The sequence below is a fragment of the Gracilinanus agilis genome, chromosome 4 (genome assembly GCF_016433145.1).
Source record: "Gracilinanus agilis isolate LMUSP501 chromosome 4, AgileGrace, whole genome shotgun sequence".
Lineage (NCBI taxonomy): Eukaryota > Metazoa > Chordata > Mammalia > Didelphimorphia > Didelphidae > Gracilinanus > Gracilinanus agilis.
Window position 1 is genome coordinate 411,163,213 of NC_058133.1, and position 63,084 is coordinate 411,226,296.

Sequence of the window (63,084 nt, forward strand, 5' to 3'; positions counted from 1 at the left end):
TACCCCAAAGAGATCATAAACAGACTTGTACGAAAATATTTATAGCTGCGCTTTTTGTGGTGGCAAAAAACTGGAAAATGAGGTTATGTCCTTCAATTGGGGAATGGCTCAACAAACTGTGGTATATGCTGGTGATGGAATACTATTGTACTAAAAGGAATAATAAACTGGAGGAGTTCCAGGTGAACTGGAATGACCTCCAGGAATTGATGCAGAGTGAGAGGAGCAGAGCCAGAAGAACACTGTACACAGAGACTGATATACTGTGGTAAAATAGAATGTAATGGACTTCTGTACCAGCAGCAATGCAATGACACAAGACTGCTCTGAGGGATTTATGGTAAAGACGCTACCTACATTCAGAGGAAGATCTGCAGGAGAGGAAACATAGAAGATAAACAATTGCTTGAATGCAGGGGATGAGGCGGACATGATTGAGGATGTGGACTCAAAATTACCACACCAATGCAACTAACAACAATATGGAAATAGGCCCTGAACAAGGACACATGATAAAACCAGTGGAAATATGTGTCAGCCATGGTTGGGGGGAGAATGGGGGAAGGGGGGGTGAAGGGGAAAGTAGGGGCATAAAGTATGTAAACAGGTTAAAAATGAATATTAATAAATGTTTTTAAAAAAAAGGAACTGCAAAGAATGTTATGGAAGAAGTAGAGTGATAGAGAAGACAAGTCCAAAGGGGCAAAATAGTGAGGAGAGGAATGAAGTATGACCTGACTTAGGCTTTCCCTCAAAATGGAAGTTCTGGAAGATATTTATCAATAGAAGAAGGGAAATGAAGGGATATAAGGATGTTCCAGAGTAAGAAGATCTTTGAGAATAAGACAGCACCTGAAGATTATTTGGGAAATATAGAAATTCAGAAGAAGAGCTGAAAAAAAAATAAAGGATGTTTTTTCTGGGCCTTTCCTGAAAATGAAGTTACTGGGAGTATCAGGTCAATGGGGAGAAGGTGCTACAGGGGTAGAGGAAGAAAGAGCCTGAGGCAGGTGATGAACCTTCTCTCCTATAATGATAAACATTAAGTTTTTCTGTGTTATTTTAGGAAGGAAATAAATATATGTTTGTTATAAACCAAAAAAAAATTTCTAGATCCCCCCCCAGTAAAGGGTTTATAACCTTTTACATGAATGATTCCAGCATCCAGTTGTACAATGGTCCTATCTGTTATCGGAAGTATAGTTACAGAAGTTGCTTCTGCTCCTGCAACTTCTTGCTGTTCTGGGCTTTCATTTTTAATCTGTTGCTTTATCTTACCCCCCTTCTTCATTGTGACTGTATTCTCTATTATTTCCAATTGCATAATCGTCTTCGCATCTAATTTCTTCCCTTCTCTGATCTGTTTGTTTATCTCTATCAATGTCTTCATATGTTCTAACATTTGTTCTACAACCGGGTTAGTAACTTCAGCCTTTCCAAATGTGAAAGCCAGCACCTTCCTCAAAATCATTAGGGCCCCATAGCAAGTTGCAGTCATGGCTATCCCTGATGGTACATAAGCCAAGGCATCCCCCACCATTATCGTTAGCCAAAGGTAAGTGTCATAGATCTCTATCACCCTTTTGAAAAATTGGGGAACTGTGATAAGCCAAAATATGGCAAAATCTGCCAAATCCCATACAGTAAGACCCCAGAGCACCCCAAAGTTAACAACTGCCCTATTGATCATACTGGCTATATATATATATATATATCCCTTCCCCACTAGGTTCTAGAGTAAAAATCCTAGGCTGGCTGGCCAAAACTGTTATGTTGATAATAACAGATATTTTGGAGAAGCAGATAATTATACCAGGGCCAGTAACCTTCAAGTCACTTCTTTACACAGACACTGACTGACAAGCTTCAGTGAGAAGGGAGGGGGTTAGACACTCCTGGCTCTCAAACCCCTCCCCCCAAGCAGTTGAGGTTTCAGTTGGAAAATGGAGACTGTCCAAGGTACTTCTGGCAAGTTTCTGTTATGGCTGAACCCCGATGATGTTCCCTTTCTTTAACTTATATTCCCCACAGGTCTGATAGAGGAATAAGTAGAAGCTAGTTATCTATATGTTGAGGACTGAGATGGATCTGATCTTCTTAAAACTGGCAGCTGAGAGGATTCAAGCTGGGATGGTAACCAAGAGTAGTGAGTATCCCCAAATAATTCCCAGGCACAGATATTGTAGGTAAAGTTTATATTAAGAAGGAAAGGAAAAAGCTAGAGAGGGTAATTAGGTTTAGGATGAGGGAAAGGTAACTCAGATCTGTTAGATTGAAGCTGCCATTCCCCCCCACAGGAGGGGGTGAAGGCAGTTGGCTAAACTGGCTCTCTTGCTAATAGTGAATATATCTAATCTCTAAATCACTAAATAATTGTTGTATTGATGTTGGTAATGATTAATCCTACTAAGCAGGCTAACTATTGAGTAAAACTCACAATGGCTTTTGCCACCATGGCCACTCAGGTGAACCCCCCAAGTCAGGAGCAGTAAGCAGTGAGTCTGCTCACCTCAACCCCCAGAAAGCAACTGTCTAAACCCTTCTCAACTGTCCCCTCACCCAAAGTTCTCCAGGGGGGGTCCCCTGGAATTCTGGGTGAGGCTGACCCTGCATTTTGCAGGGATTCCATGCTGCAATCTCTACATAACACCTCTCCCAAAGTCTTTTTTTTTAAACCCTTACCTTCCATCTTAGAATCGATGCTGGGTATTGGTTCCAAGGCAGAAAAGCAGGAAGGTCTAGGCAATGGGGGTGAAGTGACTTATCCAGGGTTACAGAGTTGGATTTTGAATTTAGATCTGCTTGACTCTAAGCCCGGCACTATATTCACTGCCACCTAGATGCTTCTACATGTTTTTCCTGTCTCTATTTGCTTTTCCCACATATGTTCATTGTGTGTCCTTCCCTCTATATGTTCAGGCTGCATGGATTCTGTCAAGGGAATATTATTTCTAATGTCTTTGTATTGTTTAGAATTGCCTTGGTTTCTAGACCTTGATGAAGGGACATCAGGATTGACCTGATAAAAAAATGACCCATGCCCAAAAAGCAACCCTGCAAATGTTCCAGCACAAGAACAGTTCAGACCAGCATCCCTGCAGACAACACCAAGGCTGTCTTCTTCCATGTCATCAAAGTTTTATGTCCTGGTCTACCTTCCAAATTGCTGTGGAACATCTGTTGCTAAGAAGAAGTTTCTCCCTTTTTGCCCAATCCCAAAGACCTTCTGCCCTCTTTCTCAGAATGTTATAAAACCTATAACTTCTTCCTTCTCCCCAGGCTTGGTTCTACCCAACCTCTACACATGTGTTTGTTTTCTCTCTCTTTAAGGAAATAAAGTTGGTGAGCACACTGTGACTCTGGTTTTTCAGAGAAACAGGATATCTGTTCCTCTATGGTTTTTAAGGGTTAATAATTCCCTACTCCTGTGCCCCTGGGCATTATCCCTATGTGGATCCATTTTATCCACACGTGTGGTATGTGCATTTGTAGGCAAGTGTTCTCCAGGCTTATAAAAAAAAAAGCTCTTTTACTACTTTTCTTATTCTTTTCCTTCATCTTTAATTTCTTTATATCTACTATCTCTGTGCTATCATGTTACCAGTCTTGAAAAAAAAAATCTTCCCTTAATCTTTCTATTCCCCTAAGCCAGCCTCTAACACCCCTCCTCCTCCCTTTCACATCCAGACTCCTACAAAAAGCATGTCTCCACTAGCCTCCTCTTATTCATTTATCATTCCCTTGCAATCTGACCATCCTATCTCATTATTTAACTGAAATTTCTCTCTTGGTTAATGATCTCTTAATTGCCAGATTTAATAGCCCTTTCTCAGTCTTTATCTTTTTTAACTTCTCTTCAGCATTTGATCCCATGGGCCTCTTCTTGAAACTCCAGTCATGTTCTTGTGAAAGAATGTTCATGGCTGGATTGTTTGGGAACTGCCCCATGTGGGTTTCACTAAAGAGCACCCTTGTTGATTTGTTGGGGATAACAAATGTTTATTTGGGGGAAGCGCATGAGAGAGATCTGATTCCTGACTCTGTTCTCCCTCCTCCAGCTCAGTTGATGGAGTCAAAGGATGTAATCATAGATGATGACTTTTTAATCTGTTAAAAAGATGACTCAATTAGAGAGGGGGGCAGTCATTTTGTAAAGGGATAACAGGGTGTTAATACGATAAAGTATTAACACCTCATTATCTGTGATTATATCCTGTGACTACAACACGTTTTGGTTCCTATATGGAACCAAATCCTTTTCCCTCTCCCCCTTTCCCGCCAAACCCAAACATCAATGTCATCTTTCTTGGTCACCTAAATACAAAGAATAAAATACAAAAAAAAAAAGAAAAAGAAAGGAAATCTGCTCTTCACCTTATGAGAAGTACAAAGGAAAGGCTCCACAGGAGAAAAAAAGAGGTCACTCCTTTAAAGTCTTAGTGAGTGAGCATCTCAGTTGTCAGTAGACAACCTTCTGCAGCTCTCATGAGTCCAAGGGATTTCAGCATCCTTACAAATCACCAAATATTCAACACTGAACCACTACATGACCCAGGGCTCTATGATCAGGGGGAATCCCCTGTTTATATCAATTACACTTACATTAAGCCTAAGTCTTTCAGGACCTTCCAAAATTGCTCCTAGTTCTCTGTAAGTCTAATCTTGCCCAAGTTCCTCCTTTTACAAGTGAAGAAACTGAAAACAAAACAAAACAAAAAAATTGTTACCATAATTTAGTGGCAAAATTATTGACTATGGGAGTCACTGGATCTCTTCCCCATAACATTTCACAGATACCTCTTGTCTGGAAAAGTAAACAATTATTAATAAGAAAAATATGGCACAATATAGATAAAATATAAACCTAAATATGCATATATATATAATATATATGTGCTAGGTGGCACAGTAGATAGAGTGCTACAAGCCTGGAGTCAGGGAGACTCATCTTCCTGAGTTCAAATCTAGCTTCAGACATTTGCTAGTTTTGTGATTCTAGACATGTCGCTTAACCCTGTTTGCCTCAGTTTCCTCATCTATAAAATAAGCTGGAGAAGGAAATGCAAACCACTCCAGGATCTTTGCCAAGAAATCCCTGAATGGCGACTGAAAGAGTCAGACATGACTAAAAAATGACTGAACGTATATTTAACAGGGGTTTGTTAAAGTCCCAGCTCACAAGTTCAATTTTCTGAAGGTAAACTTTGCAAATATGAAAAGTGCTGGCCTAAAAATGTTATAGGGTGAGGCCACTTAGTTCCCACTTCTTGTCCATTCTGTCCTCACATCAGTCCTCATCTATCTTTCTATCTTGACTCACACAGTCACCCCCCTAGTTCAAGCCCTCAAGACCTCTCAACTGGAATATAGTAGTAATAGGCTCCTCCTTGCCTCCCCCAAGAGAGAAGGAGCCTGGTGACTAGGCAACTCTGCCTCACTTAAATCCAATTCACTCAAAAATCATGATGTCTCCCATGACATCATTGGTCATCTTCAAAGATGAAGGACTGAAGGATGAATGACAGCATCTCATCCCTCGAATCCAATCCTTCACACAGTGGCTGAAAAGATATTCCTCAATATAAAGTTAGACCCAGCCATTCTTCTGCCTAAGATCCCTATTATCTCTCAGGTCACACACAAAGTCCTAGTTTGATATCCAAGGATTTTTAGAGCCCATCCCCAACCTTCCTTTCCAGACATGTTAGAATTACTCCCATTCACATACTCTTACTGGTCTATGCACGGTCCCTCCTACGCAGCATCTCCTCTCCCATCCTCAGGGACTGGAATAGACTTCCTCCACAGATTTAATCTCTTAGCATCCCCAGTCTTCTCTTTCAGTGCTCAAGCCTAGGGGTGGCCTTTTCTGATCCTCACACCTCGTTTTTATTTTTCAGCTACTCATACATGACTGTGTTGTTTTCCTTGAGAGAACATAAGCTCTTTGAGGTCGAGGATCGTTTAATTTTTGTCTTTGTGTCCAGTACCCAGCAGGTCACCTGGCATAGAGCAAGGCTTGTTTTTCTATTGATTGATCTCTGGGGTCCCTTTCAGCTCTAAGACTAAAGAGCCATTTTCCCCAGGGGACATACTGGAGAACAACTGATCTGTCTGTTGGCCAGTAAACTGACTCCTTTCCAAATGGGCATATTTCCCAATAGAAACTTTGTGTGGTATGTGAGACCTACCATATGATTACAGCATGTGTTTATTTAGTCACTTAAAGGAATAGAAATTGTACATTTTTGCAGTTCAATAAAAAAGCACAACTTCTTAGAGAGCTCAGTAAAGGATAAATAGCACATGCTTTCTGATGCTTTCCCACAGTCCCCCTCTACAGTAGGGGCTGTGAAGATGCAGGATGGAGCTGAAGGCAAAGTCTGACTGGATGCTCTAGTTAACCATTTCTCTGGGGAATTCTTCAAAGAGTTTATAAGTCAGAGAAATACAAGTAATAGATGTTCCCTGGCAAGGTGAGGGAAAGGGGGGAAGGAAGGAATGAAGGAAGGAAGAGAGAGGAAGAGGGAGAAAGAGAAAGAAAAAAGAGAGCAAGAGAGAGGGAAAGAAGGAAAGGAGGAAAGGAGGAAAAAAGGAAAGAAAGAAAGAAATCTGAGGCAGAGCTCCCAGGGAGCAAATCCCAATGGGCAGGGACAACACAGCAAGGCCTTTGGTCAGAAAAAAAAAAGGGGGGCAACTTTCGGAGCACTCTGACTCCTAAATCATTCTGCCTAGGGCTGAGTAAACAAGGCAAGAGGAAAACATCTCCCGGCCTTGGGGAGAGCTGTGCCAATATATTAAAGGTCAACAGAGCAATAAATCAGCAGCATTTGCGCCCAACAGATTATGAGAAGTTATTTTAAAATGACTTGAGGGGAAAATGCTCTGGAGGGGAACTGACTCAAAGCACACACTGGATTGGGAAGTAGAGTTTAGCTCTTACCTTTGTGTTTTTTCTTCCAAGGGAAAGGGATGGATGAAAGCCTAAGGACTGGATCCCAGCAAGCTAATAGATCAGCGTCACTCTTGTTTCCTGTTTTACTTAATGCTGTACAGCTGAATTTAATGCTGGTGCAAAGTGGTTTCAGCCAAGCAGTAATGGTCTCAATCAGCCTTTGTGATCTCCGTAGCAGCCATAAAGACTTGTCTCTCAGGGTCAGAACTAGAGAAGATTAAAACTGGCAGGACAGTGCCTAGCCTAGTTCCAATAAAGCCCTGAGACCTAGACTCTTATTTTTTTAACAGAAGAAACACTATGTCTTGGCTTTTGGATGCCTGATCAGTTTGAGATCAACAGGTGGCAAACCCTAGGATGGCCAAAAAAATAGGTTTTTGCAGCAAGAATCCTAATGAAAATTCTCAGGACCTCAGTTTTTCAATGAGTAAACAAATATTTTCTGAACATTAAATAGTAAAATTAACTACTAATTTTTTCCTTTACTTTGTAATCGTGTCTAAATCATTATCAGTCATCCAACATTGATTGAATACATAGTATACAGAAAATGCTACAAGTATAAAACAATTTTCTCCTCAAGGAGCTTACAGTCTTGTGGGAGATGGAGAGGCCACGTAGTGAAGATAAAAGAGCTTAGGGCCTGAATTCTAATCTAATCTAGGGCTGTGGAAGTGGTGCAGTGGATAGATTGCCTGGCCTGGAATCAGAAAGACTCATCTTCCTAAATTCAAATCTGGCCTCAGCCACTTACCAGCTGTGTGACTATGGGCAAGTCATTCAACCCTATTGCTCTCAGATGCCTCATCTGTAAAAATAAACTACAGAAGGAAATGGCAAACCACTCCAGTATTTTTGCCAAGAAAACTCCAAATGGAGTCACGAAGACACAACTGAAAATGTCTGAACAACAACAAATCTGAAAGATGAGGATATAAATTATCTCTAAGGTCTTCTCAAGCTTGAACATTAAGTATGGATCATAGAACCAGAGCTACCAGGCACTAAAGGTGATGTAGTTCAACCCTCTCATATTATAAAAACTGAGGCTCAGAGAAATTAAGAAATTTGTCCTAAGACACACAGGCAGTAAGTGGTAGCACTAGGATTTGAATGTAGTTTCAAATTTCAGAATTGCACTCCAGGTTGATGATCCCCACTTCCCCACATGGCCACAATATGTATGCATGCTAAGGGGTCAGAGTCACACAGGATAAGATATGAATGAATTTTGATATGCACCTTTGGGGCGAGATCCACACTATGAGAGATCAAAGATGCTTTTGAATGTCTACGTAATTCACAGCTAAGGAACCATGGAAGTCAGTTTGTGTCCAAATAGTATTGAAAGTGCAATATAGTTGGTTGAGGAGTTGTGGTTGACACAAAAAGTTTCACAGAGGCAGGTGTAGAAAAAAGAGGGAAGGGAAGATGCAAGGGGGATTTGGAGGATCAGTCAAAGCTATAAGTGCAAAAGGAAGTTTGGCCACAGATAAAAGAGGATAGACTTGTCAGAGGCTCATCGCAATAGGAGTTGCCATAAGGTAGACACTTTGTTGAAGAAAAGGGAATCTGAATATGGTGGCCAGGGGAGGTTGATCTCTGCACCATCAGAAGACCCAAAGATTTGGCCTGAGGACCATAGCCATCTCAGAGACAAAGTGTTCTCTCCCTCTACCCATAGAGGTCAGCATCCTGGAACAAAACACCCTTTGTTCCACAAGAATCAGCATTCTAGGCTTATTCCAGTTCAACGACGCTGACTTAACTCATCAGTTGTGAATGCTCCTTCCAGTAGCACTGATAAAATTCACCCATACCTTCTCATTCTTCATATCTGACATGAACAAGAATCTGGCTGTAATTATAAAAGTAGCTCATTTTTGCATAGTGCTTTAAAGACTACAAAATGCTTTATTAAAATTCTCTGTTTTTATCTTCATAATAACTCTGTTATGTTCTATTATTAATTCTATTTTACAGATAAGGAAACTGAGACTCAGAGAAGTTAAGTGGGGAAGCTGACAAATGTGGGTCTAAGGAATGAACTTACAGCAAGCTTAGGAACCTGAGCCATTATTTTTACTTTCTCTTTTACTTACAGTGTAATAAAGCTAAATTTAGTGCTGGCAAAAAATGCCTTTGGCCAAGTGATAATGGCTCCAATTAGCCTTAGTAATGTATAATAGCCATCAAGACTTGTCCCTCAGACCCAATCTGGCAGAAGAGAGGATTTGGGCTCAGATCTTTCTGTCTCCAAGTTCAGCCTTTTATCCCCTAAGCCAGGCTGCCTCAATAGCTATTCTTAACCTCAACAATTAGTAGAGTGTTAATGAATGTATTGGAGCCAGATTGTGAAAAGCCTTAAATGAGATTGAAATTTGGGGCTAAAATAAAAGAAGTTTAGAAGTCTAGGCTACTATTGGCATTTTCTAGATATCCACACAAAAATAGCAACCAATCTAGACAAATCAAATCCTGGAGGGTAGACGAGACATTAGTGGTTGTCTAGTCCTTTTTCCCATTTTACAGTTAAAGAAATTGAGAAACAAAGTGGCTTACCCAGGGCCAAACTGCTACTAAATAGCAAGACTAAGATGGGATTCTCAATACAGTATGATTTCCATTTGCACAACAAGGTCTCTTCATAGTGTAGAAGCACAAGTTAAAATTTATGCTACTTACTTTCCAAATAGGTCTTGTCTCTATTTGCCCATCCCAGGAACTGGTTGTATGAAAAATAACTTTGGAGGGCTGACATTGCTTACTTTAACTATATATATGCTATATTAGGAAGCAGAATTTCACCTAGATAAATCCAAAATTATTTTAATTTGTTCATTCTGCTTAAGGAAATGCTCAAACTATCAGAATAACAGTACAACAACATATACTAGGGTAATGGTTTCCAAAGTGTGGGAATCACACACACACACACACACACACACACACACACACACACACACACCAGCCAGTCTTAATGTACCCTCATCCTTCAACACTCTCTGCCCCAACCTTCCAATGTGCTCTCTCCTGACCTTCCCTTTCTGAGCCTTTTGTTGGTCCCTGAGGGTAGTTAGTGCCCACAACATCAGCTGTCCAGGTACCACTGGAAACCCTCCCTCATACTCCCAAGCATTCCCAGATTACTTTGTGACTGCAGCAGGAGTCTCATTCTCAGAGGAGGCTATGCACACATAGCTACAATCCACAGCCATGACCAGTAATAGCCTTGCTTCTCCATTTCCATTTTGGATGGGATGAGATGAGTGGCAGATGAGCAGGTATGGATGGGTTGTGAGAAAACAGAGCTCTCACTACATTATCTTTCCCCTCAAACCCATCCTTCTTCCAGATTTCCTTATTACCATCAAGAAGAGATGATTCTTCACATCTCCCAGGTTCACAGCCTCCCTGTTGCTATTCACAACTCATTCTCCCTGGCCAACGCTGTTTAATCAGTTGCCGCACTTTGCCTTTTCTATCTCTATAACATGTCTCCCTTTTTTCTCCATTTATACAAACACCACTCCAGCTCTTACACTTCTTTCCTCTTAACTATACTATGGCAATAGCCTCCTAACATGACTCCTTTCCTCAAGTCTCTTCCTTCTCCAATTCATCTTCCATACAACTGCCAAGTTAATGATTTTCCTAAAAATTCATTGACATTCTTATTCCATAAAATCCAGTGGTTCCCTGTTGACTATTATTAAATATCATTCCATCTTTTTTCTTAACCCTTTTAAATGCTTATTTTTGTATAATATGCATAATCATTAATAGAGTAGTACATGTATTTAATTTAAAATACATATATGGGGGCATGTAGGTAGCTTAGTTTGGATAAACTGTCAGGAGGAGCTAAGTTCAAATCTGACCTCAGACACTTTCCAGCTGTGTGACCCTGAGCAAGTCACTTAACCACAATTGCCTAGTCCTTGCCTCTCTTCTATTTTAGAATTAATACTAAGACCAAAGGCAAGGTTGTTGTTTTTTAATAAAATAAAATGAAATATATCTCTGGGGCACATGTTTATATTTTTTTTACTGATAAGGATGCATGATCAAAAAAGTACATGCCAATTTACTAAAAAATGGAGATCACCCCTGCATCCTCTGATCTTCTAGGTCTTCCAGGTCTTCCCACCATTATAAGAGGGTGAGGCAAGAAAGAGGCTGAGAGGCTGTCCCCCTGCATCCCTCCACCTCCCTCCCTCCTCATCTTTCCCTCCCACCCCATTGCCCCCATCCAGTCATTCCTTCTCAGGAATTTGATTGGAACCTTCTAGACCCCCTAGGGCTGGTGTGCAATGATTTCTGAGCAGGTTCTAGAAACCAGAATGTAGCCGAAGGGAACACTAGTAATAATCATAATAATAATGGTTAACATTAATATAGGGTCTGCTATGTGCCAGGCTCTGGATCAAGTGCTTTACAATTATGATGTCATTTGACCCTCACAACAATCTGAGAGGGAGGTGTTCTTATTATCCTCATTTTATAGATGAGGAAAATGAGGCAAACAAGAGTTAAATGATTTGCCTGGGGCTACCCAGCTAGGAAGTGTGTGAAGCTGAATTAGAATTCATGTCTTCTTGACTTTTAGCCCACCCCTCTAGTGTGGGAAGCAAAATTAATATTCAATATTCTAAGTATTATATTGAATAAGATTTATTAATAATAACTAACATAAAAAGCTAGAGTAAAAAGCTAGCTTTCCCAGCTGAGCAACACAGGAAAAAGAGAAAAAAGGGAGGAGTTACAGAACTATATACAAACATGCAAGGATGCTAGGTGGACGAAAGGTAAAGGATGCTGGGTAATACTACAGGAATTCTGGGGAATGTATTCCTGGGGTAGAAATTTCTAACTACATGCTAGCCACTGTATTACATATGTACCTCTATTATAATCGAATAAGGGTGGGAGAAAGCCTGGACCCCATGTTACTTTCTGTGAGGTCCTGTGCCCCAAATCTTTTCTCAGGTGAGGAGATATCTTAGTTGAATCAATCAGAGGTGAGAACTTGGAGATGGAAAGAAATGTGTTGGGTTAATGAAGGTATTTCAATTAAGTGAAACAAAAAATAGTCTGTCTGGCTTGGTTGATTCACCGTTCATGCCCTATAGGTTTGATATAAAACAAGAAGCTAATTTAGAATCCAAGATTCAGACAACTAGAAGCCTCCAGCCAAGTCCCCCAAGAAGGAGGTAGGGATGGAAAAGGACAGTGCTTTAGCCTCAGTCTTCTCCCCACCTTGATGGGAAAAGGATCTTTAGGACCCGAAGATGAGAAATTTTCATCCTATCCTAGCAGGATTCTCAGTACGACTTTGGCCATCTGCAACAAGAGTCAAGGATAGATTGGACTCAAAAAAAGGCATATTCAAAGTTCTTTAAAGAGCCTGTGGGGAACTTCAAGAGTATCCCATGAAAAGGAAAATGGTCTTCCAGTAAAGACACTTCCAAGAGCTCTGAGTTACTACCTCTTTGCCACATATGTTCTCTAAGCCTGAGTCCATATTGTCTGAACTGGTCAGAAGGGATGTCACAGACTTTTGGGGAGACTCAGGGGGAGGATGTTTTATATCAACTAGGTGACACAGTGGCCTACAGTTGGGGTCACATAGCTAATACGTGCCTAAGGCAGGATTTGACATTTAGGTCTTTGTAAATGAAGGACACACAATGACCAAAATGCTTTAGGACTTTGCTTAGAGATTCTCCTCTGGAGAAAGGGCTGGGTAAAGAGGGAAGTGTGATGGGTCCTGAGATCTCATTTTGATACGTATTAGCCTTGTTACTTAGGATAAGTCATACCCATTCTGAGCCTCAGTTTTCTCAGCAAAGACTTAAGACATTTGGGTTATTATTTGTCCTTCATTCTCCAAGAGGACTGGTGGCATCACTGGTGATGTCTTCAGTTATACATGAATTGGATTTAAGTGGGGCAGAGTTGCACAGTCATCAGCCTCACTCTTTCTTCTAGAATTATCCAAGTCAGATGGTGAGACAAAAGCAGAGGTAACTCGTGAGAGCTCGGGATGCAGTAGATGACATTGGCTTCTTCTATGTCTAACCAAGCTTTAAGTGCTCCACAGCATCAGCTTCTGTCGCCTTTATGGGCAAGAGAATAAATTATTCTCATCTGCCCCTTCCACAAGGGGAAGTCCTCACATGCCTGGGGTAGACACCCCGCTAGCTAGCTCAGGGGTGGGCTTGAGACCTCAGCTTGATTTGGATGCCGAGGCCACCACGCCTTCCACTACCAGGAGGCATTCCAGCTCGGCCTCCCTCACCCTCAAACCCACCAACAACAACTGCTTGCCTGCCTCTGGACTGGCAGGAGGCACCAGGAGCTCTCCTGAAGAAGGGCAGCTTTCCTGTGGAAGAAAGAACAAAGACAGTGTTTGATTCACATGCTAGAGACTCTTTCTTGGGAGTTGGAGAAGGCTGGATACAGCTAGTCCTAGACAAGTCATAAGTAAATATCCAAATGGGGTTAAAGTGACCTGCCCAGGGTCACAGAGCTAGGAAGTGCCTGAGTCCAAATTCAAACCTGGGTCTGCCTGACTCCAGGCCTGGCACTCTATCCTCTGTGCCAGCTAGCTGCCCCTCTTCCTCCCCTCCCTTTCTTTCCCTTCTCCTTCCTTCTCTTCTCTACCTTCCCCTTCTTTAAGCAATGGGAGTACTAACTTTGGGTGGGCTAACAGACCCTACTCATGCTCTCTGATGGCCTCTGGGAAATTATGCTGAATTTGACATTCAAAGATTGGGGTTCAAATTATATTTCTACCTCTTGCTGCCCTCTTTCAAATGTTCTTTACTCCACTCTCTGGTATGTGGACCTTGAGTTGTCACCTTTAAAATGTTTACTCCTTCAGGGCAGGGACTTGTTTGGTTTCTGTTTTATCTTTTTTATTATTATTATTATTCTTAGCACAGTGCCTAGAATATGGACTAAATCAGTGATTCCCAAAGTGGGCGCTACCGCCCCCTGATGAGTGCTGCAGCGATCCAAGAGAGCGGTGATGGCCACAGGTGCATTATCTTTCCTATTAATTGCTATTAAATTTAAAAAAATTAATTTCCAGGGGGCTAAGTAATATTTTTTCTGGAAAGGGGGTGGTAGACCAAAAAAGTTTGGGAACCACTGGGCTAAATGATCTCTTAAATTCCTTTTCAGCACTAAGTCTGAGCCAGTAATCTAACTGGTGATTTGTCTAGTTTCTTGTCTTCTTTCCAACCCTTCAATTATTTCATCACTCCCTAGTAGCACACCTCCAAATCCCTGGAAAGGAGCTAATCAGAATAAGTTTAAAGGGATGGATTTGTCTGTCTGGTGAAAGGTAGCCTGTGGGAACTGTAGGTTAAGACTTCTAGTGAGAGGGTTGGGGATTTTAGTTCCTAGTTATAAAGGCTAGCCATCCTATCCATTGGTTGTCAAAGTCTACGGTGGGATGTTTCTCTCCTATCCAATGGGAGCTCCCTATTTAATAACACTATGTAGCCATGGTTTCCCCTACAGTAAGAAGTAGGAGTTCCAGTAGTGTGACAGTGCTCACTTATACTAGCTCAAGAGAAAAGATTGTTAAAATAAATTTGTGAGCAATTGGGACTTGGTTTATTGTTTTGTTGATTGTCTAGACTTAAGAAAGGGATAGCTAAAATGTTAATGAAGCCGTCTAGCAGCTCCACGAAGATTTCTAGTGGGTTGGACACTTAGAAAGGGGAACCAAGGACTGAGTGAAAATGGGTAGTAGGTTAAAAACTAGTGGAAAGAGAACATAAGGCGAGAATAAAAACACGCAGACATAGAAAGTTTTGGCATAAGGTAGACAGGCAGCGAGTAAGCTCTGGTGGTCAAGAGCTTCCATGGTTCAGAGCTCTCTTTTCTCAACTGTCATATATCTACTTTTATTGGGGTTACAACCATATGGGGGGGAAGGGGAGATCCAAGTGGTCTGATACATACGTAATCATCAGGAGATACAAACTGTTGGAACCTGAAATAACAGGTAGAGCAAACATCTAGATCAGCCTAAGGTCTTGATACAAAAGCTGATTGATTGTTGAAGGTAAGGCAAGGAGACTGAGATAACTGACCAGCCTTCCATAGTGTAGCCTTAGGGAAGGGCTAGGAATTTGGCAAGGTTGAGGTTCAATTCAACTCAAGGTTACAGAAATCAATCATAAGCAATACAAGAGTCATTTTTTTGAGCACTCTTAAAATAATATCAAGATTAATGTATATACCTGGATTGCTACAGTTAAGAATGCAGATTAAATTTATTTATTTTTTAACTATTATAAATGTTTATTTTTTTACATTTTCATCCTTTTTTTTTTTTTAAGACAAGAGCAATAAGGGCTAAGCTATTGGAGTTAAGTGACTTGCCCAGGGTCACACAGCTAGGAAATGGCAGATTAAATTTAAATGTGTCTTCTAAGACCATTTTTTTTTCTGGAGAGCTGGTTGTTAAATAATGACCAGCACCCAACTGGGTATAACAGAGGAAGGAAGAGGATAGCAAGAAGGGTTCACAGAGTTTAGCACAGGAAGTGGCATATGGGGTTAGAGATGGAAAATGGGACTATTATTTCATTGGAACAGAAATTTCCAAGTGACAAAACATCTTCCACCAGTGCAGGTTAGGAGTACATCCTGAATAAAACTAAAATGTAATGGGGAAATATTCATCAAAATAAATAAAAATGCAATAGGACAAAAATAATACTAACTCAAGATAATGCTAAGTCAATGCGACATAGCCAACATGATTCATATGAAGAATCTAATGGCCTGTTTCTTTTCAAGTTTGAAGTCATTGGCCTTGAGCCAATGAGAGAGTAAGTGACTTGTCTGGGAAGTCTAGTCTGAGTCAGAGATGAAATTTGAACCCAAATCTTCCCAGCTTTAGACCTGCTCTCTAAAGATTATTTAATAAATGCATGTTGAAATGAACAATATGGAAATATGTTTTGTATGATAATACATATATAACTGAGTTCAAATTGCTTACCTCCAGGAGTGGGGGAGGGAAGGGACCATATAATTTCCAACAGGGGTAATCTTGTAATTTCAGAAAATGTATGTTGAAAATTGTTATTACATGGAATTGGGATAAATCTCTTTAATAAATAAATAATCGTAATTCTTGTTTATTGGCTAATTGACTGAATCACATAAGACTGAGACGAAGGTCATTTCCATTAAATGAAAAATTTCCCAGAGAGTGGCTTGAAATGAATTCCATTCAGTGAAATTCAGTGAAAAAAGTGCCTTATTATAGGGCTGCTTTTACCCCAGAGACAAGCTTCCGGAATGCCTTCCCATCCCATCCCACCATTTTGAATCCTCTCTCTCCCTCTGGGGCTCTTACCAATAAGTCACTTCTGAGATAGTTGACATAAGAGACAATATGGCGCACCAGACCGAGCCTGGGAATTGGAGGCAGGGAGACGGGGGTTCTGATCTCCCCTCAGACGCATATTTGCTCTGTTAACTTCACCTTGTCTGTTTCTTCATCTGTAAAACCGAGGGGCCAAGCTTGAGGTCCCTCCCAACCCTAAACCTCTGCACCCTCTGCCTTCTGGGCAAAGATGAGGGTTTGACCCAGCACTGTTTGTCTGAGTCCTAGGCTAGACCTCTTGGGGCAAGGACCAGGCAACGCTGTTTTCCCCCTCCGACACCTACCTCACTCTGCTCTAAATATTTTGTGGTTGTGCCCCCAAATCACCCCAGAGGCTCCCAGAGGAGGGAAAGCACCAGTGGAGACAAGTACAGTATCTGGTTTCCCTTTATGGGGCAACCGATGACTGCGGGGCAGGTTTAAACAAGAAGCAGGAGTTTCTCAGGTCCTCTTCTGGGTCAGGGGCGGAGGAAAGGGTGAGCCTCATCTCCAGTGGAGGTGACGTAGGGCACCCGCGGGCTATGGGCGTGGCACTTCTGCCAGCTCCCTCTCCCTAGCCTTGGAAGGCTTCTACTCTGGGGCCAGCGAAAGCCACTATCAGCATGGCCTGACGTCCTGATCCCTCCCGCCATCTCCCTTCGTTCATCTTGGCACTCGACTCCCAGGTGGTGATTATTCATAAGCGCTGGCCAGCAGCGGGGCACGACGGTCCTAGCCCTGACCTCTGTAAGGGCAGGATAGTGGGAACCAGGTCTGAGGATGGATGGTGACTAGACCAGAAGTGAGCATAAAGGACCAAATGAACAAGTTATTATTACTTTTATTTATTAAGCCAAGGAAAGACGTTGGCCCATTCATAGCACGTGTCACAATGACATGCAGAGACTTTGGAAAACTATTCCAAAGGGTATCACACTTGGCATTTTTTGTTTGTTTTTGTGTTTTTCTTTCAGTCATACAGCTTTACTGTGATTGGTGGACTGGGAAGAACCTCATCTATAGCTGGAAGGGACCATTTAAGGCTGCTTAGCCCAATCCTTTTATTTTGCAAATGAGGAGACCAAAACTCAAGAAGGTTGTGAATTGTCAACCAGAAAGCAACACCAGAGGCAGGATTTGAACACTGATCTTCAGACTCCAGGTTCTTTTTCATTTCACCATGCTGATTTAATACCTGCTCTGACCCTTGTGTGACTTGGGACAAAGCACTAAAACTCTCTGACCCTTAGTTTCTTCATCTGTACAATGGGCATAGTAATACTTGTTGAGAGGCAAGACACTGCAATAAGACAATATATGTAAAGCTTTTCCCAAAAACCACTAGTAAACACTATGCCAATGTCAGTTATTATTATTATTAGTCATAGGAAAATAAAAGTACTTTTATGGATTTAACCCACCTTGCCCTATGTGGAAAAAAAAAAAAAAAAAAACAAAGCCTTCCTCAAAGGAGACAGTTTCACTATTTCTAACCCTAAACCCATGATCCTATGGTATGAACCAAACCAAGTAGCTAAAGAATCGTGGAATGAGCACTGGATTTAAAATCAGAGGACCAAAGTTCAAATCATACCACTGATCCTTAACAACCTCTATGATCTAGGGCAAGTCATCCAACTCTTTTGGACCATAGTTTTCTTCTCTTTAAAATGAGGGGATTAGACTAGATGGGACCTGATTTGGAATTCGAGCTCTGATTTACAACCTGTGTGAGTTGATTCGTGTCAAGTGGCCTCAGTTTCTGCACCTGTAAAATAGGGAAGCTGGACCAGATGACCTCTAGTTCTATACCTATAAATCTACGAAACTTTTCTGACTTAGCTCAAGGAAAAAAAAAACCTCTGAATTTCCTTCACATTATTTATATAGGAAGAACAAATTGATCAGGCCTGAATTTCCTAATTCTACATTCTCCATTGGGTTTGTGATCTCAAGATGCAGGTATTCCCTCCTCCTGTGATGCTGACCCCAAACTCTCCATGTAACTCTTGGCTTCATCTTTTCCATAAATTCACCATAGGGAGATTGCTCAACATGCTGAGGTCCTTCCTAGACTTTTTTTTTTACTTTGATTGTGTACCAAGAAAACACATAGAGTGTCCACTGGTTATCTACCTCTCTCTCTGTCTCTCTCTGTGTCTCTGTGTCTCTGTCTCTTTCTCCCTCTTTCCTTCTCTCTTCTTTCTCTGTCTCTGTCTGTCTCTGTCTCTGCCTATCTCTGTCTGTCCTCATCTGTCTCTCTCTCCCTCTCTCCTGTCTTTCTCTCCTCTACCCCTTCTCTGTCTCTCTCCTTGCTCTCTTCTCTTTCTCTCTCCCTCCCTCCTTCTTTCTCTCTTCCTCTCTTCTCTCTGTCTCTCTCTTTGTCTCTCCCTCCCTCTTTCCTTCTCTCTTCCTCTCTTCTCTCTCTGTCTCTATCTCTGTCTCTATCTCTTTCACTATCCAACCAACTCCTATTCTTTTCTGATATCGTTGGTAGTTTGTTTTACAGTACTTAATGATTTCCTGTTTAAAATGTGTTGGGACCTGCTCATACCCACCATTCACCACTCCATTTCCCTCTGTCACAATCCTCCCTTTCAGTTCTTTGATGACCTCAGTATTCAATGACTTGCAACCATAAGGCATTACCAGAAGAACACGTTTAAAATGATGAGCCTTTTCTTTTTTTTTGGAATCAATATTTTGGAATTTTGGAATCAATAAAAGAAAATTATAATTTCCCAAAAGCAATCCAACTTGCTTTACTTCTCCTTAGCCTTGGATCCAAATCCTGGCACAGTCTGTCTATGATAGATATATCGGTAGATGATGGGAATTGGGAGCAACTAGGTAGATAGAATGCCGAGCCTGGAATCAGGAAGAACTGAGTTCAAATCTGGACTTAGATACTTTTGAGTACATGACCTTAGGTAAATCACTTCCCCTCTGTTTGCCTTAATTCACTGGCAAAAGAAAAGGCAAACCACTCTAGTATCTTTGCCAATAAAGTCCCATGGACAGTCTTGGCATGCCATAGTCTATGGGATCACAAAGAATTGGACATGACTGAACAACTGAACACCAAGACGGACAACAGAGGTTGGCCATCCAACCACATATCATAGTCTGACCAATAGGAATTCTTCATTTACTTGGTTTTTCCTGTGTGGAGAACTTGGCCAAACTCTTGAGTTATTACAGATTTCATTAGGTTTCTGCAATGCTCCAGACCTTGATACAATCAGTATGATATAATTCACAAAAAGGAGCAGCTGGAAGTCTTCACCGTCTGCGACGGAGGTTCTGAAGTGCTTTTGCTTCACAGACCCCTCTTGCAGTCTGGTGAATTCTGTATACCTCTTCTCAGAATAATGTTTTTTAAATGCATAAAATAACATTCATGGGATTGCAAAGAAAAGTAGTTATATTGAGATAAAGATGTAATGTTTTCCCGGCCAAGCTTCCAAGCCCACTAAAATCTATCCATAAACCATGGATACAAATCCCTGATCTATAAGCATCCCTTCTTTGAGCTGGACTCTATGCTAGACCTCCTCAGTGACAGGGACATCTCTGGCAAGCATCTACCTTCCTGTTGATGTTCATAATCAGAGGAGCATCAAATAAAGTTATTTCTGTTGTTATATCTTTGAAACAACTTTGTGTGATTTTGACATGTACATTCTTGCTCTCTTAAACTGATTCTTTTAATAGACAACACAATAAATATGGTGGCATCCTATGTTGGCTTTCTTCCAGATCCCAATTAACAATGTAAATTGGATATGTGTCCACAGCTCAGATTTTTTTTTAAATAGGATGGAAAGATTGGGGAATCAATCCTGGTTCAAAATGGGCTCAAAAAATGATGAATGCGCTTTTAAGTGTCAAAATACCGCTCAAAGTTTTACTATCACCAGAGAGATTTAGGGACATGCTACAAGATTTTACAACTAGTTTTATTCCCAGGATTCATAAAATAGGTCTGGGAAATAGATTTTTTTTTTAGTAACATACTGTACTGTTATGAACACTGGGCCCAGAACAACACATGGGAATGAACCATCCTTTGTCCATGCATATCACCCCAGTGCGAGTCTCCTTGGGAAACTGGAGTCTCTGAAGCTTCATTGGTCATAAGAAATGGAAGGAAGGGGAATTGACCTGCTATGGAGGACTTGTCCATCTTGCTAGGCTGTGGAGTGGGAACCTTAATCAGAACCTCCAGACAATGGCTAGATAAAACATCTGCTGAAAGCTGGCAGCCATAGCAACTCAAACTGTGGCACCTTAGACAAAGAGCGTCCTTGCCTGGGGTCCATGCATCTTTTATGGGTGAGAAGATCTTGGGGGACCCCTTTTTTCTCCCCTGTATAAAAGGCAATTGTAGGAGAGTAAAGAGGTCCAAAGGGCTATATTCTAGTTCAACTGGTTTGAGTTGGTGTCCCTAGTTGGTTTCTAGACCTCTGCAAAATGGGAATCCAGCACTGATTACGTTTGGGGCTATTTTGTTATGGGAAAGAACATAGGGAATGGATTTCACTCTAGAAAATGAAAATAATTGACTCTGGAATGGTAAAGACTTTGGAAAAAGTACTACGAAAAATGAAAATAATTGGCCCCGATTACAATGTAAAGAGAAGTCCATTTTGAATATGAGATAGTGGCAAATGTAGTAAATAGCATGTCTATGATTAAAGGTTACCCTCCCACTGAACCAATCACCAACAAGTATTTATTAAGGACTTGGGTGCCTGGCACTGTGCTAAGTTCAGAAGGGTCTTAGAAACAGAGTTAGAATTAAGCTGCCTAGCCCAAGCCCCTCATTTTAGAGGGAAGGACACGGAGGTCCAGAGAGTCATGAGGTTACAGCGAAACCAACCGAGCAACTGGCTAAAATGTAAAAAAAGGTAAAGAACTTGGGATTTCACTCCCAGAGAAGGCAGAGAGGTCGTCTGTTTAATGACAAGCAAATAGCGAGTCAATTAGAATCTCTGGATAATAAAACACGATTTAATAAAATAAGATTCCAAGGCAAGGAAAACATCTGGACTGTCTCTTGGAGGCTGCTCTAATAAGCCCTGACCCGCGTTCACCTCCAGGTGTATGTCAGATCGCTGCGGCCTGCAAATTCAATCTCAGCCAAGAGGGTAACGTGGCAGACCAGAGCTAATGGCTAGCATCTGTGCCATATTTTAGGGTTGGCGAAGCACTGCAAGCTTGTTATCTCGTTTATTCCCCACAACCACCCCTGGGAGGTAGAGGCTATTATTATCCCCATTTTACACATGAGGAGACAGAGGCTGAGAGTCATATCCGAGGCCATATTTGAACTTGGGGCTCTCCTAAGCCCAAGCCCAGTCTATTTAATTTTGCCTCTGGGTAAAGCAGTGGTTCCCAAACTTTTTTGGCCTACTACCCCCTTTCCAGAAAAAAATATTACTTAGCCCCCTGGAAATTAATTTTTTTTAAATTTTAATAGCAATTAATAGGAAAGATAAATGCACCTGTGGCCATCACCACTTCCCTGGATCACTGCAGCACCCACCAGGGGGCGGTGGCACCCACTTTGGGAATCACTGGGGTAAAGTATGGTAGGATAGCAGCAGTCCCCTCTAATGAAATCCTCCGCAGTAAAAGAGAAGGTCTGGATTGAGGTAGGGATTGCACTTCTATTCCCTGTGCTGGCTAGATTCCAGGTGGAAGATTGGGCATTCAGTGATGGGTGCCATATTTTAAGAAGGGCAGAGAAAGGCTGGAGTCCATCTAGAAAGGGGCAACCAGGATCATGGAAAAATCACATCCCAATAAGACTGAAGGAATAGGAATAAGGGATGCTTAGCCTCAAGAAAGGGCAGCTGAGTGGCACCATAGTGCTCAGAGCCCTGAGCTTGGAGTCAGGAAGACCTGAATTCGAATCCAGCCTCAGATACTTACTGGCTATATGACCATTGGCAAGTCATTTAACCCTGTTTGCCTCAGCTTTCTCATCTGTAAAATAAGTTAAGAGAAGGAAATGGCAAACCACTCCAGTTTTGCCACAAAAACCTCAAATGGAGTCAAAGAGTCAAATATGATTGAAATGACTAAACAATTGTATTAATTAGAAATTTTGTACCTTTAGACTCCATCTCCCAGAATTCTTTGCTTGTCCCAAAATTCCTTTTTCCCTTTTCATTTATGTGTGTCTTTTCATTACAGTTTATATAGTTCTATAAATTCCTCCCTCGATCTCTCTTCCATGTACGTGGGTTGGGTGAGCTCCCTCTTGACTCTAGCCTTTTAGTTTCCCTTTTGCTTCAAGTTAATTTTTAATAAATCTTATTTTAAATATAATACTTGGAATATTTTGGAATATTAATTTTTTAAATCTATACCAACAACAAAATTTAAGAGTCAGTTAGATGGCAGAGTGGAGAAAGTGCTAGACTTGGATTCAGGAAGACTTAGGTTCAAATTGAGTTTCAGATATTTATGTGATCCTGGCCAAGTCACTTAACCTCTTTTGCCTCAGTTTCCCCGTTTATAAAATGAGCTGAAGAAGGAAATGGTAATCCACTCCAGTATCTTTGCCAAGGAAACCCCAAATGGGATCATGAAGATTCAGACACAACTGAACAACAATAAAAACAACATACTTCAAAAAGAGGAGTCTTAGAGGAGGGCACTGAGGTGGGTTAGTGGAGAGTGCTGCCTTTGGCATCAGGTGCCTTGGGTTTGAACCCTGGCACTGCCCCTTCCACCTGGGTGGTCTTGGACAAGTTGCTTACCCACTTCGTGCCTCATATGTAAAAATAAGGGGGTTGGATTGGCTTGGCGGACTCTAAATCTTCTACTCCTGTTATTCTATAGCTATTGTCATATATTTGAGGGAAAAGGACTAAATCCAGGGCTCTTTATCTTTATTAGACCATTTTGGCAGGCCAATAAAGCAAATAGATCACTTCACAAAACAATGTTTTAAAAAGCATTTTAAAAATACCTAGAATCATATAGGAAACCAATTATATTTAAGAAATCATCAAAAAGAATTTTTTTTTACATTCACAGACCCCAGGTCAAGAATTCCAGGATTAGATTTTTTTTTCTTCTTAGCACCATGGGGGCCAAGAGCAGTGGGTAGAAATTGTAACTACCAAGAGCAACCACAACAATACCCATAGACTTCCTAAAAATTAAATCTGTTCCATTCCAAAGGGGAATGGGCCACCTTAAGTAGTGGGTTGGTCTCCCTCTTAACAAAACTTTTCAAGCTAAATCTGAATGCTCACTTATCTAGGATGCTTTAATAGGCATCTTTTTTTTAAAAAAAATCCTTATCTCCTTAGAATCAATATCGTGTATTGGTTCCAAGGCAGAAGAGCAGAAAGGGCTAGGTAAGGGGGATTAAGCCATTTATTTGCCCAGGGTCACACAGTGTGGAAGTGTCTGAGGCCAGATTTGAACCCAGGAACTCCCATCTCTGGGCCTGGCTCTCCATTCCCTGAGACACCCAGCCGCCCCCTAATAGACATCTTTAATAGGCTCCTTCACAACCCTTCTCACATGGAGGCTTGGACTAGAGGCTTGTGAAAGGGAATTTTGGAGGTAGAAGGGAAAGATAGGTAGGGAAGCCTGAAGAAGGGAAGCCAGGGTCGCCCCCAAGCCCAGGAGGGGAAATGGACCTGAGCTCTTCCCAGCTCAATAAAGATCAGGTAGCACTTATTGTTAGAATAGCTAGGTTTATTTAGACTCGAAAAGGAAAGGTCTAGGGAAGCTAGGAGGTAGATCTCTGAAAAAAGGGCCCAATCCAGAGCACAGGGCCAAGAGAGCCTCCAGGAGAGAGTGGAAAAGCTCCAAAACTCTCTCTTTTATACTTTCTCAGACAGGAGTGGGAGGTGTCGGGGGAAGTTGTAGCAGGGAGTCCTGGGAGATGTAGTGTCCCAAGGCTTAGAATCTTTTTAAACAACACAGGCCCTCTGAGGTCTCTTTCAGCTCTTAGATTGTCCTTCATGCAGGAAACAGACAAATGGCAGCCGGGGTACCACAAACTGAAAACTGTGACCCTCGTACCCTGGAAGAGCCTAGACATTGCCCTGCCGGAGCCAAGGCCCGGCGATCCCTGCCATCCCGCTAGGAAGTGTCAGTGGTGCACCTGAGAGGTGCTGCCAGTAGCTCTGGCTCCAGCCACCAGAATTCTCGGCCCCTGCGTGCCTGGCTCTACGCCCACTTTTAATGGGTTTCTGACTCACAGGAAAAGCCGGCGGTTCTTTTGGATGAGAGAAATCAGACTGTGGATATCCACAAGGTTGGGAAACGAGGACATGACTTGGTCCACCTCGTCTCGGGGGAAGATGTTGTAAAGAATCGTCCGCACGTGGGCTCGCTCTCCAGCCGCAGCATCCAAGGGGAGCCAGTCATACTCAGAAGCGTGTGGGGAGCCTCGTGCTCCCCTGAAGGGGCACTTTCCCCAGCTGGAGTCCCCCCACAAGGACGGGCCGGATGGCTGCTTCAGTCCTTGCCCCAAGCCCCAGGCCTCGCTGGGCTGGGAGGGATGGGGAAATGGATCCTGCCTGGGCGGGGAAGAGCAGTAAACAGCCTGCGGCAAACCTCCTTTGGATGCCTGGCTCCCAGGTGCAAAAGTCTTCTCCAGGGCCGGCTCTGACTCCCGGCTACCGTTACAGTAAGACCCTCCGGCTGCCGGGTGCCGGCACACGTAGGGCGTCAGCGCCGAGTCCTCCCGTAAAGGGTCGCTCAGCAAACAGCTGCAGGCCGTGCTGGGCTGATGAGGCTTGAAGCGGCCAAGGCGGCTGGAGGGATGAAGATTGCAGCCCTGGTACGAACCATTCATCCCGCTCTGAATCTCCACAGCTCTGACGCCCGTCTGCAAGCCACGGCAGTACCAGCCGTCGCTAAACGCTAACAGGGAAAACTGGTCTTCCAGGAGCCTGACAGCTCCTGCGTGGTAGCTGTGGGGAGGGCCGCTCTCGGGGTCCTGCCTCTCCTGAGCACCGTCTCCCCAGCTCTGAGCTCCACGAAGGCGCCCATCCAGAGACGGAACTCCGTCCTCCGTCCAGCTGTAGCCGCTGACGCTTCCCCCCAGATTCCACAGTCCTCCTGTTCTTGGGCTGCAGCGAGGCAGGGAGGCGGCTGGCCCAGTTTTCAAGAGGCCGGTTCTTAGCTGCTCGTCCTCTGACCCAGGCAGGGTCCTCGTTTTAGCTCGAAGTTCATCAGCCACGGACAGCTGGATCTGATGCAGCCTCTCCGGGTGGTAGAACTTGCATTTGACACCATAGGTACATTTCCTGCCTGCAAGGAGGGGAAGACAAGAATCAGCCCACAAGGGTGGACTCAGGTCCTGCCGCTGCTGCCTTTTCCTCTACTTTGACATTTCAGTTCTTAAACCATCTACGATGGAGCGGGCCATGGCAAGCCCTATGCACTGTCGTGGGGCAAAATCCTCCTTGAGTAAGTCCAAACTAGCCCCATTGGGTGGGTGAATAAGCCTCATCCTCCTCCCGTGGTACCCTACAGGGACTACCTGGCAGTATGCATATGGGAAGGCCTGGGAGGAGGGATCTATGTGGAAGTAGGCTGCACTCCACAGAACCGAACCATCAATCCTTCCTCCCTCTCCACCTTCAGACTCGGGGTTATCTCAGCATCCCACCAGCTGGTACTCATCAAAGAGTTCCTTCTCCTGGCTCTGTGATGCCAAATACCAGACAAACAGGGTAGAGCCCCATACCACTAGCTGCTGGGGGCTGCCCACTGAAGTTACCTTGGATTTAATTTGTATATACAGTTATCCCTTCCACATCTGGACCTTCCCTGTCCTGGTTTCAATACATCCTGGATCCTGCCCCCTCTTTCAAAGATTCTGAAGAAATACTCTATGACCACTAAAACAATTCCCATCTCTACAGCCCTGTAAAATTCTGCTCTTCTTTAATTACAAAATCCTGTAAGGCATAAGAAATCTATATAAGAAAACAAATGGGAATTTGGGGGGAGTTTTGCAAAAGCCACAGATGACGCATGAAAGCCAGCAGATGACACAGAATAAGCTTAGAAACTCAGAAATGCATATTTAGCCCAAAATGTACAGCAAGGTACTATAAAGACCCCATGAAAGAAAAAAGAAAAAATTCAGACTTCTTCTCTGGTACAAAGGGAGAAAATTTTATGCAGATTTTCCAGATCGTAGGGCTGCTATACCCCTAACCTCCACAACATGGAAGGGATAGCTGTATTTGGTATATTATTTTATATGTACAACCTTGAAGAAAATAAGCTCCATGAGGGCAAAGAATTGGTTTTTGTTTTGTTTTGTTATTTTTATTTTTTTGGTATTTGTACCCTCAGCACCTAGGGTGGTGTCTGGTATCTGGTATCTGGAACATAGTAGGTGTCTAATAAATGCTTGTTGACTCATTGACTGATTCAGTGGCAGTTGCCTGTGGGATATGAGCTGAAGTTCAATGGAAAGGTCTCCCTCACCCACCCTGAAATGGAGTCAACGTGGCCCCTTCCAGAAATGATCCCTCTGGAAGCCGCCACTGGCCATGCTGTGCCGATGAGGCAGCTGGAGTGTTTGAGATGATGGCCTTCCCTGTCTGCAACAGACTCCCCAGGCCATATCTGAAGTTCTCCCAGGAACGGGTGCCAAGCATTGCCTTTCTCCCTGAATCCCTGCCCAGGCGTCCCTCTCTCTGAACAAGGGAGCCAGGAAGACCCTGACACTTTTATATGTAAAAGCTGGCCATATCCCTTTCCTCCATGACAAGAGACAAGGAGAAGCAGCTGGGAGAAAGGTGGTTCGAGGAGGAAAGGGAGGAGAAAGCAGTGTCAGAGCATCAGAGCAGGAGGGGGAGCAGGAAACAAGACCACCAAAGAAGGAGTCTGGGGGATCCTAGAGCTCCCGTTTTTGTTCATGACTTTCCTTGATGCTTCACAAGCTTGTTCGGGTTCCCTTAAATAGTGGTCTCTAAAGCAGCCATAGAGGGCAAAGGGTAAGACCTACCATAGGGGCAGTGCTGCCAGGAGGGCTGTGGAAGCTTTGGCTTTTTGCTAAGGAAATTACTAAGAGTTGGTCCGTGGCGGCCCAGAGGATCATCAGGAGGCATAAATCTGGAAAACAAAAAAGGGGTCATCCCCACAGAAACAGGATCAGAGACTCCTCAACTATACCTTTCAAAAAATTTTTTTTAACCCTTACTTTCTCTCTTTGTGACAACTCTAAGACAGAAGGTCAAGGGCTAGGCAAATGAGGTTAAGTGACTTGCCCAGGGTCACACAACTAGGAAGTATCTGGGGTCCAGTTTGAATCCAGGTCCTCTTGACTCTAACCCAGTGCTATGATCACCTAGCTGCCCCCTCTTTCAAAGATTCTGAAAGAATACTCTATGGCCACTAAAGCAATTCCCATCTCTCTAGCCCTGTAAAATGTTGCTCTTCTTTCATGACAACAATCCTGTAAGGCAGCCGGAGAAAGTGCCTACTATGTGCAAAGCATGGTGTTCTACAGCTATGAATTGGTATCTCTCCTTGCTCTCAAGAAGACTGCATTGTAGTAGAAGAAACAAGAGCCTTACACCAAACGCTATGACACAAAGCAATATGGGAGAAGGATTCTGGGAGAAGCAGGAAGGGCTGGCTACCAAGGAGGGAGGCATCACTTCTGGCTGATGGAGGCAGAGGGACCAGGGGACAAGATCAGGGAGAACTTCATGAAGGCGGCAACAATGAATCGACTGAAGGATATGTGGAATTACCGCAAGCAGAGTGGGATGCAGAAGGGCATGAGAGATAGAAAGAACCAACAGAAGCAAAGACCCAGGAATGGGAGAGCCGATGGTCCCTTTGGGAAAAGCTAAATCATCTCATCTGGTAGAAACATCCAGTGGAAGGAGAAGAGCTGGGAGGAGGAAAGGTTGGGCTCAGAGCAGAGGGAATCTTGGCCTGTCTTTGATGAGAGAGAGATTCTACAGTAGAGGGAGGAACAGACTCATCAGAAAATCAGGGGAAAAAAGGCCCCATTCTAACACTTGCTAGCCTTGTGACCATGAGCCTCAGATTCCTTGTTTGGAAAAATGGGGGGTTACCTTTGTACTATCTTTCACACAGGATTGTTGTTCTATGTAAGTCTCAGGGTACAATAGAAATGGAATGAGGATGAGGATGAGGATGGTGGCGATCCCAACCCTTCATCTTAGGCAAAGAGGGCAAAATAGGGTAAATCCTCCCCAAATGGCACCTGAAAAACCAGAGATAATCCTACTGCTTTTTTCCTCCACTTCCCCTTCATCACTATCCTCAGACAAAGAAATAACTGTGGGAGGAAGACATCTCATTGGCACCTCCCAGGTGCTGAGTTCCCTGGGGTAGAGGCCCCTTTCTGCCCCAGGGATGGACGTGGGTGTGAGGCAGACCTGAAGCAGAGGGGTGACACTTGGGTGTATGTCCCAGGAGAGGGCCAAGAGACCTCTCTGAGAGCAAACAAATTGGTGGTTTCAATCGGCGCTATCTATGAGTAATGGAAAAAGTAACTCAACTTCTCTCAGAGATTCTAAACCACATAAAAGGTTTGGGGCCTACGCGGTTCAGAGGCTGGGGCCCCAAAACAGGGAGCCCCCAAAATAGTCATCTGAATGGGTCATAGACTCTTAGAATGGCAAAGATGGGAGGGACTTGTGAGATCTTCTATTCCAGACTCTTTTTACACATGACAAATGAGAAAATTGAAGTCCAAGAGGAATTTAGTGACTTGATTTGCTCAATGACAATATTATTTAGGAAGAGAGCCGGGTCTAAGACCCCTGTCTTTTGATCTGGTCAGGGCATTTCATTATACTAAGTGGTCACCCCAGCATCATCTCTCCCAGGGCTATGGCAAGTTTCACAACACTCATACTCAATTCCAGGGAGGTTTCTGAACACTTATATGGTTTAGCAACCAAGCTTTTCCTTGTATTCTCTTTATTTTGTAGAGATATTGTACATATCTGTATTTTCTTTATTCTCTCTAATCCTTAGCACACTGCAGGCACTCAAATACTGACCCTGACTGGAGACTCAATTAATGAGCAGAATGGAGGAGCAGAAGGACATGGCCGATGGGAAAAAGAACATGAGCTCAGAAATGGGGGTGTGGGGGGCGGAATTCATGGTATATTAGGGAACATTAAATAGGCTGATCTGGTTGAAATGTCAAGTGGCCAAAGGGGAAAGAGTTCCCCATCACTCCTGAGTGCCTGCAGAGTACACACTGCCCTGGAGGATGAATTTGCCTCCTATAACCTTCTGAGTTCTTTCTGAGTCTGGTTTTAGCTTTTCGTATTTATTGGCTCATTTGCCCCTGATGTGAATGTTCGTGGCTCCCTTGCACTGCCAAATAGGGAAGTGGACTTTTCCCTATCTGCAATAAGTCTGAGCAAAGAAGGAAATGTGCACTACTCTCAGCAATAATCTCTCCAAGGCAGAATGAATTACAACAGATGGGAAGCTCCCCCGGACTTGGTGAGCACTACCTGGACAAAATGCAAATTTGTCCCTATGACACATTTCCTGGTTAAAGGAAAGCTGAGTCAGGTAGGTCACTGATTCTGAGTAAGTTTAAAAAAAAATTCCATTCAGATCAGAATTCCCCTCTAAGGAGTCTGCTGGAACTAGCGTAGAGATCACCCCAGTCCTGGAGGCTGCATGGACCAGTGTTGAACTCTGGTTGCTCAGGCTACCAACTGTACACAGAGCTTCTGAATGTTGGACCCTAACCAAGAATCTGGGAAGTGGCTTGCCACGGTTATTCTCAGTGTCCAAAGGCCTTGCCTCTTGAACTCTCTCTCCTGGGCCCTGGGAAACGGTGCCAAGAGCCCGCTGAGGCCATGCGGAGGACGCTGGGACGGAGTTCCTTCTCGCCCAGGCAGGCGGGAGGGCAGGCGGGCACTGTATCCTGGCAGCGAGGGAGATGACAGGTCCTGTGCAGGGATCATTTGTGTCAGATGGACTTGGACCCTAACCCAGAAGCTGTCACCAGGCCAGAAGTCGTCATGGTTCTTTAGGCAATAGTGAGGATTTGTTGGCACTAAAAACAGGAAGACTGGCCAGATTCCTCTGGGCTGAGACTGGGCAGTGGGAGCCTCTGGCTTCACAGAGATGGGAGAGAAGCGGAATTTGACTATCCCAGAAAGCAACTCGATATCTTCCCCATGGACATTCTCAATGAAAAGATTCCAAAAGGGCTTTGGGGGCAGCCCTTCATTTGCAGGTGCCCAGTCGTATGGGAGGCAAAGTGAGGAATGGAGAAGCAAAGCTGAACCCCTCTCCTCGCTGCCTTGGCTTCCTAGTCTGTGCCTGCCCCGGCTTGTGGGGAAGTCGCCCAACCCAAATAACAATGAACCTTCTCCTCCTCCTTGCCCCGTAGGGATACCAGGGCATCTTGTGAGTCTTCCCCTCCATCACAGACAAAAATATTACAGGGTCATTGACAGATAGATTGAGGCACCCTCCTAGTGACCTCCTCCAAGTTAACAGAGACCCCATTAATGGCTAGTCTTTGTGTTTGGTCATTCAGCCTAGTTTTGAATCTATTTAATTATATGATCATCTAGTCCTGTCTCCATCTTCTCTTCAAGGACAGCAAGAAAGATTCCATCAAAAGACTGGCTAAAATCTAGATTTCTTGGAAAGTGATTTTGAACTTGTTCTCTACTATCCCAGTAGCTCTGGAGAATTGGATATACTCTGTAGGGTTCTAATCTACAAATCAAAAACCTGAAATACAGGTATGGTATTGTAAAGATTAAAATTAATATATAATAACAAAGCATTATATTTTATAAAGTTTATTAATAATAACTAAAGTAAAAAAAAAAAAGCCCAGCTAACTCAGCCCAGTCATGAGAGAAGAGAGCAAGAGGTGGAGTTTCAGAACTTATAAATAATATCTAACCATGCAACACGGTGGAGAGATTAAAAGGAATTCTGGGGGATGTAGTAGAAAGAGCTCCAGACTTAGCCTCAGAAGATCTGACTTCAAATCCTGCTGTAGTTATTACCTCACTGTGCAACCATTAACCCTCCCGGGTCTTAGTTTCATGGCAGATAAAACAGAGATAATGCTCATATCAATTAATAATACGAAGCAGCATGGAATGATTATTAGGCGAGCCAGCCTCAGATTCAGGCAGTTATGGACTGAAGTCTAACCTCTGGTGCCTACTGGCTGGGTGACCTGGATAAGCAACTGAACCTTTCAGTGTCCCAGACATTGTTCTAGAGTGGGTATACATTTGATTGGGAAAAGGAGTTTTATCACCTAGAATTCCCAGCACCAAAGAGGTGACAAGTCTAGGACAAGAGGAGAACTCTCATTTTTCAAAGCCCAGGCTATACCCTGGAGCGGAGCTGCTTCTTTTTGTTTTGGGCGCCATGATGGGTCGGGGAAGCCTGGTGACCCCCTTTTCAGAGTGACATTTAAAATGCAAGCGATGTAATATGTAAGATTACGAAGGAAACCACTTCTAATGAAATGAAGTTTTAGAATTTTTTTTTAAACACGTCACAGGTCGCAAATAAATAACTCGTTACTCAAACCCAGAAACAAGTGATTTCCTAATTCAATAAGGAGAAGCCAAAAGAAAGTCTTCCCTTCCTCCCCTCCTTGTAGCACCAGGTTCCTTGTGTGTCTTTTTTGGCCCCTTTCACTTTCCTTTACTCTTAGCTACTGTTGTTCAGTGGTTTCCATCATGCCTGACTCTTCATGATCCCGTCTGGGGTTTTCTTGACAAAGATACCAGAGTCAGGGCAGCTGTTAAACACAGCCTTCTTGATTCCCAGCCTGGTACTCCATCCACTGGGCCAGAGAGCTACTCAGTACCACCGTGACAGTAATAATAGCTAGCATTTACATGGGGCTTGGAATCAGGAAGACGCCTCTGTGTGACCCTAGATGAGTCACTGACCCTTTTTGCCTTAGTTTCCTCATCTGTAAAATGAGCTGGAGAAGGAAATGGCAAGCCATCCTTGTTATCTTAGCCAAGAAAATCCCAAAGGGGTCACAAAGAGCGTGAAACAACTCCACAACGACCAATGATAGGGCATTGCCAGCTATGATCTCCTTTCATCTTTACGACCACCCTGGGAGAGAGATGAGACTATTATTTCTTTTTTCCAAAGGAGAAACCCGAAACCACCCAGCTAACGAGCGTGTGAGGCTGGGTATGAAACGGGGTCCTCCCGGCTTGGGGAATCTCTCTCCGCTCCGGACCCGCCCCCACGTACTTGTCATTGACGAAGGAGAACATGAGGAGTCTCTGCTCGATGAACCACTTCCACTCGGGGTTCTCGTTCTGCAGGTCCCGGTAGTTGTCGTTGGAGACGATGATGCCGTCCTTCTCGTAGGCCACCTTAACGATGTAGCGGTCGTCGTAGCAGACGACGCGCTTCCCGTTGACCTTGCGAGACGGCGTGTACACCAGAACGGCCTGCTTCTCCATCTCCTCCAGGATGTGCTGCTCTGGAAACAGGACGTGCAGAACCGGCCGGAGGACGTTGTGGAGGGAGAAAAAGAGACACGATCTGTACAGAACCGGGTTTTGGTTCTTCTCCGTCACTCTCTCCCTGCCCTCCTCCCCAGACACACACACACACACACACACATTTACACACTTGCGGTTTGCTTTAAAATTTTTCCAAGTGCTTTTATGTATCCTAATTCATTTGATTCTCCCAATCACCCTAGGGAGGACGGAGGACAAATATTGCTGTTCCGTTTTATGGATGAGGAAACTAAACAGCAGGAAGGTTCGGGGGGGATTTGCTCCGGGCCATGCGGCTAGTAAGTAAGAGCGAGGTCATGATCCATGAGAATCAGGAAGCAACTCCCCGGATCAGCACTATTCTGTTAAAATTATATGACAGTAATAGGAAATACAGCCTATTTCCTGGTGCCAGCCCAATGGATCTATGCTAGGTAAATTCAAACGAAATCACAAGATTCATTATTCTCACTCATCGGAAGCTGGAGCTGCTTAGTGGGTCAACAGAATTTGCCATGGAAGCAGCTGCTGGAAAAAAGGAGTTTGCTTTAAGCGCTTCTACTGGAAAAGGTTCAGAAACGGAGTTCTGTGTCATGTTACCCTACATTTGTAGAGCACCTGCCAGCTTTTGCTGTGAAGTGCATTTGCCCTTGTCATCTCCACCATAAGTGGCCATGTATATTATCCCTATTTCACATACACGAAGGCTAGGGGAGCATCAGTGACTTGCCACATGGGTAGTGAGGAAATAGAAATCAGGATTAGAATCCAGGTCTCTTGATCATGAGTCTCCCACTGTTTACAATATCCCATTGCCTCTTTTTCTTGTAAAATTGCTGTGTTGATTTCTATGCGTGTGTGTCTATACTGTACCATAATGGAGGTAGAGTCATCCTCATAGGCAAGAAGACTTGGGTTCCAATCGCATCTCTGACACATACTTGTTGTGTGTCCTGGACAAGCTATTCAAGTTTTGAGTGCGACAGACAACCCTCTAAGGCTATAAATGGGCAGAGAAGGTGCCAAACTGCATTAATAAAGGGAATTTCCTCATATGGGAGTTCTATAAGCCAATGAAATTACAGGACTAGTCCTTCTTTCTCCCATTCCTCCTTCCTTCTGTCTTAAGATACAGATATAAATGGAGTTAAGAGGAATTAGATTTATGATTACAATAATATTGGGAACTTCTTGTTGAGAAAATTCCTCCTAATGCAGGTTGGTACCTTCTCTGCCAATTATGGCCTTAGAGAACTGCCTGGAGGACAGAGATAGTAAATTATTTGTCCAGGGACATAGAATGTATAAAAGCTGAGTCTTGAACTTGCTAGGAGGCTCATTCTCTATCCACTATGCCATGCACCTCTCTCTTTCTCTTATTCTGTGTGTCTTTCTCTTTCTTTCTCATTCTCTTTTTTCTCTCTCATTCTCTCTCTTTCTTTCCCTCTGTACCACTGTATGTGTCTTTCTCTTTCTTTTTCTCTCTCCCTTGCATTCTCTCTCCTCTTCCCTCTTTCACTTCTCCCTTTCTCTCCTATCTCTCTTTTTTCCTGTTTGTCTTTCTCATTCTGTCTTTTTTCTTTCTCTCATTCTCTCTCTCTTTCTTTCCCTTTGTCCTTCTGTGTGTATGTCTTTCTCTCTTTCTCTCTCTCTTGCATTCTCTCTTCCCCCCTCTTTCTCTTCTTTCTCTCTCCTATCTCTCTTTCTTTTTGTATTTGTGTGTCTTTCTCATTCTCTCTTTTTTCTCTCTCTCCATCTCTCTCTTCCTGTGTGTCTTTTTCATTCTCTCCTTTCTTTTTCTCTCTCATTCTCTCTCTTTCTTTTCCTCTGTCCTGTATGTATTTCTCTCTCTTTTTTCTCTCCCTTCCATTCTCTCTCTCTCTGTTATTGTGTGTATGTCTTTTTCATTCTCTCTTTTTTCTCTCTCATTTTCTCTCTTTCTTTCCCTCTGTCCTTCTGTGTATATGTCTTTCTCTTTTTCTCTTCCCCCAATCCCCCTCTTTCATTCTCTTTCTCTGTCCCTCTGTGTGTATCTTTCTCTTTCTCATTCTCTCTATATGTATGTATGTGTATGCATGCACATATGTGTATATATATAAGTACATTATATATATATATAAAACTCTTGCTGTACATACATAAACACAAAGAGTTCGTTTTCATGTATGCTTAAGTAAACTTCCTCTCCCTCCCAAGGGAGTAGTTCCACCCCCACAAGTCACTGCAGGGGGTCAAAGAATTTAGCAGAAGGAAGAATGTAGAAAAGCACACATAAGAAAACTGAACCCCAAGTGCACAGGGTTTCTCTCTCAATTGCTTCAATCAAATGAAAGTATCTGTCACTGCCCACTTCCCCCCCACTACCCATGTTCTGGAGGAGTTTTATTTCTTACTTCCTCCAAATTTACCCTACAATTCCAATTCAAGAGGCCTCCTTTCCTGCTTGCGTGAAATCATTGGTCCAAAGTACTATATTTGATAAAGGGAGGGAGGGCAGGAGGGAGAGGGAAAAAGAAGCTCAAAGCTGGAAAGGGGCCAGAAAGAGCAGGAGCCATTCTGGAGATCCCCTGATAGTCTGGCAGTCAATGGCCACTGCTTGAGACTTTCCATGGACTTCATTTCTTGTAAGGCAGCCCTGCTCAGGGTTAAATCACTCCATTTGCCATAGTAGAAGGAGCCTAAGTGCCTGAGAGTCAGGAGATCTGGGCTCCAGTCCCATCTCCATTGCTTAACTAGTTGTTTGACGTTAGACGAGTCATCTATAACCTTCCTTAGTCTCAAATTTTTTATATGTAAAATAAGGGTAAAATCACCTGCCCCGTCTATGTTGGTTACTGAGAGCATCAAACAAAAAAAGTATGTATAAAAGCTCTTTGAAAGCTGAAAAGTGTCATGTAAGTGTAAGATGCTATTGGCATCCTCATTGTTATTATTCAGTTCTTCTAACTCGGAGCTGAAATCCACTTTCTGCCTCCTTGGCACTTTTACCTGTTGGTCCGAGATCCACTCTCTGAAACCTGACCCTGTTCCCTCTTCCACACAACAGACTTTAAAAAGTTTGTGAAAAGTATTTTGTGCCCCTAATCTTTCCTTCTTCAGAGAATATCCTTCAGTTGTTCCTCATGTGGTCACAAAATCTTTGAGCTGTATTTATATGTAAATAGTGTGGCCCTGCCCAGAGCCAGCTGTTCAGCTGTATAAACAATTAATAGGTTACTGGGAATAAAACATGATGATTTTATAGAACTTTGAACTAACCATTTAATATCTCCCTAGGTCCTCAGCTTCTTGGCAAGGTCAACATACTATATATTAAAAGCAGACTCTGCCAGACCTAACTTTCTTTCTCTCTCTCTTTCTTTCTTTCTTTGTCTCTTTCTTTCTTTCCTTCCTTCCTTTCTCTTTTTTCCTTTCTTTCTTCCTTTCCCTTTCTTTGTTTCTTTCTTTCTTTCTCTCTCTCTTCCTCTGTGTCTTTCATTCTCTTTCTCTCTTTTCCTTTTGTTTTTGAATGACAGAAAAGGGAAATGCCATAGACATCATATAGCTAGTTGTCAACAAAGCATTTGATAGTTTTTCATGCAAACCTTACACTTACTAGCCATGTAACCCTGGGCAAGTCACTTGACCCTACTGGCCTCAGTTTCATCATCTGTAAAAAGAACTGGGTTATGAAATGGCAAGCCATTCAGTATCTTTGCCAAGAAAATCCCAAATGGGGTCACAGAGTCGGACACAACCAAAATGACTGAATAACATGCAAACCTTAAGGGAAACACGGAAAGATAAGAGCTTGATAATAGTATTCACTTGATCCTCCTAACTAAATGGAATCTGAGCTGGGTGACTGATCAGACTTAGAAGATAGTCATTAAAGGTACCTCAGTGGAAAGAGTACTGGACTTGAACTCAAACTTACTAGCTAGACGACCCTGGATAACTCAACTTTTGTTTCAAGTTTTCTCATCCACAGACTGAAATGATAATAACATCTACCCCCAAGGCTTGTTGTGAGCATAAAATGAGATAATACATGTAAAATACTTTGCAAACTTTAACATGCTATGTAAATGTTAGTTAATTTTTATTTTTTTTAATGAGGCCAAGGTGAGCTTGGATGGAAGTCATAATGGTAATTCCTCAGGCATCTATCCACCCTTGACTTGAAGTCATTTTTGTCAGTGGCTTGGAAAAAGACAAAGAAGACATAAGAAAGTATTTTACATTTATGTTTGTTTACTTTACACATAAGAAAATATATTTGCCAAATTTGAAAATTACATAAAACCAGGAGGACTAGCTTACATGATGGTTAGATATCCAGAGTTTGGCAGTCTAGAACAATGGACCAAATATAAGATGAAATTTGATAGGGAAGAAAAATTCTTCACTTGGGTTAAAAAAATCAACTTTACAAATACAGAATGGTTGAAAGGTGACAAAATAACATTTCTGTTAAAAAGATGTTGAGATTTTAATGACCTACAAGCTCAAGAAGTTAAAAGTATGGTAAATCAGCCAAAAAGACCAATACTCTCTTAGGTCCCATTGAGAGGCAGAGAACCATCAGAAATAGCTGTTGATTCCACTGTATTCTGCTCTGGTCAGAACACATCTGGTATATATTTTATTCAATTCTGGGCACTATATTTTAATAAGATGTCAAGGTCAAGAGAGGACAACTGTGCTAGTGAGAGAATTGGACACCATATATCCCAAAAGGACCAGTTGATAGAACTGAGAATCTTCAGTCGAGAAGAAAGTAGACATGATAGCTGTCACCAAAAATCTGAAGGGATATTAAGGGGAAGAGGGATTAGACTTGTTCTTATTAGAAGTAAGAACAAAGCATCTTGGTTTCAGAGAGGCAAATACTGACTTTATGCATGGAGAAAGCTTTACAATGATTAGAATAAACCCAAAGTGAACTGAGACACCTCAGAATATGAGTTCCTCCTCACTGGAAATTTTGAAAGTAAAGGCTGGATGCCCATTTGTCAGAGATGCTGTAGGATATAGTCTAGATTAGATTGCTTGTAAAGTCCCCTCCAATTACCTACCAGACATCATGAATTGGATGTCCCATTAACGTCTAAACTCAACATATCCAAAAGTGAACTCACTATCCCCACTCCCACCGCCCAAGCCCTGCCATTTTCCTAACTTCCTTAAATTCTGTAGTGGGTACCAGGTCCATCCTCTCAGTTACCCAGGCTTGAAACCTTAATGTCACTCTCAACATCTTATTATCTTTTCAATCAATATATCCAAACTGTTGCCAAAGTCTGCCTTCACAGCATCTCTTGTCTATGCCTCTTTCTCTCCTCTGATACTACCACCACCCCGGTGCAAGCACTGACCACGTCATGCCTAGATTATTGTAACAGGCTGCTGGCTCGTCTCTCTCCACTCTAGGCCCTCCTTCACTCAGCTGTGAAGGACCCTTCCTAAAACACATGAGTGATTACATTGATAAGCTCCAGTGGCTCCCTGTGCCACCTCCAGAATAAAAAAAAAAATTCTGGTTGGCATTCAAAGTCCTACATAACCTCCTTCCCCTCCCTGCCTTCCTGCTTACACCTTATACTCCTTCATGTACTCTACAATTCAATGATATTAGACTTCTTGCTATTCTTTGAACAAGATACTCCATCTCCAGACTCTGGGCATCTTCACTGGCTCTCTCCCATGCCGGGAATCCCTCCTTTTCTCTACCTTCTGCCTTCAGGTTCCAACTTAAAAACTCCATCTTCTATGGGAAGCCTTTACTTATTCCCCTAGTTCTAGGCATCCCTTCTATGGATGATCTCCAATTTAATCAGTATATAGTTTGTTTGAATTTGGTTGTTTACATATTCTCTCCCCATTAGACTGTGAGGTCCTTGAGAGTGAGGAATGTCTTTTTGTCTTTCTTTCCATCCCCAGCTCTTAGCACAATGACGAACACATAGTAGATGATTAATAAATACTTGTTACTGGATTCTATGATTATGTGATTATGATTCTGCATCAGTAAAAAGTGAAGTTGTACTGGCTGAATTTTGAGTTTTCTCCCACCTCTAAAATTGTGTTGTGGTCCTATAATTCTATTTGCCTTATACTGAAGTAGAGATTAGGTAGCAAGAGACATGGCATGCTGGCTTGATATTTTTTGCAGGCTGCTAAATTTAAGATACTTATCTGCAAAGTAGTAGAATGATTATTTTTTGAAATCCTCTTTGACACCTGAAAAACCGAGAAGCATCTGTAACAACATACCTGAAATAGGGGTATCAGATCTTGGTGGTTCCTTCCTCCAAGATGGGACAAAGACCTTGATGTAGTTGTGTCCTCTCTCCCTGAACCAGTCCACAGCCAAACGAATTCCCCGGCAGGAAAAGGTTTCTTTATTTCCATGACTATAAGTGGAAAATTTTAAAATATATACTCATAGAATGTTAGAGCTAGAAATGACCTTAGGGACTATCTAGTCCTACTCCCTCATTTTATGGAGAAGGAAATTGAGGCCTAGATAGAAGTTAACTGACTTGTATGTGGCCACATGTGTAGAAAGATTGAAACCCACCTCTTCTGAATCCAAATTCAGTGCTCTTTCTATATACTGTCTGTTGGAAAGATTTAAAATCTCAGAAGTTGAGACTTGAGAGAATGGTCTGGGTGAAGACCTCCAAAAAGGGAGTATCCAAAACCACCCCAGGCAGCCTGTCCTAATCTTGAACAGCATTAATTCTTAGAAAAATTTTCCTGACATCCAACCTAAATTGATCTCTTTGTAACTTCTACTTATTACTTCTGTTCTGCTGGGGCAAAACGAATTTAAAACTTCCTCCATATGACTGTGCTTCAAATTTTGTTAATATTGTTCACTCATTTCAGTTGAGTCTGACTCTTCATTTCCCCATTTGGGTTTTTCTTGGCAAAAAATACTGGAGTGGATTGCCATTTCCTTCTCTCGCTCATTTTTACAAATGGGGAAACTAAGGCCAACAGGGCTAAGTGACTTTCTCAGGTTCACACAGCTAGTAAGTATCTGAGGGCAGATTTGAACTCACAAAGGTGAGTCTTCCTGACTTCATGTCCAGCACTCTATCCACTGCACCACCCAGCTAACTCTGTCCTTCAGATACTTGAAGACAATTATCTTGTCCCTTCTAAGCCCTCTCTTCTGCAGACTAAACATGCCTAGTTCTTTCAATCCTCCAGATCATTTTACAGCTAAGGAAGTGAGGCAAACAGAGTTAAGTGACTTGCCCAGGGTCACACAGCTAATAAGTGTCTGAGTCAGATGAGCTTTACCGATTCCAAGGCCAGTCTTCTATCTACTGTGCCACCTAGCTGGCCATCTTGGCACATAGTAGGTATTTAATAAATGTTTATTAACTGATTGGCAAAAGAGACTAACTCTAGATAATAGTTTTCACTAGGATTAACCAGACAGCCAAGTACATTAAGTGATTAAGTGGTCATTTGAAATGTGTACATTATTTGTATACCTGCCTGACTAGACGATTCAATCTAATCTTGGGCAATATTGTTGCCATTAAAGTTATCTCTCATATATCCGAGATTTGAATCTGCTCTTTTATGGAAAGGTCCATTCCTTCCCACTCCCTTTCTTAGAACCTTCTGGAAGCCATTTATTTGCATGGCTTGGCCCCAAGAAAGATGAAAGTGGACATGGAAATAGGAAAGTTGCTAAAGCTCCCTTCCAAACCTCTCAAAAATCAATGCAGATGGGAGGAGAGGAAGTACACTGCCTGCATAGTGTTAGAGGAAGGAGATAAATGGAACAAATTCACCCTTACTCAATCGGAAAGAGAAAATGCTTACTTGACTAATAAAAGTGAGTAAAAAGAGGTTCTCACCAAGAACAGCAAAGACACCAAGGTCTTTTTTTTTTGTAAAGTGGTAGTATAGGACTGAGTATCTAAAAACGATAAAAAGAAATAGTGCAGAAGCATTGGCCCTTGGCATGAAAGAACTTCAGAGAGCTATTAGGACCTCAGTAAAATCTCTCCACACTCTTAAGTTGGCATGATTTTTTTTGACAAAAGGAGCAATTGTGAAAATAAAGCCCAAAAGTAGGAAATGATGAAATAACACTAAGGAAAGAGATGCTGGGGAGGAGATCCATGATAGGGGCCAGGAGCAGAAAACAGCAACTATGGCAAGATGAAGTGGTAGATTTCTGCTGGAAATGGTGCTACCACAGAAAGAACAACCTTCATTTCTTCCAACACTAGAGGTACACCCAGCCTGACAAGTGATGCATCAGAGAAGCACTTGGTTTGAACCAATCCAATTGATTGGGTTCACTATGAACATGTTATTGAACCTCAAATAGGCTTGTGCCTCTGCACAGCAATCTTATTTGCTCTATCACATCTGCCAGATGCACAATTCAATTCTTTCTCTCCTTAAGACTGCTCTACTCTATTATCCTCAGGAGATGAGTTTCATCCCTACATTGCTCAGACTGAAGACACTAATCCCACCCTGCTTCCCCTATTTCTTCTCTCCCCTTCAATCTTTCGATATTCTCACCTATCATCTCCTTCCCTACATTCTAAGAGGAAGAGTTGGTTTTCCTCCTTGCCAAAGATAACCTTCCACTTACATCTTTTCCTTTCCAGATCCTCATGTCATTGCTCCCTCAATCATCCCCTCTCTTATGCATCTTCAGAAATAATGACAAATCTTTTACATTTATATAGTGTATTAAGGTTTCATATCTATTACCCCACTAGTTCCTTTCTCTCAGCCCATGAATATGTTCAGATCTCCCCAATCCTATTTTTCTTTTCATTTGTTTTTTAACCCTTGTACTTCGGTGTATTGTCTCATAGGTGGAAGAGTGGTAAGGGTGGGCAATGGGGGTCAAGTGACTTGCCCAGGATCACCCAGCTGGGAAGTGTCTGAGGCCGGGTTTGAACCTAGGACTTCCTGTCTCTAGGCCTGACTCTCACTCCACTGAGCTACCCAGCTGCCCCCCTTTTCATTTTTTAAAATGTAGTTTAAATTGATTCCTTTGACTTTTACATCTCTTCATTTCCCAGTTTATATTTCTCCTTGAACTTATAACAAAATAAAAAAAAAGGGAAAAAACAGTTCAGCAAAACTAACCAACACATAAATTGAATCCAACAGCACATGTATACAGGGTCCTACAATCATAGCCAGGCAAAGAAAGGAGAGGTGTGGATTCCATCTCTTCTTTAAGGTCTTGCTAATCTTTTTTTTTAATCTTCCTTAGAATTTACAACTACCTGAAGCAATTATTCTCTCTAATTTTCCTTTCACTGCCAGACTTTTGAGAAAAAGTTATCTACACTTGCTACCTCCACTTCTTCTCACATTTCTTCACTCCTTCATAACCTGGCTTCCATCTCTACAATTTTATTAAAACAGCTCCCTCAAGGTTATAAATGAACTCATCACTAAGTCCAAGATCTTTATTTTCTGTCTTATTTTTATTTAACTTACCCAAGACATTTGACTCTACGAAACATCCCTTCTTTCTGGATCATCTGTGTTTCTTTGGCTTCCATGACTCTATCTTTCTGTCCCTCCTCTGTTTTCTTTATCCCTTTCTGTTCCAAGGTTTTTGTCATTATCTCTCTTCTCTTCCTATACCCTTTCTTGGAGATCTCATAGCACTAATTATCACCTCTATGTAGATGACTCCCAAATATCATACACCACCATCTGCCCAGAACTCGAATTCTGTATTTCCAAACTCCCTGTTGGTTATGTCCATATGAGTAGCCTACCAACATGTTAAACTCAATATATCCAAAATGAAACTCATCACCTTCACCCTTACAACAAAAAAATACTTTCCTCCTTTCCCTATGGTTTCTCTATTTGGGTAGATAATACCACCATCTCTTAGTCACCCAGGCTCTAAATCACAGAGTCATCTTTCCTCTCCTTCTTTCTTACCCTCCACACTCAATCAGTTATAAGTCTTATTGACTCTATCTCTTCAACTCACATCCATACCTTCTTTCAGGCACTTCTCATCTACACTGGCAATATCAAATTTCTAGCCCATGGACCCACAGCACTCCCAAGTGTAGCTGAACTAGATTAAAATGTAACTGGGTTCTGAGGGATTTATGGAAAAGAACGCTACCCACATTCAGAGGAAGAACTACAGGAGTGGAAACAGAAGAAAAACAACTGCCTGAACACATGGGTTGAGGCGGACATTATTGGGGACGTAGACTCGAAACTACCACACCAATGCAACTATCAACAATTTGGAAATAGGTCTTGATCAATGACACATGTTAAAACCAGAGGAAATATCCATTGGCCATGAGGCGGGGGGAGGAAGGTGGGGAGGGTGAAGGGGAAAGTAAGAACATGAATTATGTAACCATGTTAACTTTTCTAAAAAATAAATATTGGTAAATGATTTTAAAAAATAAAAAATAAAATATAACTGGGAAATATTTAACAAAATAGGAAAAAAATGCAACAAAGCAAATTATATTACATTTTTAAATTAAGGTAGTAAATATGTAGACCTCAGCAAGTATAGAGAGGAGAAGGTGAGTGGGCCAAGTGCTCTGCTCCCCTCCAGCTCTGCCTCCTGTGAGCTGCCCATCTTACCCCATATGTGCTCCTATTGGGCTGCTGGGCAGAAGGGCAGGAGATGTGAAAAAATGTCATCAGGCACGATGGAAGGGGGGAAGGGAACAGCTCTGAGTACCTCTGCCTTCCTAGTAATGAACTCTGAGGGGTGGGGGGGAAGGGTAGCCAAGTGCCCACAGGGAGCACTCTGTGTGCCATCTTTGGCACCCATGCCATAGGTTTGCCATCACTGGGCTAGACCATGAATTGATTAAAGATAAATAAGACACAATAAGTCTGGAAATGTAAGTTGGAACTAAATAAGTATTTGATCCTAGAGGCAATGGGAGGAGGAAGAGAACTAAGGAAGAAATAGGAACTTTGAGAATATCACATTAGCAGTTATATGGAGAATGGAGGCAGAGAGAAAGAAAGACAGAGACAGAGACAGAGAGACAGAAAAAGAGAAGATGTAAATCATTTGAGGAGATCCTTAATGCTTAACAACTTGTCTGGCCCATACTAGTTACTCAATAAATATCTGTTTGTGGTTGTTGCCCCCATATTATTTCCAATGAAATATATCAATCAATTTTAAGACTTTGATTTAGGTGTCTTAACTGGTACTAAATGAATGGCATTGAGACACACACTGTCACTCAGAGAGTTCACTGGTCTGCTGCCCAGGGAAATACCAAAGCCTATTTGCTTCATGCAGGGAGAGCAAACAGTCACCTACAGTCTGAAGCACCCCACCATTGCCCTTTCACCCATGAAATTCCACTAAAAGTTCACTAAAGAACCTCTGCTTTGGCATTATCAAGAGTTACAATACAAATAGAGCCACTACCAATCATTAACTCCTTATCAAAAATTATTTTATTTCCATTCCAAGTGTGGTTCTGTTGCAGCAAGTCAGAACAGGTTAAAGGATTCGGGCAAGTTAATAGAAATGTCTAGAGTATAGGTCACTGCTCAGGAAGGGGGACCTGATTAGGGCAATGTCTGTAGTGCTCTAGGCAGCCAGGCAGCATTTGGGGGTGCTAGAAAGGAGAATGTCTAAGAAGAAATCTCACCTTCTCCAAGTTCTGTGTATGATTGGCCTTAGTCACAGCATTGTTCATTATAGTATTTATAGAATCCATTTTTAAAAAATCTATAATTTGAGAGGCTTTGAAAACATTCTATGCCTAATTCCTGTCCAAGAAGTTCAGGTAATGATTGTAGGTTTCTCCACCTGCCATTCAGCAGTCAGAGTGAGGGCATGTGGCCAAGTTAAGTTTCACAAAATTTGTTCAGGGATCTGGAATTTTAGCTTACACCACTGTTCCTAATCAGTTTTAATATTGAAGAAACTTCATAGAACAGTAATGCCGAACATGATGCTCCATTCCTCACCCTCGAGAGTTCAAAATCATCTCCCATGAGGAAAATCAGGGTGGGAAGGGAGTGTGACGCTGGCGAGCCAGCCTCAGATTCAGGCACTTGTGGACTGAAGTCTAGCCTCTGGCGCCTACTGGCTGGGTGACCTGGATAAGCAACTGAACCTTTCGGTGTCCCAGTTATTGTTCTAGAGTGGGTATACATTTGATTGGGAAAAGGAGTTTTATCACCTAGAATTCCCAGCACCAAAGAGGTGACAAGTCTAGGACAAGAGGAGAACTCTCATTTTTCAAAGCCCAGGCTATACCCTGGAGCGGAGCTGCTTCTTTTTGTTTTGGGCGCCATGATAGGTCAGGGAAGCCTGGCGACCCCCTTTTCAGAATGACATTGAAAATGCAAGTGATGTAATATATAAGATTACGAAGGAAACCACTTCTAATGAAATGAAGTTTTAGAATTTTTTTTAAACACGTGCCTGTGGAAATCAGGAAAAGGAGGTGGTATGACATCAAGTATCTTCAAAATATGGAGACAGGAGGTGGGGGGACAGGCAGAGATGATTCCTCCATCTTATTGGTAGGGAAATGGAGGAACACCGGCCATCAAAAGTAACAGTCAGAAGCACAATCCAAAAGCCCTTCTTGGAGGTTCTCCTTATTCCCAATCTGGTCAAAGTATCAAAAGATCGTTCAACTAAAACTACAAGGGACCTGAAGCCATTAGTCCAACCCCTTCACTATATAGTTGAGAAAACCAAAGCTCAGAAAGACTAAGAGGTTCCCCAAAGTCACATAATTAATGTGTTCAAAATAAGATTTGAATCTAGATTTTCTGACTCCCTTCATAGGCTGCCTAGATTTCACTGCCTATTAATAATGCTACTGAGAGGGGGTTCTCAATGAGTAAACTTCTGAGGGGCTCGGCTCCTCCAAAGAAGCCCAATTCAGCTTGTCTTGTTGCAATTACAAAAAATAGGGACATGCACACAGTCAAATGAAACCCTTGAGCAATGCCGTAGGAGGATGTGAAATTGTCAGCTGTTTTCCCCTACGCTTTATACTTTAAATCACGCCCGCTGCAAATTTGCCTACTGAATGTAAAGTCGGGGGGCCATTTGACTGAATTTGCCTGCTCAGAGGGAAGAAAATGAATGCAACCATTGGCATGTGCTAGATGACATCTGGATAAGCCCTTACAGAACACCATAAAAGATATCTGAAAACACCTTCAACAAAAGCTTCTTTTGTCCTTTCAGAATCTGGCAGGAACTTTCGATGTGAATATTTCTCCTCTGGCTAAGGATCCAACTGCATCCTATAGGGCTGAGTGTCCCCTCCACACGTGGGAAAGACACCTTTCACTCATGGATGTGTCCCTACCCACAGCATATCTGGCGGAGGTCATGCATGCACACAAGACTCACCCACTGTCACGTCTGGACGAGGGACCCCCATGTAAGTTGTCTCCGTATGACGTATGGCTGAGTGCTTGCAGCACATGTCCATCAGAGGTGGGTGACCACATGACACACCACATGATCCATGAATTGCAACCTGAGCGCTCACACACACACGGCATCCCATCTAGCTGAGTGTACACAGCACAGAGCACACCTGGCTGGGCACCCACAGGCATAGCACATCTCCCCTGGTGGGGCACCTGTACCACCATGAGACCTGTGGCCTAGGCGTGGGGCCCAGGAGTATGTGATACACAGACATCTCTTGAACTCCTGGGGAATTTTCTTCAAACTGTATAATTAGCGGGTCTGCCACATTATGCAAATTTAAACATCATATTCTGAAAGCTTAATATTGATTGATTGCCAACAATGCTGCTGCCCATGTTTTAGATCTCATAGAACTAAAAAGTAATTGGCTCCAAGTTGTAAGATATATTGGGTATTGTCTGCCCAGATTCTACCCCAAATCTCGAACACTTCAGACCCAAATCTGGCTTCATTGAGTGCTAACAAAAATCTCATCTTTCTCAACCCCTCTTAATTCAATTTTTAGTTATTTCCTATTTATTGAATAGATAGCTTTTTGTATATATTTATTTGCTTTTCATTAGATTGTGAGATTTTTGAGGGCAGGAACTGTCTTTTGCCTCTTTTTTATATCCCTAGCACTTAGTATAGTATCTAGTATATAGCAAGCATTTAATAAATGTTTTTTTGACAGATATGAAATGATGGGAAATTATTCTCTGAGACTTCTCATTCCACTTTAGACAATTCCAGTTGTTGCAAGTCAACCAAACCTACCTCCTCCTAACAATGAGCCCTGATTCCAGGGGGTCTCCCTTCTCACCAAGCACATCTTCCCTTTTGAAGTAGACTAATAATATCTCTCATCACAGAAAGCAGAATTAACCTCTAATCCAGAATGTATTGAAGAAACCACAAGAACCACCCTATGTTCAGGTGTGACAACCAGCCAATTAAACTCTGTAGGGAGCAGCTGAGCAAATGAGGGAGCTGGTTCTGGATGCGAGGTGCAGAAGAATCCCTAGAGATGGGAGGCAGAACGTAGCACCATGCTAGGGACCAGAGGACTGCTTTTATGATAATGAAAGGTCTAGGAGAAGCCCACTGTATCTCCTTCCCGTTCTCTTCATAAGGACAGATGTGGAAATGACACTTTGGTTTCACCTATTGCTCGCAGCATAAAAACTGAAGCCCCAGGCCCAGATTTTGTGACCACTCACAGAAAGAAGGCAAATATAAAATGCGGGGTCTCTATTAAATCCTTGTGCACTTTCAGGCTTTCATAACTGGTATTACTAGTAAAATAGAAACGATTTCTAAATAGAATTTAAAAGTAAATATATAAAAACCTAGGACACACAGTTAGGCATAATGTATCTTATTTCAAATTTTGCGACAAATGAAAAACAGCAGTAAATAGTAAATATTGATATGATAAAGGGGGAACCTGTGTCTCTCAGTAAACAGAACTGAAGTGCCAGTCAGCTATGGGAAGGAAACTTATTTTGACATTAAATGCCATTTACAAATAGTTTCCATCACACCTGCAACCTAAGTTACTAATGTTTAAATGTTTTTAAATCACAGAACTTTATAATAATGATCCTTTGGTATCATCTTGTCCCTGAAAAGAAATGCAAACACCTTTCTTTTGTACAGATTTTAATAATTGTTGAAAAGGAACCCTGTGTAATTGCTGACACAGAAATAGTTGTACCATCAAGGTCACTGCATGTGGCAAAGGCCACACAGTTCATGTTCAACAGAACAATGTGGAAACTTTGAGCACACTTTTAAAACTATAATCATACAGTGTTATATAGTGGAAAGAACTCTAGTTCCAAGTCTGAGAACCTACATTCAAACCCTGCCTCTTCCACTTACTACCTATGTGACCTTGGGCAAGTCACATGAACTCTGTGGACCTCAGTTTCCCCATCTGTAAAAAAAGAAAGGCAGAGAAAAAGGACTTGATGAGCTCTAAGTCTCTCCCAGTTCTGAGTCTGTGATTTAGCCCCTTCCAACTTTAAATTCTAAGAAACTTGAAAAGATGAGCAATCAGGAACATTCTTAAACCACTAGAAAGTTTAAAATCTGTCATATGTTTAAAGGCTTACATAGAAATTTTATCATCTTTCTATGCAATCATTCTTCCTTGAGTCTGATCTAAATTCTTCATGCTGTAGTTTCTTCTCTTTGGATATCAAAGTAGAGAATTTTTACTCAAGTAAAAGATTTGCTAAAAACCAAATAAACCCAGTAGCCTAGTGTTCAATAAGCCCAAACAGCATTATTACTAGGGAAAGGATGAACTACCTGACAAAAACTGCAGAGAAAACTTAGCAGCAATCTAGTAGAAATTAGTTTTAGACCAACACTTCACAGTATATGCCAAAATAATCTCCAAATGGGACATATAACCTAGATATAAATGATAACGATGTAAATAGATTAGAGAAATATTGATGAATTACCTTTTAAATCAATGACTATGAGAAGAGTTCATAACCAAACAAGTGATAGAAAGCATCACAAAAAAAACCCAAATTTTTAATTGCTTAAAATTCAAATGTTTTTGCACAAACAAAATAAATGCAGCTAAAATTAGAAGGAAAAAAATTGCAAGGGGAAAATCTTTGCAGCAAATTTCCCAAAATAAAGTGCCATTTCCAAAATACATAAGAATTGATACAATTGTATAAATGATCTCCAGCTGATATGTGTTCAAAGGATATAAATAGATAGTTCTCAAAGGGAAGGATTTCAAGCTATCTATAGCCATATAAAAAGAATGCTTCAACTACCTAATAATAAAAGAAATGCAAATTAAAGCTTTATTTTTTATTTTTATTTTTTAAATATTTATTAAATGCAAATTAAAACAAAAAAAAGTTTCTACCTCACATCCATTAGAATGGAAAAGTTGACAAAAAGGGAAAATGACAAATGTTGGAGGGACTGAATAAAAATCAAGACAATACAAATGGAACTACAAATTGGCACAAGCCTTCTGGAGACGAATTTGAGACTATGCCCAAGAAATTACTAAACTGATTATGCCCTTGTCCCAACAATATCACTGGGCCTAACCCAAAGAAATCAAAGGAAATGTAAAAAAAATTATATAGACAAAAATATTTATAACAGCTTTTTCCGCATTGGCAAAGAATAGGAAACCAAGGAGGTACAATAAACTGAGGAATGACTAGATGAATTATGGCATAGGAATATAATATTATTGTATGATAAATAAAAAAGAATTGATTTTAGAAAAACCTGACACTAATATAAACTGATACAGAGTGAAATGAACAAAACCAGGAGAAACATTCTATAATCAACATTGTAAAAGTGAACAGGTTTGTTGTTTTTTTTTCTTTAAACCCTTACCTTCCGTCTTGAAGTCAATACTGTGTATTGGCTCCAAGGTAGAAGAGTGGTAAGGGTAGGCAATGGGGGTCAAGTGACTTGCCCAGGGTCACACAGCTGGGAAGTGTCTGAAGCCAGACTTGATCCTAGGACCTCCCATCTCTAGGCCTGGCTCTCAATCCACTGAGCTACCCAGCTGTCCCCAAAAGTGAACAGTTTTGAAGAATTTGAAGAATTTAAGAACCTTGACCAATGCAATCAAAAATTATTCTAGAGGACCAGTGATAAAGAACAGTACCCACCTCCCATCAGAGGTGATGGACCAAATGGGCAGGATGAAATAGGAATCTTTGAATATGTTTAATGTGGGTATTTTGCTCACTTATGCTTATTTATTACAAGAATTTGATATCCCTTTTCTTCCCAGGGACAGAGGAAGGGAAAAAATAAGTGCTTAATTTTTTTTTAATTGATAAAAGAAATTTTTTTTTTCATTCTCTTTGACCTCTAGTGAAGCCCTGATCAAAAAGCAGCATTTTGGCTTGGATTTGAGATGGATACTACCAACAAAGAGTAGATTCCTAGAGCAGATTCCTGTAGGGGCTATCAAAATGAAAATAATGATGAGGAGGAGGATAAGGATAACAACTAGCATTTATATAGCACTTAAAAGTTTGCAAAGCACTTTACAAATATTATCTCATTTTATCCTCACAACTACCTTGTAAAGGAGGTACTATTATTATCTCCATTTGACATATGAAAAAATTAAGGCAGACAATAACTTGCCCAAGGTCATAGCTTTGAACTCAAGTAAAACTCACTCCAGTTCCACTTGGATTGCACCCCAAAGCTGCCACTAAAGCTTTAAGAACAGACGAGGGGATAATATGTGTACATCATCTAAAGACCAGCCAGGTTAAATATAGGAGACTCATCCCCAGAAATTGACCCCTTACTAAGTGAATGATCTTTTTGTTCACAGCATTTCACAAGCACCATCTGCCATCTGTGTACATAGTAGGAGTGTCCTTGGCAGTAAAATTATGGATTTCGTTTATTGAAATGTTTCTCTTCCTCATTAATGGATATCACATTTTGCCTTCAAAATAGTTACAGGCTAGTCTCCTGACTTTTCTTCTCTACCATTGTAGATATATTCCCACTCTATGTCTGGGGGGAACAGATGGGATATAAAAAGCTGATGATGATGGGAACTGGGGATACGTTTTCCTACTTCGTTCTTTAACGCAGGTTGCTTCTCCTAAGTCCTCATTACACAAGCCACCATTTGAATGAAGTCAACATGGCACAGCCAATAGGGCACCAAAATTGGGGTTTGGGAAGAACTAGGTTCAAATCCTGCCTTAGTCATCTCCTGATTGTGGGACCCGTGGCAAATTATTTCACTCCTCTAGAACTCCATTCTTCATTTTCAGAAAGGGAGAATTTGGACTAGATCAGATAGCCTGTAAGGTCTATTCTAGCTCTAAGTTTATTATCCGGTGAACATTCATTTTACTTTTTAAAATACAAATGTATTTCTTTTCTTATGAAAACAAGCAAATAGAAGGTTTGTTAGGCACAGTGTGGAGTTAACTCTAGACAAAATGTTCATGGTTTACATGGCTTGTGGACAAATTGTGTCCTGAAAATGAGCCAATTCCTCCTTCAAGTATACTCTGGGCAAACAAACTCCCAATTCTTTTAAGAGATTTTGGAAAGCAGCATACAAATGTCCAAAGCATGCTGACACTGCAGAGTAGTAAGCACGAGTCTATTAAAATCAATCTCTATTAATACTGTAACTATCCTGTAAAGAGGCTAAAACTGTCTTGTATGCAAAAAAATTGGTTCAAGAGAAAGGTCTACATAGCTTCTCTGTAACACAGAAGAGCCTGATAAAGCAGCATATGAAAAGAAAAGAAAAACAAGATGTGGATGGTGCTCAAAAAGAGAATATGATGCCTAATTATGGTCAATCTACCTCCATCAAGACTACGTTTTACCTTCTGAGGAAGAGACAAGAGTTGTTTTGTTTTGTTTCTTAAATGAGTAGCTTTTTTATAGACCGGAGAGCCCCAGCAGAAAAGATTCTCAGTAAATATTGATGGCTGGTCTTTGGACCATATTTTTGTCAGAGAGAAATCTTCTCGCACTCTCTGCACCTCATCTTGCAGCTATATAAATTGTGTTCTTCTCATCTAATCAAATCAGTAGAAAACATGTAGATAAAGGTGAGAGGCAGTGAGGAGGAAATAAAGAGAACTGGCTTCTAAGACTTGGTTCAAATCCCTTCTCTGACATATACAAGCTGTATGACTCCAGACAAGTAATCTTCAGGCAAATTCTCTAAGAAACTTAAGCAAATTCTCTAAGACTATGAGTTACAGAGAAAAATAGTGATCTGCAAAGATAAGGGGACTTTCCTCTTTGGAGAGCTCCCTATACATATGACTCTAGACCAAAAACCAAAAAAATACATTTTAGAAGAGGAAGAACAGTGAATAGCCATTTCCCTCTTTGGAGGAATAATAAGAAATCAAGTTAACATGTAGGCCAAGAGATTCTCAAATTAGCACTTGGACTCATTAAAATACAGTTAAATACCACTTAAACTCATTAAAATACAGCTAAATTAGTACTTGATCCAGAGAAAGGCTTGCTTCAGTTAAAATCCAATTCAACTCAAAAGAAATTTATTAAGTATAGTTCATTGCAGGTACCAAAAGGGAAATAAAAGAAGCATAAAACATGGTGGCCCCTGCTTTGGGAAGACCAGCCAGAATTCATCAATAAAACTAGTCTAAAGTATTTTTGGCTTATTGCATCCATTAAAGACTTCCACTGGTGACACATTAAAAAATATGTGAAAAATACCTGGGGATTTTAGTAGATTCACTATGAGTCAACACGGTGATCTTTCAGCTAAAAAAAGCTAATGTGAAGATCTGAAAAGCTAATGTGAAGATCTGAGGATATATTCAGAGAGGTGCGGTGTCTAGAACAAGGAAGAGAATTGTTCATCTGCAATCTGTCCTCGTCAGACCCATCTGGAGCACCACATTTGGTTCTGAGTGACATATTTTAGGAAGGGCATTGACAGCAGGTAGAGGAAAGAAACCAGAATGTTAAGGGTACTCAAAATCATACCAAGTGAGGACTAAGTGAAGGAAAAGGGGATTGTGAGTCTCCCCAGATTTAAGGAGGGGAATTATGGTTGATTTCAAATATTTGAATGGTAGTCATGTAGAAGGGGCATTGGATTATTCTGCTCGGCCCCAGAGGAAAGAATAGGTAGAAAAAAACAGAAAAGAAGATATTACCTCAGTATAAGGAAGAATTTACTAACAATTCCCCATCCTTAGAGATCTCTAAGTGGCGTCTGCATTACTGCTTGTCTGGAATGCTCTAGAGAGAATAACTGCTTGAGATAAGAATTGAATCACATAACCTCTGAGATCCCTCCTGACTCCAGAATTCTATGATTCTATAAAGAGACACAATGGTCTAGTCCTTGCTTCTTGACTGGGGTGGATGGGTCCATAATCAATACTAATAAATACTCACATTACAGAGGGAAACTGAGACAGAAGTCATATGGATATGCCTCTAGATAGCCAACTTTAACTGCTCAGAGATACATACAAGTAACAGGAGAGTATGTATCTGATGTTACTAGAAGTCAAGTAAGGATGTTTTGTCAACATTTTCTGGAGGAAGTTGATCTTAATTTAGAGATAGAAAGGGAAAGAATAAAGCTGGATAGAAAGGAAGAAGAAAAGGACTCCAGAAAGCAGATACATGTCTGAGCCTGGAGGCTGTAAAATATTCCAGGGTAGTGAGCCAACCAGCAAAGAGCATTTCAGTCCTACAACGAGAGGCAAATGCAAAGAATTGGAAACTGAAGAGGTGCCCACCCATCAAGTAGGGATGGCTGAACGTGTGATGATTTATGTATCACAAAATCCTCCTCTGCTATAAGAAATGATGAAGGAGATGGTTTCAAAGAAACATGGGAGGACTTGTATGTTGCAGAATGAAGCGAGAAGAGCCACGAGAACAATTTCTACAATAGCAATATTCAATATATAAAAAGAGAAATGATCTTGAAAGACTTAGGAACTCTGACCAATATAATGACCAACAACAATTCCAGAGGACTCACAGTGAAAATTGTTACCCACTTCATAATAGAGAGGTAATGGCCTCACAGTAGAAATTCATCTATATTTGTTTGGATTTGCTCAGTGCCAGAATCTCCTTTGCTTGACTATACATGTTTGTAAAAGGTGCTTCAGATTTTTTGCTTTCTCATTTAGGAGGGGGAGGAAGGAGGAAGGAAAGAATGTGGATCAGGAAATAAAATTTAATTTAATTAAAAAAAACTTTTTTTTAAAAGTGATCCAAATTGGAAATGAAGAGTAAAACCTAATATTTGTCCTAAAACCAGAGAATCATTCCATTTCAGTAAAGCAGCAACTCCAAGGCGCAGAATTCTTTGGAGTCTAAGCATCCTAATTTAGATGAATTCATCCTAAATGGAAGATGGATTAGAAAAAGTGACCTTAATGTTGCATGCATCAGTCAGCCACATGTAAACAAATAGGTATATACAAGACACATACAAAGTAGATGGAAGGTAAATTTGGAGAGAAAGGCTCTAGCATCTGGGGATACCAGGAAAGGCTTCCTGCAGATGGTGGCTGACTAAACCGAGTCTTAAAAAGAAATCATAGATTCTGAGACAGAAGGGAAGAGTGAGAACCTTCTAGGTACAGGAGGCAGCCAGTGCAGTGATAAAGAGATATGAGAGGAAGCATCATGTGTGAGTAAGTAGCTCAGTGCTGCTGGAGGGGAGTCAAGTGGAAGAGTGAAAAGGTAAGAAGAACAAGAGCCATTCCCCAATCAATAAACACAGCTTTCAAAGGAAGAGATCCAAGCTACCAACACACTCTTCCTTCTCACCTCCATCTATTAGTTAGCCTGGCTTGTTTCAAGACAGCTCAAATTCCATCGAAAGCAGTAGGCTTTTCTTTTCTCTGTTTGGCTTTCATGCCCCTTCCTCTCTCTCAAGTATCCTTGGTTGACCAAATCAGTTCAATTCAACAAACATTTCTTAAGAATAGGTGCTGGAATTACAGAGACAATAATGAAACAATTCCTGGCCTCAAGAAACATCCAAAGTCCTATCCAGGGCCACTCTTCATGGACTATAGATAATTTCCTTCTACTCTCCTACTTTCTACTCCCTTAGCCACTCCTATGACCTTTTCCAACAGACCTTGGAAACTATCAGTTGGAAAAATCTGAAAAACTAATTCATGATAAGGTGTTAATGATTGATAAAGACTCAATAGGTTGCCACTCCCTAAACTACTTCTATTTTAACCGGGGATGGTGCCTTGACCCAAAGGGAGTGGTACTTATTATAACCTTTCTAGGAGGATGAGATAGAGGGATTTTCCCAGCACATAGGTAACTGCCTGCACCTCTTGTTTACGGCAGGCTTGGGCACTTCCCTAAAGCATACAGAGCCATGAGTTCCCTGATTGATTGTGGTGGTTACAATGCCAATGACAGAGTGCCAGTCAAGACACCTAATTTTGAATTTCGTTGATATTTACTCCATAGGAACCCTTTTGATAGAGCCTCACTTGGAGAGGATTCAGGGGACCTCTCAGCAGCTCACGATTATGGGATTTTTGTCCCAATGACCCTGAGGCTAAGGAGATAGTACAGTTATCATCCCATTGTACAGAAGAGGGAACTGAGGCTCTAAGAGTTTAAATCATTTGCCCATCATCACACAGTTTGTCCAAGAATTCAGACTCATGTCCCCCAAATCCTCTATTGCTTATCATTCAACTAAGATTTGAGAAGATAAAGAGGGATCTATAGAAGTCACTGTCAGAATATCCTTCATGACGGGAAACTTTCCATTTTTATTTTTTTTTTTCCTTTTCTTCCTTCTGACTTCACAATTTCTGTCAGTGGCCCCACAGTTCAATCAGTGTCTCCTACTTGTAACCTTGAGGCTCTATTAGACTCTATCCTCTCCTTCATCTCTCAAGCTTCATCAGCTACCAGGTGCTACTAAGTCCACCTCGGCAATATGTCTCTAACCTTTACCTTCTCTCTTAGAATCCATATCAAGCATCAGTTCCAAGGCAGAAGAGTGGTAAGGACTAGGCAATTGGGCTTGCCCAGGAACACACAGCTAGGAAGTGTCTGAGGTCAAATTTGAACCCAGGACTTCCTACCTCCAGGCCTGCCTTTCTACCCATTGAGCCACCTAGCTACCCCTCTGCAATGGATCTTAAATCTTTTTTGCTTCTTCTCTATTACCTGAGAGCCCAAACTGTACATGTCAGTGTTCCTGTTGTCCCATTAGGTAGAGTTAAAGAAGGGAGCAGATCATGAGCTCATAGATTTAAAGAGAAAAGACTTTAGAGGTCAACTAAGTCCCAACATTTTCTCAGTGAGGAAACGGAGGTCCAAGGAAGGAGACTCCCTGGTAACAGGCAATTCCTTGATGTCACAGAGCTAGCTGGCATGGGTCAAAGCCAGGATTTGAAGACACATCCAAATCCAATCCCCTTCTCACTGTAATATGCTAAGAGGATTCAATACTTACTGGCCACAGACTGTCTTGTATATATATTTTAGAGGAGGAAAAAAAGGCCATCTTCTGTATATTTTAAAGGTAATTATTCTTCTTATGATATGTCTGTTTCTCCTTCAGGGAGTTCTAAGATCCCGTTCATCGAAGTGCTTTTCTCTTTAGTAAATAAGTAAAATTAGGAGAAATGTTTATATTTTGACCAGACCCAGGGGATGTTTTTTGTGTGCCTGAGGCAAAGACCGGGTGCCTTTTTTAGTGGCTCTGCCAACCTCCAGCCCCTAAACCTCACGCATCAGAACCGGGAAGCATGGGCAAGTTACCTGACGGGCTGAAAGAAGTTTAGATCATCAGAAGCAGAGATCTAGGAATGGAATTCCAAGCCCTTGGCTTTCCCCTGCCAGCTATGCCTCCATACCCAATTCAGTTATCTATTTCCCTTCATTTTATGAAGAATTCAAAGCCTCTCTGAGTTGACTGAGCTATTAGAATCCTTTCAAGCTCTCGTAAACTGAACAGGATCTCAGGTAGGATACCTTCAGGCAGGTGGTGGGAGGAAACACTTCTGAGCCCAGGGGAGAGATTATTGTAAAATAGACAAGTACTTTTTGTTATTTCCTAAGTGTTTGGACTCATTTTGAACCATATAAAAATAAATAAAGGGAAAAAAAAATAAAGGACAATGTTGTAAAAGAGACATAGGGAAGAAGACTTTGGAAAAAGACCTTCAACTCAGATCCCAACACTAGCCCTTGACACAGCATTTTTATGGTTTACAAATTGCTTGAAGGGCCGTGCGCTTGTTCTCTCGTTTTACCAATATCTCATAAATTAAGGGATATGCCCAGAAAACAAGGGACAGGACTGGGCCATGAACCCAGGCACCAGGGCCAGGAAATATGACTTGATTCTGGGACCAGTGACAACTAGAACAATTGGAACAGCCTGATGGATGGCTCAGTGGTCTACCTCACAGGGTTGTTGGGGGGAATCAAATGAGATCATATCCATAAAGTGCTTAGTACAGTATCAGACAGATAGTAGGTCCTTTATTATTATTATTTTTTTAAAGTAGGTAGGTCACTGCACTGGGTAGAATGCTAGACCTAGAGTCAGGAAGAACTGAGTTCAAATCCAGTCTGAGACACTTACTGGCTGTGTAACCCTTGGCAAGCCACAACCTCATTGCCTAAATTTCCTTATCTATAAAATAAGGATATAAATAGCACCTATTGTTATGAGAATTGAATAAGATAATTTACAAAACACTTAGCATAGTTCCTGGCACATAGTAGGCACCACATAAAATTGGCTCTTAATATTAGAATTCTTATTGAATCCAAGACTTGCGTCTCCAAAACTAGTGTTCCTTCCATTAAACCACCATAGTTCTCTAATGAAGTGGTAGTTTTGAAAGAGAGGAGAGCACCAGATTTGGGAGCCAAAGAATCTGGGTTCAAATCCTTCATTCTGCCAGAGAACATTGAGGCTCTCTGGCTCTCACTTTACTTATCTAGAAAGTGATGTTCTCTAAGGTTCTGTCCAGTTCTATAACTAGAATGCTGATAAGATTCTTTGAAGAGGAGATTAATTCTACACTGTTTTAATACTGTCCCAACTCACAGTAACCCTACTGGGTTTAAAAAAAAAAAAAGAATGAATAAGTCAGATATGGATCTCTGCTGGACTTGTCTGAACAAGAGCTATAGAAGACAAGTTTGTAGTTGAACTGTTTTAAACTCTTGACCTCTCATTGCCAAACTAAATTCAGTTCAGTGCAAACAATACAGCCTGGTCATTTCGATAGTCTGTTAATAAATATGGGGCTTTTGAAAATATTGGTGATTTCGATTCCACCACCAGTGACTCAGCTTTCAAAAGGGAAACATATCGACCCTAATGACCCAACAGACAATTTCCTATGGTAAAGTTCTTTGCCTCGGCTCTGACTCAGCAAATTGAATATTCCCTTGTTTAGACAAAGCTACATTCTTCCTCAATAATAGTGTGTGCCCAGAAGTTTTGAAAGCTCCTAGGACTTAGACATAAGTGCTGATAAGTTAACGCCTGGAAATCAGGAAAGATCATGCTATTGCACAAGATGACCTCATTTTATTATTTTTTTAAAAGCTAATTAAGCCACAGCTGAGACTGGGAAACTAGAATTAAATCAGAGTGAAATGTTCCTAACAGAAAAGATTGTGTGGGAAAGTGGTGGACTTGGAGTCAGGTGACTTGGATTCAAATCCTGGTATTTCTGTATGCAACCTGTGTGCCACTGGACAAAGCATTTCATTGCCCTGGGCCCTAGCTTCCTTTTCTATAAAGTGAGGGGATTGGACTAGACTGCCTCTGAAGTCCTACCTAACTACATCTAGTATCCTGTGATCCTTCCAGCTTAAAAATGGATGATTCTGGGATGTTTTAAAGAGGGAGTACAAAAAAAATATTATAAATTATAAAAAATTATAAAAAGAGCACCAAAAAAAGATATATTGTGTGTGCACACTCACACAAGCACACAGACACAATATGTCATCTTAGCCGAGTCTCAGGACAACTTTATGAATGAAAAAATTCGAGGTGGAGATGTTCTGTAACTTGGTCGAGGTGATGGAATAAAAATCGGAACCCCCTCAATCTCCTGAGCCCCGAATTTCTCTGCTATCTCTAACACATCCTCTGGGATATTAGACAGTTTACAAGAAGCGGAGCACCTCTAGGAAACAGGAGGAATGAATGGGATACCTCATGGCCACGTTGCTGCCATCGATCACGATGGGTCTCAGGTGACTGGCGGGGTCCTCCATCTCCTCATCAGGATCCGTCCCCAGAAACCGTCTGGACGGGTCCACCGAGCCGCCGCAGCCCCGGGACACCAGTTTGGGAGCGGGGCTCTCCCCAAAGCTCTCTTCAGCCTGAGGGCGGCTGCCTATCTGGATCAGCTCCTGAAGGACGTCATTCACCAGGGCCCCCTGGCCCAGCTTGGTCAACACTCGGACAACGTCGTCCCGGCCGTAGCCCAGCTTTCGGAAGAACTCCAGCTTCTCGGTGTGGGGCTCCATGGAAGCCGCTCCAGCCTAGCTGGTGTAAGGGGCCAGGCTCGTCTCTCTCTGGAGTCAGCCCCCTCTCGTTCCCGTCCTCTGTTTTGATTTTCACCACCAATATGCAGATAGGTGAACTGAAGAAAAGGAAAAATCAGTCTTTTTTTTTTTTTTTTTTTTTTTTTTTGGCCAACCTGGCAGTGAAACTGTCAGTTTACTGAGGGCAAATTATTTATACACTCGCTCTCCAGCTTTATCTTTCAGGAAATCATGGTCCCTGTGGGGATTTTCAGTTGCTCAGTGTGGTTAGTGAGCCACAGATACCATCACCCTGCTTTTACTAGTGCAATCTCAAAATGGCAGCTGTGTACCCATGGGCAAGCTTCATCAAGCACAGAGGAGAGCGATGCAGGGAAATAAGGGCAGAAGTGCTACTGGCATTGCTGCACATCACAACCCTACAAAACACTACAAAAGTTCTTTTAGGGGGAAAAATCTCTTTTTAGGGGAAAAAAATCTTTCCAAAAATGTCTATGGAAAATTTTCATTTCAGGCCTTCCCCACCAAAAAACTCACCTAGTCAACCCCCATGAAACGTTCTTCCAGAACTAGCCCCAACCTACCTTTTACCATCCTGACTCTATCGTTCATTGTCCCCCTAACACCACTTCTGTCTTGCAATTCAATTCTGGCTGACTGGAAGCTCTAAAACTCTTTGCAAAACAAGCAAGACATGCCCTGAGAGATCTTGGGATTAGTTCTTCCTTATGGATAATAGACTTTGAGTAAGAAGGGGCTTTAGTGAACTGCCCTTTGTCTTACAAATGAGGCAACTGAGGCCCTGCAATAGTGTCCTAGAAAGTCCCAATGGAGAGAGCAAATGGGTATAAAATGGATTTTCCTAGGGCACAGGTCTTACCAGGGAACCCCCTCTGCTCAAGATCCTTTAGTAATTCTCTAGTGCCTCTAGGATAAAATAGAAACTCTCTGTTGAACACTTAAAACCCTTCACAATCTGACTGTAATCCTTCATACACACTATACATGTTGATCCCTGTATATGACAGTCCATCTCCTGTCTCTAGAGCTTTGCAGGGATCATCTCTTGTGCCTGGAATGCTCTCCTTCACCAATTTTGTATCTCAGAATCCCTGAAACCCTTCAAGGCTCAGCTAAAATATCCCTTTCTACAAGAAGACATTCCTTATCCCCCAGCTGTTAGGGTTCACTCCCAACCCTGAAATAATTTTGCATTTATTTTGTATTTAATTGTCTGTGTCCACACTATTTCTTTCCAATAGAATATAAGCTCCTTGAGGTCAGCTATGTTTTTATTTTCTTCTTTGCATCCCCACCACACTACCTATTGCCTGACACATAATAGGTAATCAGTCAGTCAACTGGCAAGTATTTTTGTTATTCTTTAGTTGTTTCAGTCATATCTAACTCTTCATGACACCATTCGGGGTTTCCTTGACAAAGATATTTGGAGTGGTTGGTCATTCCCTTCTCCAGATCATTTTACAGATGAGGAAACTAAGGTAAACAAGATTAAGTGACTTACCCAAGATCACCCAGCCAGTAAGTATCTGAGGCTGGACTTGAGATCAGGAAGATGAGTCTGTCACTAAAATGGTATAACTGGGATAAAAATACCCATCATAAAATTGGATATGTAAAAGTCACTATTCCTTTAGCATCACAGATTCCTTACCTATAATTCATCCGCTTAAAGGGGACTCCACGATCATATAGCCCATGTGTCTCCTCATTTGACAGATGAGGAAACTGAGACTCAAAAAGGTTAAATGGTTTGCCCTGGGCCATAGAGTCACAGGATCTGAGATCTAAAGATTTCCTCTGGACTTCAGAACTATGTTCCGGTGCTAGGTTCCTTTGTCCCTCTCCTATTTTCCTCCCCTCCCCTCTCCCTTTGAAGCTCCCATTAGTGTGAAAGTTCCTTAAGGGCAGGGACCTCTTTCTTTGGTCTGCATTTGTATCATCAGCCCTTAGGCCCATGCCTCATAGGCTCTAAGTACTTAAAAAATGCTTGTTTCAGGGGCAGCTAGCCAGAGATGGAACATCCAGGGTTCAAATTCAGATACTTCCTAAGCTGTGTGACCCTGGGGAAGTCACTTACCCCCATTGCTTAGCCCTTATTGCTCTTCTGCCTTAGAACTGACACTCAGTATTGGTTGTAAGACAGAAGGTAAGGATTTCTATTTTATTTATTTATTTTTGTTTGTTTTCTTGTTCTTTTTTCCCCCATATTGGTCATTGTTGTAAGAGCACATTCACACATAGTCAAAACCCCAAATAAGACCAAAGATACACTGATGTGAAAGATTACTTCAACAGTTCTTTCTCTGGAAAGGTAAGGATTTAAAAAAAAAAAAAAAAAAAAAAGGTTGTTTTCTTCCTTCCTATATTTGGAAGGAATTTTGTAGACCAGAGTACAACCTCCTCATTTTGCAAGTAAGAAAACTAAAGCCCATAAAAGATAAAAGTCTTACCCAAAGTCACACAAATAATAATTCTCTGGGACATTAATTGATATCCCAAAACTCCAAGGTCAGCCCTCTTTCCACTGATCCATACAATCTTAAATGTCACAGATGGGATTTGAACCCAGGGTGTCTTACGATACATGGGCAGCCTGGGGGCAGCTAGGTGGTGCGGTGGATAGAGTACAGGACCCAAAGTCGGGAAGACTCCTCTTCCCAAGTTCAAATCTGGCCTCAAACACTTAAGAGCTATGTTACCTAGGGAAAGTCTCTTAGCCTCAGTTTCTTCATCTATAAAATGAGCTAGAGAAGGAAATGGCAAAACAATTCTAGTATCTTTGCCAAGAAAACCCTAAACGAGGCCACAAAGAATCAGATATGACTGAAAAATGACTGAACAATAATAAATACTACACTGCTTTCGTCCCATTTAGAGTCTTCCCATCGTTCGTTTCTCATGTTCCCAGTCTAGTTTAGAATTCTTTCTTTGGAGTCTTTCATTAAAATACTATTGTTGTTGTTCAGTTGTTTTCAGCTGTTTTCAGTTATTTCTGACTGTTTGTGACCTGATTTGGAGTTTTCTTGGCAAAGGTCCTGAAGTGTTTTGCCATCTCCTTCTCCAGATCATTTTACAGATGAGGAAACTGAGCCAAACAGGGTTAAATGACTTGCCCAGGGTCACTCAGATAGTAAGTATCTGAGGCCAGACTTGAGGTCAGGAAGATGAGTGTGTCACTAAAATGCTATAGGTGAGAAAAAATAATATTCATAAAGTCGAATATGTAAAAGTCACTAAAGGAGATTATTTTTCCCTCAAGGAGCTCTAAGAATTTTGTCAATGTTCAGACAAACCCGTTACCTAACTGCAGGTTAGGAATTCTTGGGAAAAGCAGAGTATCTCTAGATATACTGGAATAAAAATAGGGAAAATCTCTCGGACCCATTTATTTCCAGAAGAGGGCAAAGGCATCACCCTGCCTGCACAAACAAGGCAACCCCAACACATACGCAAGGAGAGTTCTCCAAAACTACACATTCGTTAATGGCAAACCCAATTCTTCCACTAGGGCAGTTCAATAACTCAGAAGTAATTTATAATCTTAAGAGGATTGCCTGGGGACTTTCAGTATGTTTAAAAATAATAAAATAAAATAATAAAATAAAATAAAATAAAATAAAATAAAATAAAATAAAATAAAATAAAATAAAATAAAATAAAATAAAATAAGGTA

General features: G+C 41.7%; 1 protein-coding gene across 1 annotated transcript; it reads right to left on the reverse strand.

Moving 5' to 3' along the window:
• Positions 1-24,576: 24,576 nt before the first annotated feature.
• Positions 24,577-59,369, reverse strand: ZC3H12D (zinc finger CCCH-type containing 12D). The gene is made up of 5 exons (XM_044674721.1): positions 59,053-59,369; positions 39,122-39,261; positions 32,610-32,844; positions 27,352-27,458; positions 24,577-25,637 (listed from the first exon to the last, which is right to left on the reverse strand). The coding sequence occupies exons 1-5, from the start codon at positions 59,367-59,369 to the stop codon at positions 24,577-24,579; spliced, it is 1,860 nt and encodes a 619-aa protein (XP_044530656.1).
• Between the last annotated feature and the right edge of the window lie 3,715 nt (positions 59,370-63,084).

Excerpts from the sequence above, each read along its gene's own strand:
- ZC3H12D (XM_044674721.1), bottom strand. The coding sequence starts at position 59,369 with ATGGAGCCCCACACCGAGAAGCTGGAGTTCTTCCGAAAGCTGGGCTAC. Across the intron at positions 32,845-39,121 it reads ATCTGATACCCCTATTTCAG|AGCAGCACATCCTGGAGGAG; the intron begins GTATGTTGTTAC and ends TCCTGTTTCCAG. Across the intron at positions 25,638-27,351 it reads CTGGCAGCACTGCCCCTATG|GCAGGAAATGTACCTATGGT; the intron begins GTAGGTCTTACC and ends CCCTCCTTGCAG.